Source organism: Peromyscus eremicus, chromosome 23 (genome assembly GCF_949786415.1).
Source record: "Peromyscus eremicus chromosome 23, PerEre_H2_v1, whole genome shotgun sequence".
NCBI classification, from domain to species: domain Eukaryota; kingdom Metazoa; phylum Chordata; class Mammalia; order Rodentia; family Cricetidae; genus Peromyscus; species Peromyscus eremicus.
In genome coordinates, this window is record NC_081438.1 from 27,534,889 (window position 1) to 27,600,435 (window position 65,547).

Consider the following 65,547-nt stretch of genomic DNA (forward strand, 5'->3'; position numbering starts at 1 on the left):
CTGGGCAGTAGTGGCGCACGCCTTTAATCCTAGCACTTGGGAGGCAGAGGCAGGTGGATCTTGGTGAGTTCCAGGACAGCCTGGTCTACAAAGCGAGTTCTGGGACAGCTAGAACTACACAGAGAAACCCCGTCTCAAAAAACCAAACAAAAAAATTTAAAAAAAAAAACCAATAAATAATAAAAACAAATCTTAAAAAAAAAAAAAAAAACACCTCTCCCTGCTATGATGGCTATTCTTGGTTGTCGACTTGATTATAACTGGAATGAACTGTTATAATCCAGAAATGGAGGGCACATTTGTGATCGGATCTTGAGGCAAGAAGACACACCTTTAATCTGGGCCACATCTTCTGCTGGAAGGACAATGGAAGAAGGAAGAGCTTGTTCTTCACCTGCCTGCTCTCATCTTGCCAGCACATCCATTTCTTCACTGGCATTGGAGCCTACTTCTTCTGGGTTCCAGCACATACAGAAGGCCAGCTGAGACATCCAGCCTTGTGGGACTGAGCAACTACTAGATTCTTGGACTTCCCATTCACAGCTAGCCATTAGACTGCATCCTGTAAGTCATTCCAATAAATACACACACACACACACACACACACACACACACACACACACACACTCACGAAAACAGGACTGGCAGGGAGCAGAGTTAAGAAAGACTGCCCTCTGGTGGCTGCCTTGGTTTGTGCAGGTGATTGGCAAATGCCACATGACCCATTTAAAGTTTGAGGCTGGGCAGGTTTATTTGTTCTTCGTGTTTTTGAAGCACTGAGGATTGGACCTAGGATGGAGCACATACTAAGCAAGCGTTCTACCACTGAGCTCCATCCCCAGCGCTCTTTCTACTTTCTATTTTGATATGTGTCTTGCTAAGTGACCCATGCTGGCCTTGAACTCACTTTGTATTCCAGGTAGGTCCTGTGATATCCCTGACTCTGCCTCCTTAGTGCTGAGATTAAAGGCATGCAGACCCTCTCAGAGTCTTAGACTTGTTTTGCTGGGTGGTGGTAGCACACGCCTTTAATTCCAGCACTCAAGAGGCAGAGGCAGGCCAATCTCTGAGTTCAAGGGCATTCTGGTCTACACAGCGGGTTCCAGGACAGCCGTAGCTACTCAGAGAAATTGTCTCAATAAATAAATAAATAAATAAATAAATAAATAAATAAATAAATAAATAAATAAATAAATAAATAAATAAATAAACAAACAAGACTCGTTTCCCAAGTGAAGAAAACTGGCAGGTTTTTAGGTTTTGTTGTTGTTTTTGGCTTGTCTAGCATGTATAAATCCCTGGGTTTCACCTCCAGCACATTACAAGCCAGACAAGGTGGTGTACACCTGGAATCCCAGCACTCAAGATGGAAGACAGCGGAGCGTTAGAGGCATGTGCCTTTAATCCCAGCACTTGGGAGGCAGGAGGATCTCTGTGAGTTCAAGTCCAGCCTGGTCTACAGAGTGATTTCCAGGACAGCCAAGGCTACACACACACACACACACAGATACACACACACATTTTAATGTGTGTGTGTGCGCACATGAGTGCAGAGTTGCCGGGGAGACCAAAGGTGTCAGATCCCCACTGCCATTCCAGGCAGTTGTGAGCCTCTGGCATGACTACTGGGGATGGAATTCCAGTCCTCCGCAAATAGCACTACATGCTTTTAACTGCTAAGTCGTCTCTCCAGACCCTCCCTTGATTTGTCAAAGGAGGAAGTATAACACCAACTTAACCCCTCATCCATACTTATCCTCCCAACAGCACTGAAGCCAGCAGATCACTTACCAGGCTGGGTTCCCTGCTGGTTGTGAGGTGTGGGACATAGTGCCGCACTGGAAGACCACTGGGCTCCAGTACTTTCTCTGACTACCAATGACTTCCCTTCCCTCTGTAGCCAGGTAGCTGGGGAGCCTGGCTAGAGGACCAATTTATCACTTTCCCTCTGTCCATCTTTGTGTGGTGGCTGAGAGGGATCCACACAGCTGTGATGGCTCTGCTGTCCTGGGATCTCAATACTTCTGTGGACATCAAACTGGCCATTACCAGTCATAAATCTGGCTCACACTCCGGCTGCCTCTGTTGGTCTCCCTGTGGCCTTTGTGGACACTTAGGAAATGACCTCCACCCAGGGAAGCTCATTGTTCAAAACAAGATGGGCTTCCTCCTCTCCATCTATCCCATCTGAGTGTTCCTAAAAGAGTTGACAAAGGGTCTGGGGGGTGGTTGGGGACACAACAATGAAGAGAATCACAGCCACAATAAAACTTCTAGAATCAGGGCAGGTGTCACTAATTCCTGTCACTCTAGAGCAGTGGTTCTCGACCTTCCTGATGCTGCAACCCTTTAATACAGTTCCTCGTGTTATGCTGACCCCAACCATAAAATTATTTTCATTGCTACTTCATAACTGTGATTTTGCCAGTGTTATGATCGTAATGTTATTATGTGTTTACTGATGGTCTTGGGCAACCCCTGTGAAAGGAACATTCGACACTCCCCCAAAGAGGTTGAGATCCAGAGGTTGAGAAACGCTGTTCTTTTTTTTTTTTTTTTTTTTTTTTTTTTTTTTTAAAGATTTATTTATTTATTATGTATACGGTGTTCTGTTTGCACATATCCCTGCAAGCCAGAAGAGGGCACCAGATCTCATTACAGATGGTTGTGAGCCACCATGTGGTTGCTGGGAATTGAACTCAGGACCTTTGGAAGAACAAGCAGTGCTCTTAACCTCTGAGCCATCTCTCCAGCCCCGAGAAACGCTGTTCTAACACTTCCTACCAATCTACCTGATCCTGCTCTTGCTCCACACTAAGGCCTTCTCCACTCAGATCAAGTGATCACTTGTGTTTTACTTATTTGTTTGAGACCTAGCCCAGCCGGCCTCAAACTCACCATGCAGCTTGAGGATGACCTTGAACTCTTGGTCCTCCTGCCTCTGCTTCCTAAGTGTTGGGATTAGAGAAGTGAGCCACAGCGCCCTGACAGAGTGATTACTTGAAAACAACGGTTACAGCCTTCTAAGCCGGTGGCTTCCGTGTTGCAATGATTCCCAGGCTTGCCCCACGTGAACCCTCATTCCTTACCACTTTCCCGTCCCACTGCAGTCCAGCCCCTTACTTATGAGACTAGGCCTCATGTAGCCCAGGCTGGCTTTGAACTTGCTCTGTAGCTGAGGATGACCTTAAACTTCTCATCCTCCTGCCTCTACTTCCCAAATACTGGGGTTATAGGTATGTCAGTACACTCAGTTTTATACTATGCTGGGAATTGAACCAGGTACTTTGTGCATGCTAGGCTAGCACTGTATTGAGTTACTTCCCAGGGCCCCAGGGGTCTTTTTTTCTGCTCAAATGGGTCGAGCTGTTGTGGCTTGGAGAATTACATCTACTGTTCTGCTGCCACGGACACCCTTCTCTCAGATTCTCACGGAGGCAGCTTTCCCTCATTCAGTACTTCTGTCAAACACCTTCTCACAAGCTGGATGTGATGGCTTTACCCCTGTAATCAGAGCAACCAGGAGGGTGAGACAAGAGGACTGAGAATTTTGAGGCCAGCTGGGGTTACACGGCGAATTCTAGGTGAGCCTGGGCTGCAGAGCAAGGTGGTCTCAAGAACAAAAGGAACACGCTATGCTTGTTAGTACTCATTTGCACCTCCTGCAAGTACTCATCTGCACTTCGGAGGTAAAGACAAGAGGTTCAGGTCATCCTCAGTTAAATGGCAAGTTCCAGGGCAGCCTGGGTTACAAAAGACCCTAATCTAAAACAAAAACAAAAACCAGGGGCCATGCCAAAATACGTGTTACTGTGTTTCAAGCTTGATCCCTCACCCTAATTGTCTTATTAAAAGAGAAAGTTAAAATTTAAAGGGGGGGGGGGCAGAGAGACGACTCAGTTCATAAACGTGCTTGCTGCCAAGCCTGATGGCCTGAGTTTGACCCTCAGAACCTACATGGTTGAAGGAGAAATACAACTCCTGACATCCATGTTTAAGCCATAGCTCAAATTCATGCATATACACCCTGCAAAACAAATGAATGTAAAAAAACAGACAAAGAAGCAACATCACTCAGAAGCTTTTCCTAACCTCTCAACATCAAGCGGCCTCCCCCAGCCCTGCTCTCTCTTGTCCTCATCCTGCATGTGTATACTGCAAGCCACAACCTACAATTACTTGGTTGCTACTACTATTATGGTTACTCATCTGTCTCCTGAACAGAATGTGACTTCTGTGTGAGGCAGGGAATCAGTCATTTGCTCAGTGTCATAGTATCACGTGACCTACATCAGTGCTTGAGACATTACAGGTATTAATTATCCACTGAGTGAATTCACTGAGTAAGTGAATGAACTAGTCAGGTGAGAGCCAGGTGGGGTTGCACATGCCTGCAATTCTGTAATCCTGGGAGAATCAGGAGTTCGAGGCCAACCTCAGCTTTGAAGACAGACTGGAGTACATGAGACTGTCTTTAAAAAAAAAAAAAAAAAAAAAAAAAGGAGTCAGCTGACTATGGGGTCATCTCATCTCCGTATCTGGCACCTTCTCACCAGAGTGCATCCTGGGAGAAACAAGTCATTGGCCACCATGTCCTCTCCTGCACCTTCTGGTTACAATCCCAACGATTATTGCTATCAGTATTTTGCATTTATATTAGGACAGTATGTCTTCCAGTCTCTTTTTTTATTTTGGAAGATCTTAACAAGAATATTCGTCAAGATGGTAAAGGTGCCTGCCACCAAACCTGACGACCTGAACTTAATCCTGGGGACCCACAGGGTGGAGAGACCGACTCCTCCAAGTTGCCTTCAGTCCTTCACAGACACACACACATCCCATAAATATTTTAATTAAAAAAATTTTTTTTTCTGCATTTTACTGAGGCTCACAGAAGGTGCAGAGTTGAGCCAGTCCTTCGTCCTGCTTAGGTTGCAGATAGTGATAAAGGTGGCTGATGTCAGTCACTCCATCCTGCTTGGAAGCTGCCTCCTGGCAAAGCTGAATGTGACAAGTGACAAGTCTTGCTTGCTCTGTGTCCTCTGGGTCTCCCTGACTCCAGTTCCTCGCTGGAGGGGCTTTCCTGATAGGAGTCCAGTTAAGCGGCCTCCTTGTCTTCACACACCAAATCCTCCGAACTCTTCACTGCTCCCCTGACCACCCGAAAGGGGGCTCCGTGACCAGGTACCACCACATCGGCCACACATAGGATCCTCTCCCGGCTCCGCTGCTGAACTACCGGGTCTTCGCTCAGGGCCTGCCAGGAGTCCTCGTCCCCAAGGCGCTCGAACACATCACCAGCCACCACCACGGTGCCCAGGCTGGTGCCCTCCACTACGACACTCACGTCCCGCTGTCCTCCGTGGCCCGGCGTGGCCCACACCTGCAGTCCGGAGCCCAATATCAAGGGCTGCCTTTCACACAGCCCATGAGGCAGATAGAGGCCCCCGGGAAGGCAGAAGTCATGGGACACTAACAGAGCCGCCCGGGGAAACAGCCCTAGGTTCCCAATGTGATCCGAGTGCCCGTGGGTCCCCACCACCAGAGTCACGTCTCCGGGGGCCACGCCCTGCCTAGCCAAGGCTTCCAGCAGCGCCTCCCGAGCCCAGGGGCCCCCGGTGTCCACGAGGATGGGGCCACGCACCGCCTCCTCCAGGGCAGTCTTCGCGCCGCCGTCTGCGGACGGGGACCTTCGGCGGCTGGAATCCGAGGCCCAGGCCCGGGGCAGGACGAGGGTCACAGTGCCATCAGCACGCACCGCGTCGCCGGTCCCCTGCGGCTCCGCGTAGCCGCGCAGCAGAACCACCACCGAGTAGGAGTCGCTGGAGGCCAGCAGAGGGGTCTCACCGTGCAGCGGCTCGGTCCGCACCGGACCGTTCATGGCAGGGGAAGGAACTATACCCAGCCACGGACGGCTGCCCAGCACCTCCGAATTCCTACCGACCGCAAGCCCTGCCACTCTTTCGGTCTCAACTCGTTGCCACCACCCCCCCAGCTCTTAAAGTGGTATCGCCCTCCCTCCCCACCCCCGCCTAAGATGGTATCGCCCTACCGGCCTTTCCACGCGACCTCGCCTGGGTCCCTTTAGGCTTGTAGACGGTAGGTCTTCACCCGTCAACGTTTTAAAGGATATCTTTTCCCCCTCCATTCTAGCTCTAGCCGTTGACGACTTTGAAACCAAACTATCGCGGTCCTTAAGTCTTTTTTTTACTCGGGGAAGGGGGTGGGAAGAGGGAGGAGGGAAAACGGGAGGAATTTTGCTCTTTCCAGGCTCCCGTACAAAAACTATGGTGGATGAAGCGGTAGCCACGTTGCTTAATTCTAAGCTCTGTGCAGTTTACACCACGTGTTGCACAAACGAGGTGGGTTTTTTGTTTTCTATTTTCTGATACAGGGTCTCATGTAGCCCAGGATGGTCCCGAACTTATTACGTAGCTGAGGAAGTCCTAAACTCTTGATCCTTTCGCCTTTACCTCCCAAGTGCTAGGATGATGAACGTGTAGCGCCGCTCTGGTACAGTTGTTTCCCCAACCCCTGCCAGTATCCTTGGGCGCAAAATTATAACCACCACTAGCTGTTATAGAAGGCAGGCCAAAGGCTCCACTGTTTGGGTGCTCCCTCGTTGATAATGTGAGCATGTTTGAAATGGGGCTCAGCCGATTCGTATAGAAAAGGTTTAATAGCGATATAGAAAATATGGCACCTGTGAAATATGAAATAGGCCACATGTCTACACCACCTAACCTATAAGCATTGCGTCACCCTTTGCCAGTGTCGTGTTCTTGTTTACAGATAGACGGCATACAGTCTCATGTTTGCAGGTTGTGGATGTAGGTTGGGAGTGTCCCTTTTTGGCTTAGTCTGAGACAGGGTCTCGTGTCGCCCTGGTTGGTCTTGAACTGCCACGTAGCTAGGTGATGGTTTTGAACTTCTGATATTCTTGCCTCCATTTCTCAAGTGCTGAGATTATAGGAGTTTGCCACCGAGGAGTTGCATCAGGTTTTATGTGGTCCAACTCACATCATTGTCCATACTAGGCAGACTTTCTACCAACTGAGCTACATCTGTAGCCCTCCTCTGGCCCCTTGAAAGGGTCTAAAATAGACCCTTTAAAAAGCAGAGACGTTCCCACAGCTCATACCAAGACTGACCAATCGGTGCAGGCAAGGACCAGTAAAGGATAGAGAAAAGCTTCAACACTGTCACCACACACACTTGGTCAATTAAGTGGCTGCATGTGACTCATCACTGGAGGCAAAACCTGCCCCAGCTTCTCTCCACCTTTTTCTCCTCTCATGTTGCCATTCTGGGTCCCCAGGACCATGCCTGAGATTATACGAAAAGGACAGTTACAAGCCTTGGGATGGGGAAGGGAGAGAGTTTAGAAAACTCCCCATGACCCACCCACCCATCAAAGATCCTCTGGGTCATGCTTGGGATTGCCTGAAGTCTTGGTTATCTTCTCTTCCTCCTCTTCCCCCTCTTCCTCCTCCTCCTCTGCCTTCTCATGCCCATCACTGATCTTCTCCTTTCCAGTCCAGGTTTCCTGTAGACAAGCTAGGTAGAACGGGAGAAAACAATTGCAATATTAATGCTGGGGATGGGGGAGCCAAGAGAGGAGAGGCCCAACCTCCACACTTACCAGTTTCAGAGGCTGGAAGCACATGACCTTCACAGAGAAAATGCTGTAGGGGCTGCTCCTGGTGGTGGAAGTACCAGTCTCCCACGACATCTTCAAATTCCTCCAGCATTGTCTCACACTAGTGAAGAAGAGCAGGAAGAGGATCTGCTCAGATGGGCCTTGGAAGACGTCTGCTTTTCACTCCCTGTCTTCCTTCTCCATTCACTGCCTTTTGAGAGGCAGCCAGCAGCCAGAAGGTTACACCTGGAGTACTAGATGTGTGATGCTCTTCCTTCAACATTTACCAGTATCTATTACTATCTAATAGTATCTACTCTGCTAGGTGGCAAATGCCTGTAATCCCAGTTGGGAGGTAGAGGCAGAAGGGTCATATATTCAAACTTGTTCTCAACTACATGGTGAGTTACAGAGCAGCCTGGACTGTGTGTAATCCTGTCTCAAAAACTCAGTACGTCTCAAATTCTAGCCTGTAAAGTGGGAACTGGTAATCACACCTGTGACATGAGAGTATAACAAGGCAGTAGTATATGGCCCAGAACCCAGGACATAGTAGGTGCCCAGCAGGTGCCCAGTGGTAGTAATACTGCTATGCTTTTGAGCCTGCCTTAATAAATGGCACAGTCCTCACTCTCGGTCTTCTCCCTGCTCAGAGGTAGACCTTCCTGACATCGAACCTCCCTAGACAGAGTGACATCCCATCCTACCTGCTTCTTGAGGAATGTGACCTCCACGCTGGGCTCGTCCCATAGCTCCAAAGGGATCCCCAGGTCCACTTTCACTCCCTTCTGTACTAAGCCTTTCAGTGTCGCCATGGTCTGACTCTGACCCTGAGGGATGGAAAATTCGGTATTAGTCCAGTCCACCACCTCACCTCTTCTTTTCCCTTTTCACCACACCAGCTTTATCAACTGCTGGAGACTCGTGGTGTGTTCTGTGAGAGAGACTGGCAAATATTCCTTGAGGATCTTAGATGATAAAGGTCTCTGCTTCTGAGGAACAGGGACCTGGGCTGGGGAGAGAGTTCAGTCAGTAAAATGTTTGAGAACCTTAGTTCAGTCCCCAGAATCCATATTAAAAAAAAAAGGGGGGGGGAGAAAGAGAGAGAGAGAGAGAGAGAGATGTGTGGTGGTATAAGCTTACAATCACAGCCCTGAGCAAGAACAGACAGGTAGATTCTTGGCGTTCTCTGGCTAACCAGCCTAGTTTGCTTGGAAAGTCAGTAAGCCAGTGAGACCCTGTCTCAAAATCAAGGTAGGAGCTGGGTGTGTGTGGTGGCACATGCTTTTAATCCCAGGACTTGGGAGGCAGAGGCAGGTGGATCTCTGTGAGTTCGAGGCCAACCTGGGCTACAGAGTGAGTTCCAGGACAGCCAGGACCGTTTCACAGAGAAACCCTGTCTCAAGAAACAAGAAACAAAAAAACAAGGTGGGTATGGCAAGATGTCTCAGTGGGTAAAGGTGTTTCCCACCAAGCCTCATGACCTGAGTTCAATCCGGAGAGAACAAGTTGTCCTCTGACCTCAGTAGTATGTTGTGACATGCTCACACATGAAATAATTATGGAAAAATGAAATAAGGTGGATGGGCTCCTGAGGAAAAACACCCAAAGTTGTTCTCTGGCCTCTCTACATGCACACACACACACACACACACACACACATACATGAACATACAGGGGAACATGCAAAGCTTTAGAGGAAAAAAGAAAGAAAAATCAGCAGGGCCCTTCCTAAGAAATGCCTGACCTTGGCATATCTCAATGAGCCCTTGCGTTCAGCATGAACACTGTAATCCAGGATCCGCTCACATAAATTCTCCAAAGCCTCTTCCAATCTTGTCTCACTGTGGGAACACGGGAAATAAGACTGATGTTTCAGGGACCTGGCAGCTCCTCTGGGTTTGGTTAGAAGGTGGATGAGACTCACGAAAGGCTGTAAGGCACGTGTCTCTTCCTCTTGCCTGTGTCCAGCACCTGCCCCAGCTCCAGCACTTCTCGAGATCGGCCTGTGCGACTCAGCTCTTCCTGTAGCTCCATGCTCAGCAGCTTACACACTGGTAATAAGGAGATACCCAAGGGGATGAAGGCAAGTGATGACTCCTGAGTCGTTCTGCCCATGATCCAAGGCAGCAGAGCATATAAGCACATGCTCTGGAGCCAGACTGGCCGGAGGAGGAGACCGACTCAATCACAGTAGCTGTGTGACACTTGTGTATCTCAACTTCTTCACCTCTAAAACGTGGATAAGACTGTGTCTCTTACAGAGGAGTGATGATTTAAGTCCATCAGTGTATGGGAAACCCCTAGAGCCGTGTCTGGCATGTAGTGAGCACTGTGTAAGTACTTGCTCTCACTCTGACATTGAGCTACTTTCCTATGTGTACGAGTACAGACAGCATAAAACCCATCATGATGCGTCCATGAAACACTGCTGGAATAGTCTGGGACTGATACATAAACAATGATGATACAGTGACAGTGATCCAGGGTTACAATCAAGAAACCTGTTTCCAGGGCTGATAAGATGGTTCGGCAGGTAAAGGAACCCACTGCCAAACCTGGAGGACCCACATGGTGGAAGGAGAGAACCAACTCCTCCATGTTATCCTCTGACCTCCACACACATACACAAAATAAATTTTTTTTTTAATTAAAGAGATTTAATCTCACCAGAAAATGTAAAATTCATCCAAAAGTCACCTACTGTATTGTAATTTCAATAAGGATGAACATATCTTTTCCACCATTGTCTTTCCCAGCACCTGATCTGGCACACGGTGGGCTGGGCTCTCAAAAGAAAACTCTCCTATAGAAGTAACAAACTACGGCTGGGCACACGCCTTTAATCCCAGCACTTGGGAGGCAGAGGCAGGCGGATCTCTGTGAGTTCAAGGCCAGCCTGATCTACAGAGTTCCAAGGTAGCCAGGGCTACACAGAGAAGCCCCGTCATGAGAAAAAAAAAACAAAAAACAAGTCCCAGGAGAAGAGTGGGACACAGATGCAAAAAGAAGTGAAAGATTAGACTCAAGTAATGAGTAACAATGATAATAAAATGCAGTTGAGTGTAAGGTGAAGAGAGAAAGAATCCAAAGAAAAAGTAAATGTCGCCGGGCAGTGGTGGCGCACGCCTTTAATCCCAGCACTCGGGAGGCAGAGCCAAGGCGGATCTCTGTGAGTTCGAGGCCAGCCTGGGCTACCAAGTGAGTCCCAGGAAAGGCGCAAAGCTACACAGAGAAACCCTGTCTCGAAAAAACCAAAAAAAGAAAAAAAAAAAGAAAAAGTAAATGTCAGGGAGGCAACAAACCAGGGACCCACAGGATATTCAGTGACCTGGCTCCCTCCCGGTTGAGGGGCATTCACTCATGCAGCCAGAGACCACGCTGCTTGCTGTGAAATCCCTACAGTACACCCCAACTGCAAAGCCTCACACCGATGAGCAACTAACTTCTAAGTGGTGTGATGTCTCCCATCTTTTGTTTACCAGCTTCAGCTGCTGACTTACTCACCTTTAAACCCCTGGAGGGTGTCATCAGGGTTGTAATTTTCGAGCGTCTATGCCAGGGCGGGGCACAGGATGTCTAGAAGGTATGAACCTTACACCTCACCCATGCAAGGCTGTCAGATTTAGGTCTGGTGATTAACAGGGCGGGAAACGCAGTGAGGAAGATGCTCGGTAGACTGCGTTACAGGTCCTCGAACTACAATTCCCACAATCCATTGGGGCCCGAGCCTACAAGAAAAACCTGGCTCCTTCTGGATGCTGCCTGGGAAATGTAGTGTCACCCTAACTGATTTCTCTCCCTTGTTCCCATTCAAGAGTTATCAAGCGCCGGGCGGTGTTGGCACACGCCTTTAATCCCAGCACTCGGAGACAGAGCCAGGCGGATTTCTGAGTTCGAGGCCAGCCTGGGCTACAGTGTGAGTTCCAGGAAAAGGCACAGAGCTACACAGAGAAACCCTGTCTCGAAAAACCAAAAAAAAAAAAAAAAAAAAAAAAAGTTACCAAGCTCCAAAGAACTTTCAAGATGGTCGAGTGACCCATCTATCTTAGTCCATTTGAGCGAGCCTAGAGCTAGAGCTAGAGAGGCAGGAGGTGGGATAGACAGATGCAAATAAGAACAGCTCCTTTTCTATACCTTCGCATTTGCTGGGCAAACGTTCTGTGTCATCTTCCTCTTCTTTCGTCGTCCCTGCCCAAGCACTGTACGCTGCCAGGATGAAAAGCAGTATTTCCAACCGCACCGGTCCCATAACAAAACGCAGTCCACACATACACACAACCACCGTTTCCCTTCAGACTAACTTCTGGAAGGCAGCGGGCCCTTTAAATTTAGACGCAGCGGGCCACAAGCTTTTTTCAAAAAAAAAAAAAAAATTCCATCGTAGGACGGTCAGCGCATGCTCAGAGCTAGCCCGAAAGTGGGTGGAGCGTCAGGGCTCTGAGCTTCCCCGCCTCAGTTTTGTGGCGCCTCCTGAAGGTCCTGGCAGCTGGGTAGTGAAGATACAGATTGAAGTAATTAGAATATAGTAATATTATCCTTACACATCTACGTAGAATACAATTTTTATATAATTTAAGACTGTGAGACGAGACGATCTGTTTTGATGTAGGGAAGAGCAGTGATAAGCTCTTGGCTTCTGCCAGGACCTACTCCTGCCAGGGGGCGGGGCCAAGATGGCGCCGAGCGCCGGGTGAGCGGCGCTTTGGCAGCGGTGAGAGGCTTTTACTGCTCCCAGTGCTTGGCTGGCGGGGGAAGGTCTGAGGTGTATCCGGGAGGAGACCCTTTGAAAGGGCCCATGTGAGAACTGGGAAGAGGACGGTTGGTTGTGTGTCCGTGCTCGTGGGGACTCTGTGCGTGTTTGCACTGGAAGGATGTTGGGGAGATGTAGTGGATTGTGAACCTCCTGTAGCGCTGCCCGGGGAAATCTTCGAATCAGTTCTCTTCTGAGGAAAATGGTGCACAGATCTAGCTCAAGTTATCCGTCCTCTGAGAAGTCTTCCTGTCGCTTCCACTGATCTGAGACGCTCCTGAGGCTGTTAGAGTGTTTTATGAACCCTTAGTGGCAGAGGGGACCGCAGGGGACCGGGACCCGACTACTTCTTGTATACCTGGCCAAAGGTACAGAGTATGTGCTGAATAATTGTATTCCCTGTAGACAAGATTTAACAAAAGTCTGAGAAGACCTGGCATGGCTTGAAAAGAACCAGTGCCCTTTGGCCTCTTTTCCCCGGCTCCCTAGCACTCAGTTCTGAACACTATTGGGGTTGATCTTCCTGTGTCCAGTGTCAGGCAAGCTCCTTTCCTTTTGACCACAGAGTAAACTCTAAGCTTGAGTCTGTGTCTTTTTCATTTCGGTAACTGTTATACCGAGTATTTATAGAACACTTACACCTTTAAGACTTAAAATTCTTTTAACAATGTCCCAGGTACCGACCTAGGTACCAAATAGATCAGTGAACATAATAGACATATTCCTGTGAGGTCAGGATGATCAACAAGAAGAAATGATAGCTAGACCTGGTGCTGCACAGCTGTAAAAGGCAGGAGGAGCTCAGTTTCAAGGCTAGAGTGAGTTCCAGACAAGCCTCAGCAACTTACTGAGACTCGCTTGTAGAGGGGTTGTTTAACATGTAGAAGGCCCTAGATTTAATCTAGAGTGAGATTATGTATATGTGTATATATGTATATATATATATATATATATATATATATATATATATATGAAGAAAATATGGCAAAGAAGTAAAGCCAGGCATGGTGGTACTTGCCTGGGATCCCAGCACTTGGGAGGAGAAGGCCGAAGGACTAGGAGTTAAGATCAGTGTGGTCTACATAGTGAATTCGAGGCCAGTCTGGGCTACATGAGACCCTGTCCCTAAGGAGGGGGGGTGAGGTCGTGTAGCCAAGCTCATTTCAGGAAGACAACAGCAAAAGCTGTAAAACCAAGTGCATGTCTGTCTGTCAGACTGAAAGGACAACAAGGAGAATGGTGTGAGAATAAAGCGGCAGAAGGAAGGATAGGTGATCAGAGATAGGGTGAGAGAAAGGGAACTGAAAAGGAAAAACCACTTTAGACAGGAACTCACTGCCTAGTCCAGGCTGGCCTCAGACTTACTGTCCCTACAGAGTGCTGGGATGACAAGTGTACACTGTGCAAGGGTCTCATTGTGAAGCACACCCTGGTATGATACTCAGGGCGGTCCGTTGAGAAGTGTTAACCCCGACACCTGGACAGGGAAGGCTTTGGAAGGGTTTGCTGTCAAAGGGGAACCATTACAGCAAAGAAGTGGTAACCTAGTTTATATTTTGACAGCAGCACAATATTTTAAGGAGTAAATGCAGGGAGGCTGAGATAGAAACAGGAACACTTTGTCAGGGGCTTTTAGAGTGTAGCAGGTGACAGGTAATGGTCACCTGGGCCAAAAAGGGTCTGGTTGGGCTGCCTGGTTCATTTTGAAACAGTGCTGGGATCAAACCCAGGCCCTTGTGCGTGACCAGTACTCCTCGACCACTGAGCCACATCCTCCAGCCCTTACCTGGTGGATGTGATTCAAGGGTCCAGACAGGAATGAGTTGTGCTGGCTGTGGTGACACATGCCTATAAGCACCTGGGAGGTATAGATAGCAGTATCAGGAGTTCAAGTTCATCGTCGGCTGTTTATGGAGTAGGAGGCCAGCCTGGGCTACAAGAGGCCCTACTTAAAAAAAAAAAAAAAAAAGTCAGGTGGTGATGGCCCACACCTTTAATCCTAGCACCCAGGAGGCAAAGGCAGGCAGATCTCTGAATCTGAGGCCAGCCTGGTCTACAGAGCAAATTCCAGTTGAGCCAGGGCTACACAGAGAAACCCTGCCTGGGAGGAAAAAGAAAAAAGGAAAAAAAAAATGAAAACAAAAAACTGGTGTGGAGATGTAGCTCAGTTTTTAAGAGTATTTTCCTAGCAGACACAAAGCCCTAAGTTCCATCCCCAGCACAACAAAAACTGGGTATGGAGGTATATGTCTATAATCCCAGCATCAGGAGGGTAAAGACAGAAGGATCCAGAGTCAAGTCTATCTTTTGTTATCAGAGTTTGAGACTAGGCTAGGCTATAGAAATCCTGTCCCCAAAAGTAAGACAAAACAAAACAAATTGTCACTAGTCACAGCAATGCATGCGTATAATCCCAGTGCTTAAGAAGCAGAAGCAGAGGGCGGGTGTGTTGAATGCCTTTAATCCTGGCACTTGGGAGGCCGAGGCAGGTGGATCTCTGTGAGTTCAAGGCCAGCCTGGTGGTCTACAAAGTGAGTTCCAGGACAGCCAGGACTATACACAAAAACCCTGTCTTGAAAGACCAAAAATAAAATTAAATTTTAAAAAAAGAGAAAAGAAAAGAAAGGCAGAAGCAGGAAGCTGGAATTAGAAGTGTTTGGGCTACATAGTGAGCCCGTGTCCAAAATAAGTAAATAAATAAAAGGACAAACCAAGTTACTGGGTGATAGCATTGCTTTCAAGATGAGCTGAAGTTGAAGCAAGTAGAGAGGGCGCTCAGGTTTAGGTTTTGAATTGTTTTTCTTCTTGCCCCATCCCACTACCAGTGGCTCCATCTCTCCACCCTGGGGTGGCATCCTACCAGGAACAGGAGTTGGAATTCCAGTATGGCCGAGGAGAAGAAGCTGAAACTCAGCAATACTGTGTTGCCCTCTGAGTCCATGAAGGTGGTGGCAGAATCCATGGGCATTGCTCAGATTCAAGAGGAGACTTGCCAACTACTGACAGATGAGGTCAGCTACCGCATCAAGGAGATTGCCCAGGTAACCCTTCTGCCCAGCCTTGCTTTGTGTTAAAGATTCAGCTTACTGCTGGGCGGTGGTGGCTTTCGCCTTTAATTCCAGGACTCAGGAGGCAGAGGCAGGTGGATCTCTGTGAGTTAGAGGCCAGCCTGGGCTACAGAGCGAGATCCAGGAAAGGCGCAAAGCTACACAGAGAAACCTTGTCTCGAAAAACAAAAAAAAAAAAAAAAATTCAGCTTACTATGTAACTGAGGATAACCCTGAACTTCTGATCCTCCTGCTTCCACTTCCCACTGCTGGGATTGCAGGATGTCCTACCATGCTGTTTTTGTGATGCTGGGCATTGAACTCGGGTCCCTGTGCATGCTGGGCAGTGCTTTACCCCCTGAGCTATATTCCTCAGGGTCTTAAATTAACACCTCTTCTCCTCTCAACCCCTAGGATGCTTTGAAGTTCATGCACATGGGGAAGCGGCAGAAGCTCACTACCAGTGACATTGACTATGCATTGAAGTTAAAGAATGTGGAGGTGATTTGGAGGGACTCGGAGGGGACAGGAGGCTTCGGAGTGGGGAGACAATGCACATGTAGCCATGCCTCCCTTGGCCACTTCTCATGTCTTTTTCTGTCTCTCCTGATACAGCCACTGTATGGCTTCCATGCTCAGGAATTCATCCCTTTCCGTTTTGCCTCTGGTGGGGGCCGGGAGCTTTACTTCTATGAGGAGAAGGAAGTGGACCTGAGCGATATCATCAACACCCCTCTGCCTCGGGTGCCTCTGGATGTCTGCCTCAAAGGTGGAGGGAGGGTAGAGCTGGGTGTGCGGGGAGGAGGGAAAGGAGGCGTGATTGGGGGAACCTCACAAGTGAAGAAACAAACATAATGTGAGATCCCTGGTGAATGGTAAGAAGGGGACCAGGAAGGAACACACACCTTCCTTTGTATGGGGTGACACCCCAATGTCCATGCCCAGTAACTCAGCTTGACATCTTCCTTACAGCACATTGGCTGAGCATTGAAGGCTGCCAGCCAGCTATACCAGAGAATCCACCCCCAGGTAACATTTTCCATGGCCAGAGCCAAGCCTCCTTATTCTCCTCCCTCACCCCTGGTCCTGTGGGGCTCCTCCACCTTCTTACCACTCCTCCTGTGACCACTTTCCCACCAGCACCCAAAGAGCAGCAGAAGGCTGAGGCCACAGAACCCCTGAAGTCAGCAAAGCCAGGCCAAGAAGAAGATGGACCCCTGAAAGGCAAAGGTCAAGGGGCAGCTGCAGCTGATGGCAAAGGTCAGGACACAGGCCAGGCCTCTCCCTGCTCTTATCCTAAAGCCAGATCGTCCTCAGTGAAGTAGATAAAGTCAGAGACAGAGGAACCCCAGAAAGGCCTAGAAGGCTAGAGAAGGGCTACATGTTGCGGTGAGGATTTGCCCTGTACAGAAGCCTCTTCTGGAGCTTGCTTTTTTAGTACATGTGTACACATGTGTATGTGTGTTTCTGTGTCAGGCGCAGGTGTGTGTGTGTGTGACCAGAGGATCATCTTAGCTACCAGTCCTCATGTGTGATCTACCTTTTTTTTTTTTTTTTGAGACAGGGTCTCAATGGCCTGGAAATCTTCAGTTAGGCTAGGCTGACCAACCAGCAAGCCCCAGGGATCCTCCTGTCTCCGTTTTCCCCAGCACTAAGATTACAAGTGTGCACCCAGCTCTTATATGACAAGCACTTTACTGACTGAGCCATCTCCCCAGCCTGAGCTTTCTTTCTCAAGCCTGTCTCCCCAATTCACACAGGAAAAGAGAAGAAAGCACCTCCTTTGCTGGAGGGAGCCCCTTTCCGCCTGAAGCCCCGCAGCATCCATGAGCTGTCTGTGGAACAGCAGCTGTATTACAAAGAGATCACAGAAGCCTGTGTAGGATCCTGTGAGGCCAAGAGAGCGGTAAGCCTGCTCTCTGGCCTGCCTTCGCACCAGGGGAGAATCCCGGAACAGAGGTAGTTTTCCTACAGTAAATGGTCTGCCTGACTCATTGCCCCCTCCAACAGGAAGCTCTGCAGAGCATTGCCACCGACCCGGGGCTCTATCAGATGCTACCACGGTTCAGTACCTTCATCTCTGAGGGGGTGAGAGAACTGGGAAAGGCCAGACCCAGGATGAGGCTCCAAGGAAGGGGGTTGGCAAGGGGAGTCCATCTGAGGCGTCTCTCTGCCCCTCCCCCAATTTTCCCTTTCCTAGGTCCGTGTAAATGTGGTCCAGAATAACCTGGCCTTGCTCATCTACCTGATGCGCATGGTGAAGGCCCTGATGGACAACCCCACACTGTATCTAGAGAAATATGTGAGTGGTCTCGCCTACCTCCTGTCTTTTCCAAGGTCAGGTCCCCTTCTGCTGACCGCGCCACAGATCATCAGGTATCAGAACTGGCTTATGGTGCCTGGTCTCCCTCAGGTGCACGAGCTGATTCCAGCAGTCATGACCTGCATTGTGAGCAGACAGCTGTGCCTGCGGCCGGATGTGGACAATCACTGGGCACTCCGCGATTTTGCCGCCCGTCTAGTGGCCCAGATCTGTAAGCATTTCAGCACAACCACCAACAACATCCAGTCCCGGATCACCAAGACCTTTACCAAGGTGAGTGCCAAAAATGTATCAGATGAATCAGATGATGCAAATCACCTTTCCAGGGTTATCCCCAAGAAAGAAAGAACTTCACCCACCTGGCAGTGGAAAGATACCCAGAACATGGGGCAAAGACGAGCCAGGGAGACTGGGTCCAAGGGTCTTGACTGAACCTGTGTCTTAATGCTTTATAAGTGTTTATAGGTGATGTCAGTCCTTAGCAATTAGTCTTTCCTTTTTTGAAACAGGGTGTCATGTATCCCAGGCAAGCCCTAACCCTGACCCTCTAACTCTAACCCTAAATTAAACTCTGTGTAATTGAGGATGGCTTTGAACCTTTTTTTGGGGGGGGGGTTGAGACAGGGTTTCTGTGTTGTAGCCCTGGCTGTCCTGGAACTAGCTCTGTACACCAGGCTGGCCTCGAACTCATAGAAATCCACCTGCCTCCCAAGTGCTAGGATTAATGGCGTGTGCCACCACTGCCTGGCAGCTTTGAACTTCTAATCTTCCTGTCTCTACCTCCTATGTACCAGGATTACAGGCATGTACGTACCACCAGGCCTAGTTTAGCAGTTAGCCTTTCCAAACCTTTTCATCTGGGTTTTTCTTTTCTTTCTCTGCAGAGCTGGGTAGATGAGAAGACTCCATGGACAACTCGATATGGCTCCATTGCAGGCCTGGCAGAGCTGGGACATGATGTCAGTGTCCAGAGGGAAGAGCTGGGAGAGGGGCGTTCACATGTGGGGTGGGAGAGACCTCTGGTGACCTTCCAGTCTGGCTTCTCCCCTTCCTTCCCACCAGGTGATTAAGACGCTGATTCTGCCAAGGCTGCAGCAGGAAGGGGAACGGATCCGCAGTGTCCTGGATGGGCCTGTGCTGAGCAACATTGACCGTATCGGAGCAGACCATGTGCAGAGCCTTCTCCTGGTGATGAACCCCCACCATACCCCCCACTTCTTCCCAGGAGCTCCACTCCTAGCTCCCACAAACACAGCTACAATGTTTAGCAAGCACGAGGCACATCTTAACCCTTACTCTTCAGAGGCCAGCACTGTGGTGTACATGGAAAGCTCGGCACAAACAGGAACAGAGGCCTTAACAGTCACTAACTTCTGGACTGCACTGCCCTCACCCTACACAAGGCACATGAACACCCCATCTATGTCATCACTAGATACAGCAAATCCTGTTCATACCAGCCGATCCGTATGGAAGGAAACTTTATTTGTTGACTCTTACAGATGGGGGTCTTGCCTTGGTTAGTCTGGAACTTGTGAGGTAGACCATGCTGGCCCTGTGGCAATCCTGCTGCCTCTGCTTTCTTGAGTGCTGAGATTACAGCAATGCACCACCACACCCACTGAGATCATCCTTTTTATTTTTACAAGTTTCCTTGTATGTTTGTATGAATGGACACTGTGTGTACAGACGCCCACAAAAGCCAAAGGCAGGCAGCGAATCTGGAACTGGAGTTCCAGGTGGTTGTGAGCAAGCAACCTCTGGAAGACAAGTGCCCTAACCCTCTGAGCCACCTCTCCAGTCCCCCTTCCCTTTCTGCCTGTGTGCTGCTGGGAACTGAACCTAGGGCCACGTGCGTGTTTTCAAAGCACTCTATCACTGAGCTATAGTCTCCTTGGCCTTTTTTTCATTTTGAGACAGTCCAACTGTCCAGGCTAGCCTTGACGTTCTCTTTGTAGCTCTGGCTAGCCTGGAACTCAGTGGTCCTCCTGCATGAGTGCTAGGACTACCAGCATGAACCACCACACCCAGCTCAGATGCGTTCCTAATGGAAGAACAGTAGCTTTTCATCATGGCCTCCAACAACAGCAGTGGGTGGGCTCCTCTCACATTTGCTGCAGAGTACCAGCCCTCACTTTGCCTTCTCTGCAGAAACACTGTGCCCCGGTACTGGCGAAGCTGCGCCCTCCACCTGACAATCAGGATGCCTACCGGGGAGAATTTGGGTCCCTTGGGCCCCTTCTCTGCTCCCATGTGGTGAAGGCCAGGGCCCAGGCTGCTCTACAAGCTCAGCAGGTCAACAGGACCACACTCACCATCACACAGGTCAGCCGCTGAGGGAGGAGGCCGACAGGAAATGGGCAGGTTTGGGACAGGACTTGCCAACGCCAGCAGTCTCAGGGAGCCTCACCCTTACTGCCACCCCCAATGAAGAGCTAAGAGCAAGTGCAACCGAGGTCTGCCTTCAATGTTGACATTTTCTTCCTGTCTCTCCTCATAGCCTCGGCCCACACTGACCCTCTCGCAGGCCCCTCAGCCAGGCCCTCGGACCCCTGGCTTATTGAAGGTTCCTGGTTCCATTGCCTTGCCTGTCCAGACACTGGTGTCTGCTAGAGCTGCTGCCCCTCCTCAGCCTTCTCCTCCTCCAACCAAGTTTATCGTAATGTCCTCATCTTCCAGTGCCTCATCAACCCAGCAGGTATGTGGGGCCAGGGTGAGGGATGTGAGGGGCACCTGGGGAAAGTCTCCAGGGGAGGCCTAACCCCTCCAGACTCAAACTCAGAAGGTAGGAGGGCCCCTTGTCAGGATCTTGGAGGCCTCAAGCAAGCAGCAGTCTTCTGGATCTTGACCCCCTCACTGGGGACTGCAAGGGAACATGGGAGCTGAGGGAAGCAAGGACAACATGACGCAGGCCCTCCAGGTGTGAGGCAGGCAGCACATAGTCCCCACAGTCACGCTGCCCTCCTTCCTCCCCCAGGTCCTGTCCCTCAGCACCTCAGCTCCTGGCTCAGGCTCTACCACTACCTCTCCCGTCACCACCACGGTTCCCAGCGTGCAGCCCATCGTGAAGTTGGTCTCCACGGCCACCACCGCACCCCCAAGCACAGCCCCTGCTGGCCCTGGCAGTGTTCAGAAATACATCGTGGTCTCCCTTCCCCCGACAGGCGAAGGCAAAGGAGGCCCTCCTTCTCATCCTTCTCCAGTCCCTCCTCCATCGTCTTCACCATCCCCACTGGGGGGCAGTGCCCTCTGTGGGGGAAAGCAGGAAGCTGGGGACAGCCCCCCTCCAGCTCCAGGGACTCCAAAGGCTAACGGCTCCCAGCCGACTGGACCTGGATCCCCTCAGCCTGCTCTGTGATAGCATCACATCTGCTGACCTCCTCTTGTGCAGATTCCTCCACGCACCAAGAACGCGGGAGGGAGGAGGTTGTTTCCCCTAGTGACTTTCTTTTTAGATACTGTACAGTAAGTTCCTCAGAATAAAAGTTGGATTTGTAAGTTTGTGAGCCTCCCTGCGTCACATGCAACAGAAAGGATGAGTCCGTGGAACCTTCCTGGTCTTGGGACTCTTCCTGTCCAGATCCAAAGACACAAGAAAGAAAATGTCCTCTTCCCGTTCAACTGCCTGCTGACTTGGCTGTCCATATCCTTGTTTGGGGAGTTTCAAATCCGAATTACGTAGGCGTTGCTGTGGCTCAGATGTCGCACCCACTTGTGAGGGTTGGCACTACCACAGGCGCTAAAGGACAGCCTGAGGAATCGAACCTGGAGGCCAGAGCATGTATGCCGAGGGAGTTCAAAGGAGAGGCTGGCGGGACCCAGCCCCAAGGGGGGTGCTGATGGGGAGGGCCCATGGCTGGGAGGCCCCTGTGAGCCAGGGACATCCATCTGTAAGTAAAACAGAAGATGGGAGGCTAGACAGCTACCTGGCACCAGGACTGGGCTGCTGCCGCAGGTGCGTGAGGAGGGAACATGCATACCTGGAAAAGGCCTGAGAGCTGAGAGCCTCCTTGAACTCGGGGCAGGTCCCAATGGAGGGCTCCTTCTACCAGCTCTGCCTTCTGATCTGGGCTGCTCAATTCCTGAGACAGGCTGGAAGGGGGACAGGGAAGATGTTAAGTGGCTACTTCCTCGGTAGACCGGAGGCTCTCCCCAGGGAGTCTTCCCAGCAAGCATGCTGACCTGACTACCCCTCGAGGCAGGGGAAGGTGCAGATGAATGTTCAGAGCTTGGCTGCAAAGAGGAGAAGAGTCAGCTCCAGGATGGCAGTGTCTTACCTGTCTGCATTGTTCTTGAGACAGTCTTATGCAGTTTAGGATGACTTTGAACTCCTGAGTCTCTTTCCTCCAGTGCTAGGATTACAGGAATGCACCACTACACTTGATGTGGTGCTGAGGATCAAACCCAGGGCTTTGTGCATGCTAAGCAAGCATTCTACATGCATCCCCAGCCCCTGCTCTGTTTCTCCTTCATGTTCCAACAGGAGTTCAGCACAAACACATTCCCTCCTCCAACCCTTTCCCAAATGCCGTAACCTCTGACCCAAGTGGAATTTAAAGGTGGTAGATGCAAATACCAGTTTGCTTTGAGACAGGGTCTCACTGTGAAGCCCAGACCGGCTTCAAATTGGTGATTCTCCTGCCTCAGCCTCCCAACTGCTGGGATTACAGGCACACACCACACTACAGGGCTTTATACATCTGCAGGAAGAATTAGCAGGCCCTTGGCCCTGTTTCCTGTCCTAGACAGTGGAAGTGGGCTTGAGTAACCAACCCCCACTCTTTTTTGTGTTTTGTTTTTTGAGACAGAGCTTTATGGGACCCAACTTGGCTTCAAACTCCCTATGTAGTTGAGATTGGCCTTAAACTCCCAATCTTTCTGTCTCTGTCTCCCGAGGGCTGGGATTATTGAGTGTGTACCACCAAGCCCAATTTAGCTAGCCCCAACTCTTACCTCTTTGGGGGCAGGTCACACCGTAACTTCAGGTAAATCTGGAGCCTGGAAAAGGTGGCATACGATTATTTACAACGTATCCTGTTGGCATTCCATGGCTGCTTATCCGGGGCCTCCATGGGAGGCTGTATAAGTTGTACCCTAAGTAGGAAGAGGGCTGAGAGCCATCCCAACAACACTAGCCAATACTTTTTCCAACCTGCCTGCTATCATCTCTGCCTCCCTTCCATATTAACCCTAACCCTTCCACGTTAAGCTGTGGCTCAGAGGAGTTGTAAAACACAAAACTAGTCTCACCGGCCTGAACCTCGGTCCCACTGTACAGAGGGAAAGAGCCGGAAGGGGAGCGGTGAGGGGAGGTCATCAGACAGTTGGTATCTCATCACGGTCAGCTGAGGCCAGAGAGGAACAGGTCAGCGTGGTCTTGCCCTGGTACTGCCTCCCTCCCCTCCGGTGGATGGAATACACCGGGCCACCCTGAACCTGACCTCGCCCTGCGGTGGCTGCAGGCGGAGGATCCGATGAGACTCAAACTCATCCAGATTGACAGAGCTATGGAACGACACCTCATCAACTCGGATGCCTGGCCCATATCCTGCAAAGAGAAGAAGATGGCTCTCCCGACCTGTGATTGGAAGGGAAGAGACATTTCCAACATCTCTCCGTGATATTTATGGAGAGGAAGAAAACTCATGCTCCCCTTACCTCTCAGTTCTGACTTTCCCACACAAAATTCTTCTGTCAAGCCTATGTACATCTCTGTGGGAGGAAAGGACATGAGAAAAGGGCATCAAATACCACCGCACACATCACCAGGAAGCCGTACCACACTTAACCATGGGTCCTCACCAGAACCGCTAGGAAGGAAGCTCTTGAGCCGTATCTCTCCTTGGACATCCACCTTCAACAATGAGCCCTGGGGATAGGAAGGAAGTTAAGACTCCGCTGTCCCCAAGTACCATTTACCTTCAACTCCAGGGGGTGCGGGGACACGGACCCAGACTTACATTAGATGCAATCAGTACAGACAGCCTCTCGACCACATCTAAAAACACTTCGTTCTTTTGGCTCTAAGAAAGAGAGGATGTGAGTTGTGGAGGCTGAAAACCTGTTCTAAAATGGACAAGCAATGCCAGGCACGGTGACACATGGAAGCTGAGATAGAAGGACTGCCATGAGTTCAAGGCCAGCCTGGGTTACAATGTGAGAGCCTGGGTTACCTAATGAGACCCTGTCTCAAAAGACGAAAGAATAGGAACTACAGGGATGGCTTAGTCAGTAAAGTGCTCGCCACGTGAATGTGACAACCTGAGTCTGATCCCCCAAATCCATGTGAAAGTCAAGTGTGGGGATGCGAGCCTGTAATACCTACACTAGGGAGGTGAAGATACACACATCCCTGAGGCTCACTGGTAGGCCAGCCAGCCCAGCCTAGTCAGTGAGCTCCAGGCTAATGAAAGGGCCTGTCTCAGAGGAGAATGGAATTCCTGAGGACGACATCCAAAGCCTAGTCCTTTGGCCTCCACACAAATGCATGCACCGCACGTATACACATACAGGAAAACATAACAGAGGCAGTAGAAGGGACAGGGTAGTCGAAGTAGAGCCCTGGGATAGGAGCCCAGGAATAATGGAAGGAATACCATGTCAAAAGGAGTGAAGAGATAAGCCAAGTTCTTGGACTCTTGGGTGTTAGGAATAAAAAGAAAAAAAAAAATCATCAAGTCTGGCCTCACTGATCTCTTACCTGGTCAGAGCGACTGGACAAGACCGGTCGACTGGCCGCACTGCTTGGGGCCACTCTGTTCTGCTGTGTCTCTGCTCCGAACTGTAAAGCACCCAAGGCAACCAATCCTCAGCTTTGATGCTCACAGCCAACCCTCCTGGGCCCTCCTCTTTCCCTGCTACTGACCAATCCAACGCTGCTGAGGTCAAAGAGGCTGAAGGGCTTGCTGACCACAGCTTCGGTTTGGATGAAGTTCCGGAGCATTTCCGTGGATGTAGTCTGCACATAGCCATAATCCTAATGGATAGAAAGCGTGGAACGGAGTGGATTTGGCCTCCTAACCACAAAACTCTACGCTAGAAGAGAGGACACTTCTTCAGGGTAGCAGGGAACAAGGGAAGGAAGTCCTTGGGGCTGGGGAGATGGTGCAGTGGGTAAAGGGCATGCTCAGTAAGTGTGAGGACCTGAACTCAATGCCCAAAACTCAAGTGAAAAAAAGCTGGACATGATAACAAGCATCTGTAATTCCAGTGATCTCATTTGGAGATGGGAGATGGAGACAGGAGAACCCCAGAAGCTTGCGGGCTAGTTAGTTTAGTGTATGTGCACTGGAAAACAAAGAGATCTTGCCTTTTGTCTGTCTTTTCTTCCCACCCCCCACCAAGTTCTTCAAGACAGGATTTTTCTGTGTGGCCCCAGATGTTCTAGAATTCACTCTGTAGAACAGACTGGCCTTGAACTCGGAGATTCACCTGCCTCTGCCTTTCCAGTGCACCACCACACCTGGCTTCTTTTTCCAATTTTTCAGGACAAGGTCTCGCTATGCAATCCTGGCTGGCCTCAAACTCATTCTGTAGACCAGGCTTGCCTCAAAATCAAAAGTGGTCCATCTGCTTCTGGGTGCTGGTATATTAAAGGCATGCACCACCATGACCAGCAAAAGACTTGTCTGGAACAAGGTAGAAGGTAAGGACCAATACCCGAGACTGTCCAACAGAAAAGAAAGAGAGATCCTGTGCAATGACTCAGCTGGTAAAGGTGCTTGCTACCAAGCCAGTCAACCTGAGTTCAATCCCAGGGACCCAGACAGTAGGAGAAAATTGTCTCCTGCAAGTTATCCTCTGAACTCTACTCATGTGCAGTGGTGTGGCCAACCACATACATACACACACAAAATGAATAAATCAAATTTTTAAAGTGGAAAGTCTTTGGGCTTTACCAGCACTTCATCCAGGAGTTCGTAAACAAGAGCCACATTCCGTGAGATGGTTCCCTCACTGAGTGAGCCGCAGTAGTCACCCAAGAGAGTGGCTAACCTAAGGAGACATAGTTGAGTATGTGTGAATAAACCTCTCAGGTCCTCCTTCTTAGGTGGCTGTCCCAGCCCTACTCACCGGGAAAGCAGCTCCAGGAGGCTGAAAGGAGAGACGTTTTCTGAGGTTGTGACCACTAAATAGAGACCACTGTGTCTGATGTGAATGAAATGACGATCATCATGATACTGAGGCGGAGTTGGGGAGAGAGGTATTAAGAGACCAGAATTGCAGTAACGTCGCCTGTGAGATGGCACCCTCCAGTCGCTACCAGTGATAGTAGAAAATGTGACTTTGGGTGATCCCTGAGACCTCTCAAAGACCTGGCCTCCTAATGTGTGACCTACCTCTCAGAGTTGTTGACAGTCAAGAGATGGGGGTGCAAGGCTCTGTCTCTGGCGTCTTGCTCACTCAATACACTTTTCTTACGTGGAAAAATGTATCCCCTCCCCTCCCGGGAAGCTTCCTATCAAGCAGCCCTTGAAAGGGAGATCTAGATGAGACACCCATCAAGCTCCACAGTCCTAAGCCCCTGCTTGCCCGCCACAAGTGGTTACCATGACAACCGGAGACTCGCCTCCAGGCAGCCCCGTCAGCTTCCGGTAAAAGAGCTCGGCCACATCACGACCACCACTGTCCCCGCGAACTGGAAGGATAGTTAAGGACACAGGCGACACAGAATGACTCTGAGCTCGATTTCTACCAGCTACTCCACTCCGTCTCGCCGGTCAAGGATACAGTCTTTGTAGATGAGCGGGTCCCCCTTGGAGGACAGAATGAAGAACTGGGAAATCATGGCCGTTCTGGAGGACAGACGAGAAGACCGTGAAAGTTGAACCCACCCCGCCCTGCGGTCGCGGAACAAAAGGACGCAGGGAGGCTGGCGCTTTAAGAAACACTCCTCCCACACCCACACGGGCGAGCAGTAATTTTGAACCGCGGGAAACCGGGTGCCCAACCCGCCTGGGCTTGGCAATCTCCCTCCGGCCCGCCCCTCTCGCCCCCTGTCATTCAACCCAGACTCGTCCAGTGATTGGTTAAAGTTGGTTGCCGGCAGCGGTTAGGAGCCCCCTGTCTGATTGGCCCGTCCTCAGCGGCACGGGTCACGTGGGTGTGGACGTTTCGCGCCAATTTCGGTTGGTCGGCCGCATCGCGCCGCGCGCTCGTTCTGCGCTTCCCCAGAGTGAGACTTCTCAGCCCGCCCGCTCCTGTCGCACGGTCCCCGGCAGCGATGGCGCTTAAGGACTACGCGATCGAGAAAGGTGATAGGCTCTAGGGCTGGGATCGGCGTGCTCCGAGGGAAGCTTCTCCACCGACACCTGTTGAGGGAAGCTGGAGTCTTGAGGGGAGCTGGGGTCTGTGGCTCTGGGGACAGGCGGACTGCGCCCGAGACAAGTGTAGCGGGCATCGGGACGGAAGCAGTCCTGGTTGGAGAAGGTGCTGTGGTTGTGTGGGGGGCAGGGCCCAGCGGAGGCCACGAAGAGGAGGGGCGCTCCAGAGACAGCTGGGTGACGTGGAACCTTCAGTACATGGCCCGAGGCCCCGGGAAACCGGGCCTGCCTCTGCGCTTTGGGGCGCTAGAGAATTCCCGCGTCCACTCGAGACGCGCCGGAGTTCGGAGGCGGGGCTTGCCCGGCCGCTACGCGCCGGGATTGGTTGTTTTAGGCCGCCCTCCAAGCGGAAGTAGAGGCGGGCGGAAGTGGCGCTACTCCATCGGAGCGAGTGTCGTGTGTAAACAGTGTCCTTCCGCGCGGTGGCCTCGGAGATCGCTGCCGTGGGTAGGGGCGTGCCTGGAGTCGGGAGACTGAGCGCCCGGCGGCGAGAGGTGGCAGTGAAGTGGACCCGAGTGGCCCTTCGGCGTGCTGGCCAATCGCCGCACGGCCACCCGCCTCGGGCGGAGGAATCCTGGGCTGTGAGGCGGCTGGAATCCGGGCCCATGTGCTTCTTTGTTTACTAAGAGCGGAAGCAGTGGCGGGAGCGGGGTGTGGGGTGCCGAGGAGGCCTAGTGGCGGACGTCCCGGCGGGAGCAGAAGAAAAAAAAGAGTTGTACTGGTGGGAGGAGAGCTGAGAGTCGATTGTGTGCGAGCTGAGAGAATTGAAGAACCTGAGATCTTAACTAAGGCAGTGAGTGAAATTCTCTTGGGAACGTTGGAGTAAGACTCACTCTTGTAACTGCCCGGGGACCTATGTTCTTCCCCAGGTAAAAGCAGACTTGTGCAAAGGAGTACTGCCTACTTTGGGGAGAACTAGGTAGGCTTGTTTTGAATGTTCATTTAATTAGCTCACAGGTCCCGTCTTAATTGGAAGTGGGTTTCTTAGGTTTCCGTTAAGAACTTGAAGTAAAGAATCCGAAAGGAAGCTTGTGTCTGGAATATTTGGTACACTGTTGTGTGTGGGACCGCGCGCGTGTGCTGCACGAGTATATCACGGCTTGCACGTGGGTGTTAGGCAGCCTCGGGAGTCGGTTCTCTTTCAACCTGTGGGTGGGCACCAGGGATTGAACTCTGACCATCAGGCTTGGCAGCAGTGGCCTTTACACCTCGCTGTACTCAAAGATTTGTTTTTGATTTTGCATTTGTTTGTAGAAAAAGTTAAGAAGTTCCTGCAAGAGTTTTATTATGATGATGAACTTGGAAAGAAGCAGTTCAAGTATGGAACCCAGTTGGTAAGTCCCAGGATTGGTTATGGGGAGTTGGGGTGGCATGTAAGAACTTATACAAGGTGGCCTACCTTGTTTGTACAAAGTCTTCGTTTTAGCTTTGGGTTTTGTCTTTTTCTTAACTGTTTAAGTTATATTTATTTGTGTATGTGTGGAGGTCCATTCTCCCACCATGTGGGTTTTGGGGTTCAAACTCCGTTCTTCAGGCTGGATGGCAAGTGCCTAACCCATTGAGTCATCTCTCCCATTCCTAGCTCTTGGTTTTTAGAAATAGTGTTTGTGTGGCCTGAACTGGCTTTGGGAACACCCTGTGTAGTTACATATCTGGGGTTGGCTGTGAGCTCCTGACTTCTTGTCTTGGGTATCCTAAGCACTGGAATTACCAGCACTTGCCTGGTATGTCGGTTAACACCAGGTTCATAAAAACAAAAGGTTTCTGGAGTTCCGAAGTTTTCTTCAGAGCTGAAAAGTAGCTCTCTACTGTGTTCTTTGCTCTGGGGGATGGCCAGTGACTTAGATGAGTTTTTGTAGGTGAGGTAAACTTGACCCTAAAGTAGTATTACTGTCTTTTCCTTGCCTCAGGTTCATCTGGCTCATCGGGAGCAAGTGGCATTGTACGTGGACCTAGATGATGTCGCTGAAGATGACCCTGAGTTGGTCGACTCAATTTGCGAGAATGCCAAGCGCTACTCAAAGCTGTTTGCTGATGTTGTACAAGAGCTTCTGCCTGAGTACAAGGAGAAGGAGGTAGGTTGCTGGTTTCTGAGCTCTCCTGCCTGGTGCCCGCTATACTTTTTGGTTTTTCAAGACAGCGTTTCTCTGTAGTTTTGGTGCCTGTGTTGCAACTCGCTCTGTAGACCAGGCTGACCTTGAACTCACTGGGATCTGCCTCCTGAGTGCTGGGATTAAAGGCGTGAGCCACCACCACCTGGCCTACTCTTTCTATCTTGCCCCTCACGTTTCCTGTTTTTAGGTGGTGAATAAAGATGTCCTGGATGTTTACATTGAGCACCGACTGATGATGGAACAGCGGAGCAGAGACCCAGGGGCAGTCCGGAACCCTCAAAACCAGTATCCTTCCGAGCTCATGCGGAGATTGTGAGTGTCTTGGTGGGCAAGATTGGGGACTTGTTCTCCAGGACCTTGCTGACAAACGTTTCCTTCTCTTAGCGAGTTGTATTTCCAAGGCCCAAGTAGCAGCAAGCCTCGGGTGATCCGGGAAGTGCGGGCTGATTCTGTGGGGAAATTGGTAACTGTGCGTGGGATTGTCACTCGTGTCTCTGAAGTCAAGCCCCGGATGGTGGTGGCCACATACACTTGTGATCAGTGTGGGGCAGAGACTTACCAGCCGGTATGTATACAGTAGGGAACAAGAAAATACTTGTCTGGGTTCATTGTTCTTGAAATAAATAATTGTTTCACTGATTATAATCTGTCATTTTCTCTCTCTGACTATTGCAACAATTGCTGCAGGATTCATTTTTAATTCTTTGGTAGTGGTCTGATCTCTAGTCATTTTGTTTTATCAATGTCTCTGCTTGACTCAGAATATTTCAATGGGTTCTTACACTTTCAGAATGTCTTGTCACAGCAGGAATGATTCCTGTGGTGATTGTAAGGGGCTTTTGATTTCCTATTTCCGTTCCTTTCTAGATTCAGTCTCCCACCTTCATGCCTCTGATCATGTGCCCCAGCCAGGAGTGCCAAACCAATCGCTCAGGAGGGCGGTTATACCTGCAGACTCGTGGTTCCAAATTTGTTAAGTTCCAGGAAATGAAGATTCAAGAACATGTGAGTTTGGGGGAGGTGAATCCTGCCATGGTTGTGAAATGGAAGAAAGAAAGAGGAGTGAAGGGCTGGGGGAGAGAAGTCATCTATAGTGGGAACAAGGTTAAACTAGAAGTTTCATGCTTGCTTTTAGGTAGAAAGTCGAGCAGTGATTGAAATTTTCTGGTTGAGTTGGAAGATAAGAGCTCAGCTTCCCTCCTGGAGTCTTCTAGGCTGGGGTGCTGTGTCTTACCATAGAATTGGCTTCTGAGGCAATGGTCTATGGGTCAGGTCCCTGTCTGCCTCACTTTTCTCCTTGTCTCATGTCCTGTGCTCTGACCCAACCTCCTAGAGTGATCAAGTTCCTGTGGGGAATATCCCTCGTAGCATCACAGTGGTTTTACAAGGAGAGAACACAAGGACTGCCCAGCCTGGTGACCATGTCAGTGTCACTGGAATCTTCTTGCCAGTCCTGAGGACAGGATTCCAACAGATGGCACAGGTGAGGGAGTTTGAAATGAGGGAATAGTTCCGTTCCGCTCATCCACCCACTTACTGTCTTCACACCCTTAGAAAAGTAAAACCAGTCATATGGAACTTGTGGTTGTTAAGAAACTCTTAGGGGTTCTGGTGATGGATGGTTAAAGGGAAGCCATTCTTCTGCCCAGGGTTTACTCTCAGAAACATTCCTGGAAGCCCACCGGATTGTGAAGATGACTAAAAGTGAGGATGACGCAGCTGGGGCCGGAGAGCTGAGCCGGGAGGAGCTGAAGCAGATTGCAGGTGAGGGGCCACAAGGTTGAGCTGATAGCGGAGTTTTATCCTAGCTTTTGTCTCGGGAAATGCAATGGCTTAACTTTCTACAGAGGAGGATTTCTATGAAAAGCTGGCTGCTTCTATTGCTCCGGAGATCTACGGGCACGAAGATGTGAAGAAGGCACTGTTGCTGCTGCTGGTGGGTGGTGTAGACCAGTCTCCTCAAGGCATGAAGATCAGGGGTAAGGGACAAAGGAGAGACTGGAGAGACTGGAAGTTGTTTGGGAGGGTGAGAAGGGATCGGATGAGTAAGTGTTCTGTGAAGGACAACTTAGGAGTTGATGACTTGGCTTCACGGTTGTTGATGTCTTAGAAGAAATAGTAGGGGTTTGGGAGGGGAACCAGGTCTCAAGTGCTCTTCTCTGTTGGTCGACAACTTGGGATGAGCGTGTCATTTAGGCTTCCTTCCCATTTTCTAGGAAACATTCACATCTGCCTTATGGGAGATCCTGGTGTGGCCAAATCTCAGCTCCTATCTTATATTGATCGTCTGGCCCCACGAAGTGAGTGTGGGCAGGGATAGGGCTTTGTGTTTGTTTGAAACACTAAGGCCTCTGGAAGGCCTGGGCAAGTGATTCCTTCCTTCAACAGTCTGCTGTTTCTCTTTGCAGGTCAGTACACAACAGGCCGGGGCTCCTCTGGAGTGGGGCTGACAGCAGCTGTGCTGAGAGACTCTGTGAGTGGGGAACTCACCTTAGAGGGTGGTGCCCTGGTGCTGGCTGACCAGGGCGTGTGCTGCATTGATGAGTTTGACAAAATGGCCGAAGCTGACCGCACAGCCATCCATGAGGTCATGGAGCAGCAGACCATCTCCATTGCCAAGGCAGGAATTCTCACCACACTGAATGCCCGATGCTCTATCCTGGCTGCTGCCAACCCTGCCTATGGGCGATACAACCCCCGCCGAAGCTTAGAGCAGAACATACAGCTTCCCGCTGCTCTACTTTCCCGATTCGACCTTCTCTGGCTGATTCAGGACCGGCCTGACCGAGACAATGACCTCCGGTGAATAAAGTACAATACCCATAGAGACAGCCCATTTTAGTGGTTTGCAGGGAGGAAGGTAAAATCAGAAAGCCACTCAACTTGTCTGCGTGGACACATCAAATACTATTCTTGTCTATAGTTACTAGGGAGATGGAAGATGTTGAGGGTTTCTTGGGAGGCCTGTCTCTGCCATGTTATGTAGAAGAGGTGGGGCTAAGAAGGGGTCCTGAGTCAGAACCTTAAGGTGTATTGCTCTTAATGTTGCCTGTGTTCTCTCCAGGTTGGCCCAGCACATCACCTATGTCCACCAGCACAGCCGGCAGCCCCCTGCCCAGTTTGAACCTTTGGACATGAAGCTTATGAGGTGGGTAGGGAGTGAACCCAGGGCTCACTTTTGTAGCCTAGCCGTACAAGGCAAGGCATCATCAGAAGTTGTTTTTCTGGCTTGGGGTGATGAAGCAGCAGGCTGTAATCCTAGCTACCGTGGAGACAGGAGGATCTTTAGAGATATTTTGGCAATGTCTCCAAAAATTACCCCCTACCCCATACATTCTTCATCATCTTGTCCTTGGGGTGAGGCAGGTACAGCTTCTTGGCCATGTCTGCTCCTGTGGCATAGCTATGGCTCAGAGCATCTCCGTGATCTTCAGGTTTCTGAATTCTTTTCACCAGGTCTCTGAAGTCTTTCTCCTTTGTGACACGTTCAGGGGGGCTAGGTCATCCCAGTGCAGATGGATTTGTGTTGCTTTTGCAAATGTCATTTTCCTAAAAACCTGGAAGTTACTTGAGCACTGGCAGCCCTGTTTGGAGAAGTCCCTCAGTGATGCCTAAGCAAATAGCTATCCACCTCCTGCATGAAGTATTAAGTAGGGAATGCATAAAGCAAGCTATGTTCTGCTTTCCCACAAGCCTTGTTTCCCACAGACGGTACATAGCCATGTGCCAAGAGAGGCAGCCCACAGTGCCTGAATCTCTGGCTGACTACATCACAGCAGCATATGTGGAGATGAGGCGAGAGGCCCGGGCCAGTAAGGATGCCACCTATACTTCTGCCCGGACCCTGCTGGCCATTCTCCGACTTTCTACTGCTCTGGTGAGTGATGTGTCCCTGTCAGCTGGAAGGCTGACCCTTGACAGCCACCTCACCTTAATGGTGGCCCTCAGGCTGCCTGCTCCCTCCCTCCCACCGCCCTGCTGGGGCTAAAGTGCTGACAGTGCAGATAGTGGTCCTCTCTGTGCTACCGCACTGTGGGTACTTGCTGCTCCAGCAGGGCACGTACAACAGCCACGGAGGGAAAGGCTGCTTGCTACTTCAATCCAAGAGGGGCAGAAGTGTCCTAGGTACATGGTCTTAGAAATCTCCATTCTGTCCTTCCCTCTTGGACCTTAGTCATGGGGGCTCCAAAGTGCTGTTCGTGCAGGTAGTGTAATTACCTGACCTACTGCTGAGCTAGCACTTCCCGAGCCCCCAGGACACAACCTCTCTGACAGTGGCCCTAGCTGAGCTCCCCAGGCTCCATTTGTCATGATGGGGAACCTAGTGGAGTTCAGAAGGGTCTGGTCTCCCTCACAGGACAGATGAACACCCACCGGGACTGGCCAGTGTTGAGAGGCGGAGACTTGGGCAATTGCTGGAAGCTGCCCTGGGCATTGCACTTGTCTCGGTCTGACAGTGCCGGCCCAACACTGCAGATGTGGGGGGCAGGGAAGAGTCCCCACTTTTGTTCTATGAGTAGGCAAACATGGCTTGCCCAGCCTTAAAGCTGGAGCAAAGAAGCTTTTTGACTTCATCCCCCTCCTCCCCTCCTCTCCCCATCTTGTCCCTGCCTTCCCCCCTAGGCTCGCCTCCGGATGGTAGACATTGTGGAAAAGGAAGATGTAAATGAAGCCATAAGGCTGATGGAGATGTCAAAAGACTCCCTTCTAGGTGAAAAGGGACAAACATCTAGGTGAGTATCTTAAGAATGAATTTGGGCCACTTGACTTTATTCACTAGCTTTGAGCTGGTCACTAGTTTCTACAACTCATAAACATACAAGTTGGACCTGAGGATTTTAATGTTGACTGCTGTTCTGTTTGCTTAGCCCTGCCTCCTGACATTTTCCATCCATGTGTTTCAGGACCCAGAGGCCAGCAGATGTGATATTTGCCACAGTCCGTGAATTGGTCTCAGGGGGACGAAGTGTCCGTTTTTCTGAGGCTGAGCAGCGCTGCATATCACGTGGTTTCACACCAGCCCAATTCCAGGCAGCTCTGGATGAGTATGAGGAGCTAAATGTCTGGCAGGTCAATACTTCTCGGACACGGATCACTTTTGTCTGATGGCCAGCTTTGAGGCTCACCTTTGTCTGATGGCCAGCTTTTAAGGCCCTGCTGCCCACCCCAGAGAATGCCCTGGATGCCCCACAGATGAAGATCCCATTTTCCTATGCTGCACTTTTTTATTCTGCTGTTAATAAAGTGTTTTGAATACCTCCTGTTTGGGCCTGGCTTCTGTTAAGATGGCATTGGGGAATGGGCTAACACCATGATTCCAATGCAAGTTTATTCTACCTTGCCCATGTAACTAGGGTGTGACAAGGACTGAATGGAGCCTGTAGGGTTCTTGCTACTTTTTTTTCCTAGTCTAAAGTCCTGAGCCTTACTATGTGCTATTCAAGCTGAGAGGTGCAGTGCCTCCGGCCCACTCACTTCTTGAAATGTTCCCACTGTGGCCATCCTTTTTAAATCCCCACCTCCCTCAGAGGGTGGTGAAATGGGAGATGAAGGATGACATGAAAAGTAGCACCTGGCACAGGAAATGACTTAGGTGGGAGTCTCACAGGTAGGTTGAAGTGTTAAGGCTGAGATGTGAAGAAATCATTCCCCTTGGTACTTTACAGTGTTCATAGGACCAAGGATTTGAGTTATCCATAATTACAAAGATAGGCTTGGTACCCCTCCCCTTTCTAGCTCAGAAAGCAGTCGTGTCATTTCTGTGGACTGGCCTATGTAAATTGACATCCCAGAACTGGAAGCAAGCAGGCACTCCTACCACATTCTGTCTATCCAGACAAGGGTCACCTCAAGTCATTAAAAGGTGGTTGAGAAGTGCTCATGAATGGATTCTGCCTCTGAGCAAGGCTGCCTGGATTCCAAGTTGAGAAACCAATGTGGTGACTGGTAGGACAAAGCCACTGGAAGGGCTGCTAAGGGGCTGCTCTTTTATTAATGACAGTTTCTCTAAAGGGAATGTAGTGCCCAGTCCCAATGAACAGTTGTCTGAGCCCTGTACATCATCCCTTCCAGAACCTTCATCAGAAAAACAGTCCCCTCATTCGCCTGCCGATGCCTTGTCGGTCGTAGAGGACGTTGAACTTGTTCACAAACTGGTTCATTGTGTTGCACGTTTTGGTGATGGTGCCGAGGTAGGCCATGAGCCCCACGTCATTGCATTGCTGGGAGGGAACAGAGAGAACCAGTTCCCCAGGGATCCCTCACATTAGGGCCAAGGACAACTGAATTTCACCTCCTGCCTGCAAGAGTAATGGTGTGAGCCCCACCTCCCCATCGAGGGTATTAACACTCACATCATAAAAGTCTGTCTTGAACTTGTCTGTGCTGAGAACCGGAAGGCAGTGACAGAGGGCGTAGGCCTCCCGCAGGATCTCATGGTTGAAGGGAACCTCTCCTAAGGGTAAAATGAGGCTGCACTGATGTGGATGCTGTCACTTCTCCAGGAGGGAGGGAAACAGTTAAAAGTGACAGAGAGGCACCTGTCCTACCTGCTTCAGAGGCCTTGACATATTCTAAAATGAGCTTCACACGGCTGTGCAGCATCTTGATGGCACTATGCTGAGCTATCAGGTGTTCAGCCACTGCAGGGGAACAGGGTGAATGAAAGAAGGTACGTGACCACAACCACCCACACTTCCAAAGAATTCACCCCCCTTACCAGTGGAATTCTCCCCACTGCCTGTTGCTGTCATCCGGGCCACATGGTCTACACCGATACGTTCAGCTTCCTCAGTAGCCAGCGTATAAGTGAGCTCAGCAAACAGCATTGTGGCCTGCAGGGTAAAGGGTTCCCACACAGGGAGAGTCAGAATCGGGAAACAGGGCTGGGCAGATGGCTGAGCGGGTAGAGGGCACTTGTGGCACAAATCTGAGGATCTGTGTTTAGATCCTCAGAACCCACACTAAGCTAGATATGGTAGATATCCCACTCCTACAGCAAGATGGGAAGGAGAGACAGAATTCCCAGAAGTTCACAGGCCAACCAGCCTGGCAAACAAGAGATCCTGTCTCAAACACAGTAGAAAGCTGGGACGGACACCCAGGGTTGTCCTGTGACTGCACACATGTGCATGGCATGCAGGAAACAGACTAAAAGCAGGATTTGAAGGCTGCAGGGTAGGTATTACCTCTCCATTGATTATATCGATGACAGACTCAAAAACGCTGACAGGAAGCTGTAAAGCAAATAGAGACAGCAACTTACTAAGGGCAAATGTACTTCAACTTACACACGTGCCAGGCTGGCCTTGAACTCACAATCCTCCTGCCTCAACCTCTTGAGTGCTAAGATTAAGTGGGTCACCACACTTGGCTCACATTTTCTCTCTATTTTCCCCAAAAACCTACTGGATAGGTTTTACCCACATTACATATGAAAATGCCACTTCAGAGATGATGTCATACACCTGATGGGGAAACTGCAGCATTCTCTAATACAGATGATGTCACAGAGTAAATTATAGCAGAGCATGAGGATAAAACGCAGACATAGCGGTAGATGATCAAGACAAAGGGGACCCAGCAATACTCACATCTGTGTGCTTGGTCATGGGGTTCAACTTCAGAAAGAGGGGACTCTCAATGATCTCGCATACCTGGAAGAAAAGACAGGTCCCAGAAAAAAGTCAATTTTTCTTCCCCTCATCTTCTGCTCTCTTCCCCAACATGTGCACATTTAAGCCTGTACCTGCTTATGGACGTGGATGTCGGAGGGGTCAGGCGGCCCCCCTGTGGTATACCAACCCAGAAACTCCAGCTCCTTGAACACCTGTTTAACTGGAGAAGGGGCCAGAGTAAACAATATTTCTTTAAACCTCTCTTCCTTAGTTTGATGGACCTGGTGTATTTTTTTCCCCCCTCATCAGCTCTTCCCTCCCTCCCCAAATTTTGGCTCCGTTTAGAATAAAGACCTTTCTATTCTGCCATCTCTCATCCTTTACTTGCTGAAGATAACCTTTTACTTCTGATCCTCCTGCCTCCACCTCCTGGTTTATATGGTTCTTGAGGACTGAACTCTGGGCTTCCTGCATGTTAGGGCAAGCACTCTACCTACTGTCCTACATCCCCAACCCTTTTATCTTAAAACCAAACCAAACAAAAAAATCTCCCCACTTCTCTTTCCCACCCACTTCCATTCCCCTCTCACACTGCTCCTCCTTGGTGTAATAATATTCCTTGTCAATGATAATCTTCTCTTCCACGGTGTGGGACAGCAGCTCAAAGGAGTTCATCACTTCGATATTCCGCCCCTCCTGCTTCCCGATCAAAGCCCCAATCACTGAGAGGAGAGAAGCACACGGAAAACAGGTGAGGTACAGGGCAGCCAAAACCTTTCCTAATAACCAGGCTCTGAGGTCAGTGTGGATCAATGATTGGGGAAACTAATTTGGAAGAAAGGGGAGGCAGAGGAAAAGTGATTGGAGGAGGTCTCCAAGAGGAGGGTTTGAGATTTACACACAACACTCACCCTGCATAGGCCGCCCCTCCTGGGAGCGCATGCGGATCCAGTGGTCTGAGATGTTGAGGATGACAAGGGGATGGAGAGCGACAGAAACACTCCCAGTCACTCCGGAGGCCATCACGCTGGGCACTGTTAAAGGTGAAAGGAAAACATAGCGGGTGAAAGCTCGGGCCCACACATTCTCTCCTAGACATGGGAATAAGGGACCGGCAGAGCCGGGCCGTCCATCCCTGCCCGCAAGTTATCCTGGGAGAGATGTTGCTTCTCCCAGGCTTAAGAAGTACTCAAGATACTCCGCAAGGGAGACTCCAGAAGTCGCTCCGCACAGCCCGTTACCTGCTGCATCCACCTCCATGCCGCTGCTGCCTCCGCTCCCGTTCGCCGCCGCTGCCGCCGCCGCCGCCGCCGCCATTTTCCCCGCGCCCGCCAGCCACGGCCCGCCCCCTTCCTTCCCGGCTTCCGTCGGCGAGCGGCGCATGCTCAGTATGTGCTTGGTGCTGCTGAAGGGCGGGGCATCTGCCAGTACTTGTTAGCCCTGGATGCCCGAGAGTGTGTTGTGCTGTGTTGCTGTTGCTGTTACCGGCTCTCATGTAACCCAGCCTGGCCTTGAGCTCTGTATTGTGTATCTGAGGATGACTTCGAACTTTGATCCTCCTGCCATCACTTGCTTGTTGAGGTAGGATCTCACTGTGTAGCCCAGCTGCCTGGGAACTTGCTATTAGAGCGGGCTGACTTCAGACTCACAGAAAGCCACCTGCCTCTGCCTCCTGAGTGATACGATTGTGTGTGCGCCACCATGCCCAGCAAACCTAGCTTTTATGTGTGTCCTGGGGACTTAAACTCAGGCCCTAACACTTTACTCACTGACCCGTCTCCCCAGCTATGACCGCTCTTCAACTGTTCAGCTGCGTCTTCAGTTGCATAGCAACCTGACTCCATATGCAAGCTAGTGACTGCTACTGGGAAGACTTGGCGCACACAGTGGGATGGGTGCCAGGTGAATCTGGGGTCACTTCGGTGTGGGCATCTGCTGCTCACTGGCAGAACTTCTTCAGTGATCCAGCAACCCCATAGAAGTCTCCACCACTTTCCAGCAGTCAAGCAGGCATGCAGAGGACTCTTTAGCCATGAGGCGAACGGGAGCGGAGGGTGGGGGGGGAGCAGCTGCATGGAGGTGGATGCAAGCTGCCACCAGCAAACCACACAAGAGAAGCCTTTATCATGCCTGATTGTACCAACAGGGAAGGTGCAGAGTTGTGGTGGTTTGAATAAGAATGGCCCCCAGTGGGCTGGAAAGAGGGCTCAGTGGTTAAGAGTACTGACTGTTCTTCCAGAGGACTGAAGTTCAATTCCCAGTACCCACATGGTAGCCCACAACTGTCCATAACTCCAGTTGCAGGGAACCTGACACCCTCACACAGGCACACATGCAGGCAAAATACCAATGCACATAGAAGTAAATCTTTAAAAAAAAAAAAAAAAAGTCCCCTCCCCCCATTGACTCATATTAGTCACCAGGGAGTGGCACCATTGAACAAGATTAGGAGGATTAGGAGGTGTGGCTTTAATGGCAGAATTGTGTCACTGGGGGTGGGCTTTGAGGTTTCAAACGCCCATGCCAAGCCGTCTCTCAGCCCATGGATCAGGATGTAGCTCTCAGCTACTGTTCCAGTGGCTGCCTGCTGCCACTCTCCCAGCCATGATGATAATGGACTGAACCCTAAAACTGTAAGCAAGACCTCAGCTGAATGTTTTCTTTTTGGTAAGAGTTGCCTTGGTCATGGTGTCTCTTCACAGCAATAGAATGGTGACTAAGACAAGCTGGATCAACAAGTGAGGCTAAGCATCCTGCTTATATAGCCAAGAAAGAGTATTTGGCCCAGTCATTCATCTTGGGCTGATCATAGTCATTTGTTTACCAGTCAGTCACTGAAGTGTGTGTTTTGACCAATCATGGCCAAGCACCAGTTCACAGTAGTCCTTCCGCTAGGGAAAGGGCTCCCTTCCTGTCAAGGTGGAAATGACTATAGTTTCATATACAGTTCTTTGGGGCCTATGACAGCAAAATATCTGGTAGCAACTGTGTCAAACACACAGGTGGGGCTAAGTCTTCAGAAGCTTGGGAAATCATCTGCAATCTTTACACAACTGCCTCAAGGCCTCTGTTGAGTGTTGTAGGCAACTGATGCTGATATAAGGGCAGTCTGGCTAACTGTGAGGCCATAGTTCTTTTGTTTTGTTTTTGAGACAGGGTTTCTCTTGAAAGACCCTAGCCCTTCAGGCTTATACCCCCAAGCCTCAGGAAGAGAGAAACTTCAAGCACCAGGAAATGAGAAACTAAAAATCTAGTTCCCAGGGCAACCTGACTCAGCCACTACTCAATCACCCCTGTAACAGTATAACAATATAAAAAGATTTCTGTTAAGAGATGTGCTCAACTGTGACTGGGATAGTTGCAGGTGTTCCAGGAAGGACCACCATGACCTGTGTGTAAGCTCCACTCCCGCCCTGATACCCCCCTTGAGGTTTACGTAACTGTACCCCCTCTGTGATCACCCTGTGATCAGGCCATGAAATTGTATGGGAATTGTAATCTTATGGGTTTTGTAGGTTCTTCCTTTAAAAGCCCTTATTGGGCTGCAGTAAGATGCAGCTCTTGCTCTTACGAGCAGAGTTTGCCCTTCTGTACAGAAGCCAATAAAATCCTCATGCTGTTGCATCAACTGGACTGGAGTCTGGGTTCTTGGGGCGCCCACTTGAGACCCTAAACTTTGGGGTCCAACACTCTGTGTAGCTTTGGAGCCTGTCATGGAACTCACTCTGTAGCCCAGGCTGGCCTCGAACTCACAGAGATCCGCCTGCCTGTGCCTCCCAAGTGCTGGGATTAAAGGCATACGCCACCACCGCCTGGCCGGAGGCAATAGTTCTGCAGCGGTGGCGGCGGCGGCGGCACACACTTTTAATCCCAGCACTCTCTCTTTCTATCTGATATTTTCTTATTCCTGTGTCCTCCACCTAAGAACCCTTCGAAAGATGGGAACAGGTCAGAGCTGGACTTCCAGCAGACTCCCACAGGTTATACAGTCCAAACAAACTTATAAAGTTGACAGATGTCTTTTACCTGCTCAAACATAAAACAAAAAATCATCTTTGGCTGGCTTGCATACAATGCATAGTCCATGCTTGTATTAATGCAGATATGTATGTTATCTTTGAAAGTTGATGTATTTTCAGAATAAGGGGACCAGACACCAATGAAAATGGGTGGCCCAGGTGATCCAGCCTTTTAGAGTGCATCTGTTGCATTTTCCTCAGAGTTCCGCATTCAGAACAACATCAAGGCTGCTGCTAGCTGAGATGGTCCAGCTTCATAGGACTTCAGATAAGCTTTGTACTTTCCCATTACACAGAGACTGGACAACAAATGTTATAGTTAGTTTTCTTAGGACTTGACTATCATCTCAGTTTTCTCAGGGGCCTCTGGGGATGCCATCACACCCAGACAACAGGAAGCAGTCTAGCGAACACAACGCCCACATTCCCAAGAGGTGGGGTGGGTGGTTTTTGGTCATTTGGTGGGTTATGGATGTTTGTCATTATTTAATGGAGATACAGGAATATAGGATAAAAAGACAACTATTCATCTCAAATATTTTACATTGGTATGGATATTTGTATGTTGATACCAATTTAATGTTATTTTTGCTAGAACATACTGTATATACATTTCTACTCTTGTTTAAGGTATTGTACCTATGCAGCTCATTTAACAACGTAATGTAAATTTCTAACCCTTGAAAGTTACTATTACATACTATTTAGGATAATAAAGAAATACAGGTTAGTAGTTAGTCACCTGTAAAAATCAAACTTGTCATTATGTTAGGTATGTTTTCAAGGTTAAACAGCCATTTTAGATACGTAGGTAATCTTCAAATGCTTCAGAGACCTACAGAGTATGGCATTTAAGATGTTTACTAACCTAAGGCTTTTCATGACAGACAAATCTGTTCCTGGCAGCACCAATCTACTTCATAAAAGGATGATGGGTGTTGAAGAACCTCCATATGGCATTTGCTTTCATTGTGGCAAAACTAGCCATTTGGGCAAGAAACTGCCCTTGCCTTGACTGCTGACAGTATGCTGTACAAATTGGACATGCAGGACACAAAGGAAAAGGACTGCTGAACTTTGCCAAGACAAGATGGGACAGTCCTTCAAAATTCCTGTTTCACAAAAAGGTCTGTCAGATATTCTAGGCCTATAGGCTGACGGTGAATGCCCCAATGGTGCAGAGCAACCATGGGTGACTGTCCAGGCAACCAAATGCTTCTGCATTTCTACAGTTTTGGAAGTTGCTTGCTCTGTACATCCTGTTTACTTAGGTAATATTATATCCTTCGTGGGTCCCTGATGGAGTTGAAGACTAGATAGTTACAGTTTTCCTTGTTACCAAATTCAGAAAATAAACATAAGAGATGTAAAGTTTATAAGGTTGAGAAACAAAAAAGTTTAAAGTGTTTATCTAAGAAAATGTTTTGAGGTCTAAAAAGATAATTTTGGGTTGGTAACAGAAGTTATGATAAAAAAGTAAATTAGGTACATGACTTTGGATTCACCAAGATAGAATAGAGAATGGAGTATTTTTGCTAAATTTGCTGAATGCAAATAAACTGAATATTGTAAATGTAATTCTTACTTGATAATTGCTCTTATTGTATATAGTCTTATTATGTTAAAGATAAAACCTTTCTTTTTTATTTAGACAAAAAGGGGGAAATGTTGCTGCATATTTGTTTAACTATGTAAAGAAATGTTGCATTTGTATAACTATGTAAAGATGTGTTGCTATTTTACCTTGCCTGCCTAAGGCATCTGATTGGTCTAATAAAAAGCTGAATAGCCAATAAAAGAAGACATATAGGTGGAACTTCCAGGCAGGGAGAGTAAGGAGGAGGAGGAATTTAGACTCAAGGAAGAAAGAAAAAGAGGTAACAGGGGGACACCAAGGGTCAGCCAGCCAGACACAGAGAAAGCAGGAAAATAGGACATACAGAATAAAAGAAAGGTTAAAAAGCCACTGAGGCAAAGTGTAGATTAATAGAAACTTGTTAAATTAAGTTAAAAGAACTAGTGGGACAAGCCTAAGCTAAACCCAAGCATTCAGAATTAATAATAAATCTCCGTGTCTTTATTTGGTTGGAGGCCCAAAGAAAATTCCAACTACATTATTCTCATTATTATTCTTATACTCATTACTACTCTTATTCTCATTATTAAGCTGAGAGTCTGGTTATGCATCATCCAAAGGCTTCCATTCCCTAAGCCATCTCACTAGCCCAAGGGGAGCATTTTATGTCAAACAAAGATTTTATTTGAAAAATCAGGCATGGTAGTGTACACCTTTAATCCCAACACTTGGAATACAGAAGCAAAAGGATCTCTGTGAGTTCCAGGCCAGCCTGGTCCACATAGCAAGTTCCAGACCAGCCAGAGTTGCATTGTGGTTAATTAATTAACTAAAAAATTTTATTTGAAAATGTTAGGCTTGGGACAAATCAGGCCATGCTAACAGCTGCTGTAAAAGAAATGACATTCAACTGCCAGGCGGTGATGGCGCACGCCTTTAATCCCAGCACTCGGGAGGCAGAGCCAGGAGGATCTCTGTGAGTTCGAGGCCAGCCTGGGCTACCAAGTGAGTTCCAGGAAAGGCGCAAAGCTACACAGAAAAACCCTGTCTCAGAAAAAAAAGAAAGAAAAAAGAAAAGAAATGAAATGACATGCACCATCCTGTGATCCTCACTTCCCCTAAGGAAGTGTACCAAGTGTCTAGCAATCAGTGGTTGCAGGTGGCACACCTCATATGATGGACACACATTAGCTAAAGAGCCAACTCTTTTCCTTTTTCCCTCACAACTGAGTTATAGGTGGTTGTGAGCCTACAGACATGGCTACTGGAAAATGACCTCCTGTCCTCTGGAATCGCAGCAGCATGTGCTCTTTACCACCATGCCATCCCTCCAGCCTCAAGCATATACTATTGACTATTCATTAATTACATGGAATGGGATTACCTGCCCCAACTGAAACTGGTAAAATGGGACACCACCCCTCACTCCTGTTAGTCTCCGTGGCCTGGAATATGTGAACTCCCATCACAATTACTGTGGCATTGACAATGCTTCTAATAAACCGTTTACCCCAAACCACAATCTGCCTCAGTGTTCCTCTTGAACCCCAAATGTGAGATGTTATAGGAAGCTCATTATAAATATGTATGTTAGTAAAGTAATTAATCATTATTTTTTTGAGACAAAGTTTTATTCTGCAATCTAGGCTGGCCTCAAACTCTTGGCTGTTCTCAGATTTCAGCCTCTAAAGCACTGGGATTAGAGATGTGTACCCCCAGGCCAGGTTCATAAGTGCAAAATCATTATTTATGTGAGACCTCTCACATAGCCCAGGCTGGCTTTGAACTCCATCTGTACCAAAGAATGATCTTGAATTCCTAATCTTTGTGTAGCCGCCTCCCAAATGCTGGGAATGAGTCCTGTGTCATCTTGTCTGATTTGTGCAGTGATGAGGATGGAACCCAGGGCTTCAGCCAGGTTAGGCAAGCATTCTAAAAACAAAGGTAAGGGTTGGCGAGGTGGATTAGCAGTTAAAAGCACTGACTGCTATACCAGAGGATCGGGTTCCATTCCCAGTAATCATGTCGTCCATCACAACCGTCTGTAACTGCAGTTCTAGAAGATGTGTTGACCTCATCTGACCTACACCTGCATCAGGTGGAGGTATGCACAAATACAAGCAGGGAAAACTTTCAAAAAGAAAAATCTTTTAAAAAACTGAGCTAGGGGCTGGAGAGAATGCTCAGCGGTTAAGAGCACTGGCTACACTGGGCAGTGGTGGCGCACGCCTTTAATCCCAGCACTTGGAACTCGGAGACAGGCGGATCTCTGTGAGTTCAAGGCCAGCCTGGTCTACACAGCGAGATCCAGGACAGGCACCAAAACTACACAGAGAAACCCTGTCTCGAAAGGAGAAGAAGGAGGAGGACAAAAAGGAGGAGAAGGTCTTTCTCTGGCATGCATGCAGGCAGAGCACTCATACCTTTAAAAAAATCTGAGCTAAACCTTCAGCCCCATGGTGCACATTTTTAAAATTTATTTATTTTTATTTTATGTGCATTGTTATTTTGCCTATATGTATGTCTGTTTGAGAGTGTCAGATCTTGGGGTTACAGACAGTTGCTAACTGCCATGTGGGTGCTGAGAATTGAACCCGGGTCATCTGGAAGAGTAGCCAGTGCTCTTAACCACTGAGCCATCTCTCCAGCCACCCCCCCACCCCCCGCTTTTTTTTTTTTTTTTTTTTTTTTTTTTTTTTTTTTGGTTTTGGTTTTGGTTTTTTCGAGACAAGGTTTCTCTGTGTAGCTTTGGCGCCTTTCCTGGAACTCACTCTGTAGCCCAGGCTCGTCTCGAACTCACAGAGATCCGCCTGCCTCTGCCTCCCGAGTGCTGGGATTAAAGGTCTGCGCCACCACCGCTCAGCATGGTGCACATTTATATTAACGGATCTTCAAGTTTCTTATATTTGCTGTGGAGGTTTAGGTGATGGTGTTGACTGGTCCACCGGAATTTATGCCCTGAATTCCCAGGGCCTCCAGCTCATCGTCCCTTCCCGACCTGGCCAGCAGGTGGCGCGGTCTGCACTTGTTTTTCCTGCACACCAGTCTTCTTTGAGTCAGCGAACCATCGAGAGATGAGGACCTCCCATTTTCCTAGAGAAAGCAAGCGGGCGTTTGGCTCACGGGGATTGTAGTGGGTGGCGAAGAAGGACGACCCGGAAACGACATGGGGAGGGGGAACTTCCGTTCTTTGTTCTGTTCTCGGTTGTGTGGGTCTGTGACAGGGTCCAAGAGGGCCTGGTTCGTGTCCGGCCCCCTAATTACGTCCCTGTCCCCAGGGTGAGTGGGGCCGTCTTCGGGACTCGCGGTGAGGCGGAAGTGTGGTCGCCGGGGAAGGGGGTTGGTGTTCACGCCTCTGCGGCCCGCGGGGTCCCCGGGCCCGGCTCCGCGGGGTCCTGGGTTCTCCTTGTCCCTGCGGCCGCTGCCCAGCTCCGCAACCCCGGCTCGGCGGGTTCCTGCGTGTCGCGGATTGGGACTCCGGACCTGCTCTTGTGTCCTCCACCGCCAGCCCCAGTGTTTGAAATTTCCAGCGTCGCTGCAGAGGTCCCTTTCTTTAAAACCGCTGATGACAGACAGACAGACAGCCTAACTTGGTACTCTCAGTGCACCGTTTTCTGTGCTGGGGGCAGGAGAAGGAAGTTTGTTTTTCCTTAATTGGATCGGAGAGTGAGAGTAGTTCTGTGTCATAGTGAGAACTAGGGCTTGGGAGGAGATGCGAACTCGGGTCCTCAGAAAGATCCTGCGGGGACCTCACCAAAGACCTAATGTCCTATAGATAAGTTTTAGTTTACTGCCGGATACCCTTTCCTGGCGAAGCTGTACAATGCTGGCGCAGACTCCTGCAGAAAGTGGCTGAGTGTCCAGCTGACTAAGACACTAAGAACCTAGATTGACACAGAGAACCTTCAGTTCATATCAGCTCTCTAGGGTGCAATGAAAAGACAATGGTCTTCGTTGGTAGTTATTAGAGTATAGCCCTTTCCCCTCCATACTTCTTAAGCATCTATATTAGAAATAAGTTTCACGTGAGTTTTTCCATTTTGCTTCCTTAATCATACAGCACTGGTATCACCTAAAGAGTGGTTCTCAACCTTCCTAGTGCTGCAACCCTTTATACAGTTCCTCATGTTAGAGTGACCCCCAACCATAGTTATTTTTGTTGCTACTTCATAACTAATTTTTCTACTGTTATGAACTGTAATGTATATATCTGTTGTCTGATGGTCTTAGGCGACCCCTGTGAAAGGGTCTTTGGACCCCACCCCCACCCCTAGTTGAGAAACACTAACTTAAAATGAATTTCCAGGAATTAGTCAAGCTTGCTGGCGCACATCTGTAATCCCAGCACAGATGCAAATGAAGCAGGAGTATGAATATAATTTCAAGGCCAACCTGTACTATACAGTGAATTCCAGCCTAGTCTGGGGTATACTGTGAGGTCTTACTCAATAAAGAAAGACAAAAAAATAAATAAAATCCCAGGAACTGAACATACGATGCCAAATTTCTTACATCACTACTTTAATCTTAACAGGGGTTAACTCTGTAGAAGGAAGAAAGGATCCAGGAGGGAGGCTTCTCCTGACCTGTCCTCACTGTCATGTGGTCCTTCTTGGTCCCTTGGGCAGCTTGAGGGAGTGGAGTTGGCAACAGGGCCGGGGAAAGGCTCTGCCCATACCCAGATGGCAGAAGTACCATGCAGAGTTCCTATGAGAAACATTGTTTACTGACTCAAGACACTGGGGACTTGTCCTCAACATTATGCCTTTGAGTTCCAGCTTCAGTTAACCCAGCCTTGAACGGGGACTATTGCCTTTCATTCTGTTATTTGTTTGTTGTTTTTTGAGACAGCATCTCTCTACAAAGCCCTGGCTGTCCTTGAACTCATTATGTAAACCAGGCTGGCCTTGAAGTCTTCTTTCCAAGTACTGGTATCAAAGGCATGGGTCACCATGCTCGGCTTGCCTTTTACTTTGGAGTCAGTGTGTGTGTGTGTGTGTGTGTGTTTCTTTGAGAGAGGGACTGGGTTGGAACTCCTAATCCTGTCTCAGCCTCTCAGATGCTTCAGGTCTGTGTCATGATGGACGACAACGCTACAGCCAGTTTGATACTAGAGTGCTAGCCCCTAGCTTTGATCTGCCTTTTGTGATTGCTACCCCCTGTCTCCTTACCTTTTGTCTGAAGTCTTATCTGAGAGCTTCCCTAGGGGGATGGAAGCCTATGCAAACTTAGGAACAACAACCCAGTGGTGTTATTACTGAGAATTTGCATTTGGCATTATCCCTTTGGGGGGCTTAGATCAAAGACTGGTATACGGAATTGACTTGCTAAAGGTGTGATTTGTCTAACAAAAGGGCTCTTTGCTCAGCAAGGGCAGTTCAGTTCACCGTGAGAAATCCACCCTGCAGCTGGAAAAGGCTGAAATTCAGCCTTGAGGTGCCTCTACTTTCCATGGACCTGCATGAACCTGCACCCACTCCCGATATACAACTGTGCCACCCATGCCAAGTTGTTGATTACCCCCACCCCCATCCCCCTCCAACAGGGTTTCTCTGTAGCCCTGGCTGTCCTGGAACTTGCTCTGGAGACCAGGCTGTCCTTGAATTTAGAGATCTGCCTCCCTTATGCCAGGATTAAAGGTGTGCGCTGGCGCCGCTGCCGCCACCTGGGTGATTTTTAAAGAGAATAATTTTGTTGTTTTTGTCTTTTTTGCGATAGGGTCTCATACTGTTGCTAGCTTGGTCTATTTTTTTTTTTTTAAAGATTTTATTTATCATGTATACAGTGAGTGTTCAGCCTGCAGGCCAGAAGAGGGCACCATATCTCATTGTAGATGGTTGTGAGCCACCATGTGGTTGCTGGGAATTGAACTCAGGTCCTCTGGAAGAACAGCCAGTGCTCTTAACCTCTGAGCCATCTCTCCAGCCCTTATTTTTTTTTTTTTAATGTGTATAGGTGTTTTGCCTGTGTGTATGTCTGTGTACTGTGTGCATGCAGTGTCCCCAGAAGCCAGAAGAGGGCATCAAATCCCCTAGGACTGGAGTTACAGATGGTTGTGAGCCACCATGTGGTTGCTGGGAATCAGGCCCTGGGTCCTCTGGAAGGGCAGCCGGTGCTGTTAACCACTGACCATCATTCTAGTCCCTTGTTTGTTTTGTTCCGCACAAAGAGTTATGAGATCCTGTTTTTAGAAAAAAAAAAAAAAAGGTGTGGAGTAGTGTAAAGAATGTTGCCACCTTCTTAGTGAGAGGAAGCACAATTGGGGTTAGTCCTTTTAATTGTTTTTGGTTTTTCGAGACAGGGTTTCTCTGTGTAGTTTTGTGCCTTTCCTGGAACTCACTTGGTAGCCCAGGCTGGCCTCGAACTCACAGAGATCCGCCTGGCTCTGCCTCCCGAGTGCTGGGATTAAAGGCGTGCGCCACCACCGCCCGGCCTTTTAATTGTTTTTTGAGATAAGGTTTCTTTTTTAAATTTATTTACTTTTATATTATGTGTGTGGGTGTTTTGCCTGCATATATGTCTCTGCACTGTGTATGTGCCTGGTGCCTTTCAGGTCCAGAAGGTGGCATTGGATTCCTTGGAACTGGAGTTCCAGATGTTCTGAGTTGCAGTGTGGGAGCTGGGAATTGAACTTAGGTCTTCAGGAAGGGCAACAAGTGCTCTAAACCACTGAGCCACCTCTCTAGTCCCAAGATAGGTTTCTTTTCTTTTTCTTTCTTTCTTTCTTTCTTTCTCTCTCTCTCTCTCTCTCTCTCTCTCTCTCTCTCTCTCTCTCTCTTTCTTTCTTTCTTCTTTTTTGAGATAGAGTTTCTCTGTGTAACCTTGGCCTTTGGCTGTCCTGGAGCCCACTCTGTAGACAAGGCTGATCTCGAACTCACAGAGATCCACTTGCCTCTGCCTCCCTAGTGCGGAGTTCTGGGATAAAGGTGTGCATCACCACTGCCCAGCAAGATAAGGTTCCTTTTTTTTTTTTAATTTTAAAAACTATTTATTTTTATTTTATGTGCATTGGTGTTTTGTCTGCACATCTGTGTGAGGGTGTTGGATCCGCTGGAACTAAAGTTACAGATGGTTGTGAACTGTCATGTGGGTGCTGGACTTGAACCTGGGTCCTCTGGAAGAGCAGCCAGTGGTGGTAACTGCTGAGCCATCTCTCCAGCCCCAAACTAAGATTTCTTATAACATAGTTTGGCCTTGAACTGATCCCCCTTCCCCATCTCCCTGGTGCAGGCATTACAGGTGTATGCCACCATACCTGGCTCAGGGTCAGTCATCTCAGTTAGTGAATGATACCCACCTCTTTACTGCACTTGTCACTAAAAATGTTGGGTGGGTGGGGCAAAATTGGAAATCTTTGTGTGGGCTCATTACAGAAGTGCCCACGTTCACAGGGATCTAAAGGGTAGTCCTGCGTGTTTTTCTCACTCTTCCTGTGTACTGAGATGCAATTCCCTTTATGAAATCAGGAGGCATTTTAAAAAATCAACTTTGATCTCTTTGCCTCTGCAGTGCTTCTTCAAAACCTGCTTCCTGCTGAGTCTACAGCTAGGAGATCAGCGACCAGAACATTTCACTCACCCATGGAAACTCAGGCTGACCTTGCATCTCAGGATCCTCCGCCCCTGCTAGAGAGTGGTAAGATAATGGGATTGGGAGAGGAGGTTGTTCTCATCTTTTTCTGTTGTTTAACTTGCTTGTGTTTTTGTTTTCCTTTGAGGCAGGGCCTCACTTTGTTGCCATGGCTGACCAGAAACTCATGGTGTAACTAGGTTGGTCTGAACCTTGGAGAGATCCCCCTGCCTTGCATCTTAGTGCTGGGATAAAGGTGTGGGCCAGCACACTTGGTAGGCTTGTTTGTCTCTTGAGACAGGGTCTCATTGTGTAGCCCAGGCTGGCTTTAAATTTTCCATATTCTTGACTCGTGTCTGTAGTGTTGGGTTTAAACAGATATCTTTCACCAAGCCCTGCCTCATTCTTTCCTCTGTGTGTGTGTGTGTGTGTGTGTGTGTGTGTGTGTGTGTGTGTGTGTGTTGAGACAGGGTCTCACTGCAGCCCTAGATGGCCAAGGACTTCCTATGTAGACCAGGCTACCCTGGAACTCCCAGAGATCAACCTGCTTCTGCCCCTCAGGTGCTGGGACTAAAGGCATGTGGCACCGCACCCAAGCCAAAATAACTTTTATTGATTTTTTTTAATTAAGTGTATTTATTTTGTGTGTTATGTATATAGACATGTATGGCACAATACACCAAAGTTTCTCTGCAGAGGTCAGAGGGCAAGCTCTGGAGTTGGTTCCTTCCTTCCACCATGTGAGTTGGGGGTGGGCATCAGCTCAAGCAGAGAGGCTTTGTCAAGGTGCCTTCACCCACTGAGCCGTAGAACCTGCCCTGAACTCTCTTTTTGAAACGTTTTGTATTGCCATATAGTAATTATATATGATATTGGGTTTCATTACATTTTCATACTTTAAAAATATTAAAGAGCTGTGGGGTTGGAGAGATGGTTCAGTGGGTAAAAGCTCTTGTCTTGGAAGCATGAGGACATGAGTTTGAATCCCCAGAACCTACATTAAACCATATGCATAGTAAGAATGTCTGTAGTCCCAGTATTCCTATGGGGAGATGGGAGCTAGAGATGGGAGAACCCCCAGAAGCTCATAGGCCAGCTAGCATGGCATACATAGCAGAAAACAACAAAGATGCCCAGTCTCACACAAGGAGGGAAGCAGGAACTGAAACTTGAGGTTGTCCTCTGACCTCCAGATGTGCACTGTGGCATGTATGCACCCACACTCACATGGGCATTCCTACACACAAATTCCCCAAACGTTAGAAAGTTGTGTGGGAGAAAGGACTTCTAGGGCACTTACTGGGTATGGAACCCAGGGCCATGTATGGCTCAGATTGTCGCGGCGGGGTGTGTGATGGATCCTTGGAAAGAAGACTCAGAGGCACCTTAAGAATGAATCTAGTCTTTCTTGGCTGCAAGGGGGTCCTGCCTGGAAGGACTTTCCCTTCGCCCAGGGCATTTTTATTTTCTCTCTATTTACAGTTTAGCCAGTTAATTTTCATATGCTCAAAGCAACCTGAAAGGAGCTAAAATGCCAAATGCAAATTCCTTGATTTCTCAGGTACCATGGTTTTCCCCGGTTTCCTGAACCAAGTTTTGCGTAGGCCTTTGATCCTTGGGAGACTCTTAGACAAGATTCACATAGGGTGATAAGAGAAACAAAAGGATGGATTAGGGCTAGGTGCTACTCTCTGGAGCGCAGGCCAGAGTAGCTCAGCAGGAATGCAGCCACACACACATTTGCTAGGAAAGCACTTAGCACTGAGCTAAGAGCTGCAGGTTTCAGCCATAATGGCTATTGTTCCCACGCTTACTAGGAAAAAGCATTTAAAATCTGTTTTGTCAAATCTAGTTATGCATAGTGGGTTAGACCCTGAGAGACAAACACAAAACTTAGGGCTGATGGGGAAAGGTATGTGGTCCACAGCAGAGCTAGGAAACATTTCTGTCATATTGATATAGATTTGGTCTTTGGATGGAAAAAGAGAAGAGGTGTGGGTGGTGTGTTTTCGGTCGGGGCTTGAGGGAAGCTGCTCATTTCCCTCTGCCTACGAATCTCCTACAAGAGTTTGCAGTATTGGAAGGAAAATGAGAATGTAACTGGTCCCCGGCCCCACTTGAAGAACAGGCATGAATGGCCAGGAGTATGGCATTCATGGAAGCAGAGACAGGGTGGGTTTTTGAGGCATGTGACCTTAGGTCAGAAAGCAGGCAGATTGATTCCTGGCCCTGGTATTGTCCTTCAGCTCTTTCCTCTTCAAAAGTCCCTTCCTTTCCTGACAAGGACAGCCTGGGGCATGAGATGTTGGCTGCTGCACTTCTGAAGGCCAAGTCCCAGGTAAGCTATGGTTCCCTTCATTCTTTTCCTTCTCGTTTTGTAGAGTGATGTATCATTTAGCGCCCTAAACTCTTAATTCTGTCCATCAAAACCATGGTTCTGTGGCCAGTGGGTACAGTGGGTAAAGGTGTTTGCTCCCAATGCCTTTAATCTCAGCACTCAGGAGGCAGAGGCAGGTCAGTCTCTGTGAGTTCAAGGCCAGCCTGGTCTACAGAGCGAGTTCCAGGACAGCCAGAGCTACACAGAGAAACCCTGTCTTGAAAAACAAAAACAAACGAAAATAGTGTTTGCTGCCAACCCTGCCAACTGGATATAATCCCTGGGATCTGTATGTTACAAGGAGAGAACTGACTGTCACAAATTGTCCTCTGACCTCCATATGTGCAGTGGTACCCCTCCCCCAAATAAATAAATGTTAATTAAAAAATCATTTCCATTTTGGACTCTTGGAAGGCAGTTATGCTCATCCCTATGCCATCAGTGCTGCTTTGGATGCTCATGCTGCTATTGCTCTGACCTCTGCCCTCATCCCAAAGAGCTCAGCCCCATCCTGGTTGCTGTGTGATGCTGCCAGTCCTGACCTTTGCCCTGAAATTGCATATATGGCCATATGACTGTTTCAGGAGTTGGTAACATTTGAGGATGTAGCTGTGTACTTCATCTGGAAAGAGTGGAAGCGTCTGGAACCTGCACAGAGGGACCTCTACAGGGATGTGATGCTGGAGAACTATGGGAATGTGTTCTCACTGGGTAAGGGCTTGTACCTTCTCAACAGAGCATGCTATTTTTTCTAGGCTTCAGGGTTTGCTAGTGGCAATGTAGTCTTAGAAAACTCTAATACTGGTGCTGGAGAGATGGCACTTTCTGCTCTTGCAGAAGACCTAAGTTCAGTTTCCCATTTCTCACATGGAGGCTCTTGATTGTAACTCCATTTTAAGGGATCTGCACCAGACACACACGGTACATCCATGCATGCAGACAGATAATCATACACATTAACAATAAATAAATTAAAAAAGAAAACTAATAACAGTAAGAATGACAACTCACATTTATAGGGTAATTTGCTGCTTATAAGGAGATTTCACATGTATCCTTGCATTTAATTCTCACAGTAACTCCACAGTTGAGGTGGTTAATATTATCTTCATTTTATAGGTTTGGAACGTGAGGTTAAGAAACACAAAATCGGGCTGGAGAGATGGCTCAGAGGTTAAGAGCACTGACTGCTCTTCCAGAGGTCCTGAGTTCAATTCCCAGCAACCACATGGTGGCTCACAACCATCTGTAATGAGATCTGGTGCCCTCTTCTGGCCTGCAGACACACATGCAGGCAGAACATTGTATACATAATAAATAAAATAAATCTTTAAAAAAAAAAAAAAAAAAAAAAAAAAGAAACACAAAATCAGGGCTGGAGAGCAGCTCAGTGCTTAAGAGCCCTGGCTGCTCTTCCAGAGGACCTGGGTTCTATTTCTGTACCCACACGGCAGCTCGCAACCTTCTGTAGTCCCAGTTCCTGGGAATCTGACACCCTCTTCTAGATACCAGGCATGCATGTGATACACATACATGTTGACAACCACTCATATACGGAAAACAAACAAAAAGACCCTTAGAAGCCAGTTGGGCATGGTGGCATATACCTGTAATCTCATCACTTGAGAAGTAGAGGCAGGTGAACCAGCTGTGACATGTTCACTATGGGTTTGAGACCACCCTGGGCTGCGTGAGACCCTGCCTCAAACAAGCAAGCAAACAAACAATGAACTTAGACACTTTTTGCATGGTAGTAGAACTAGTGAATGACAAAGTTTGAGCTCCAGTGTTTTTTCCTGTTATTTATATCTTTGGATTTATTTGTCTGTCTGTCTGGACTTATTTATCTATCCGTCCCTCCATCCATCCATCCATCCATCCATCCATCCATCCATCCACCTATCTACCTGTCTGTCTATTTGAGACAGGGTTTCACACTGCAGCCTAGGCCGACCTGGAACTCATTAAGTAGCCCAGGATGGCATTAAACTGTGTAATCCTTACACTTCATGTACTGTAGTGCTGGGATATAGGTGTGAGCCACCACATCTGGCTGACCCCCTCCCTATTAACACCAAACCTGGTACTTTAGCCATCTATTTCCAGGACTTAATGTGTCACTCAGAGACTTTTCTAAAGGATTCGGATGTATGTTGGGATTCCTGAACATGGAAGGTGGTGCTCTGTGTCTGAGTGAACATTCTAGAGCTCTCTGTTCTTCCCTTTTCTGTTGGATTACTCCAAGGACCTACTGTTTTGTTCAGGAGCTTCTGTACCTCTTATAGAGATGTATGTTCTGAGGCTGGAGAGATGGCTCAGGAGTTAACAGCACTGCTGCTCTTTCAGAGGACTACAACTCAGGTCCTAAGGGCCACAGCAGGGGGCTCCAAAGCTACCTGTAACCCCAATTTTAGGGGGTGGTGTGGGGCTGATGCCCTCTTCTGGTCTCCAGAAACACCTACACACATGTGGACACACACACACACACACACACACACAGTTTTTTAAAAGAAATGTATTGCTAGGCATGGTATTATACACCTTTAATTCCAGTATCTGGGAAGCAGAAGCTGGGAGACCTCTGTGAGTTCAAGGCCAGCCAGGTCTACATAGTGAGTTCCAGGACAGCTAGCCAGGGCTACATATTGAGACCCTGTCTCTGAATAAATAAATAAATAAACAAACAAACAAATAAAATCAATTCCTGTTTTAAGTAGAAATTACCTCCTGAACACTTAGTTACTCATCTCTTACCTCACTTTCAGTTAGAACATTTTTCCGAGCAGTACCAGGGCATCTTCCTAACTGCCGGTTGAGATGTCCCTATGCATTTCCTTTTGTCCCCTGAAGACCTGGGGTCTAGGTTTGTGCTCTGGGAACACTTAGTATGGCCATGTCTCTCCCTATGAGCGGGTTCTTCTTTTGAGTCCTGTGACAGTCTCTTGGCTGGAATGAGAATTGAGGCATCTGGGAAGAGAGAAGGCTTGAGAGAGGTCTGTCCAAGTGAGTCCTTGCCCTGTCTACTTTAAAAAATACTGACAAACTAGGCCGGGCGGTGGCGGCGCACGCCTTTAATCCCAGCACTCGGGAGGCAGAGCCAGGCGGATCTCTGTGAGTTCGAGGCCAGCCTGGGCTACCAAGTGAGTTCCAGGAAAAGGCACAAAGCTACACAGAGAAACCCTGTCTCGAAAAAAAAAAAACAAAAACAAAAAAAAAAAAAACCAAAAAAAAAACAAACAAACAAATACTGACAAACTAAAAATACTACCTGGACCCAGTGGAACCATCCTCTGTGCCTAGAGTTCCCTGTAGGAACTCTGTATATAGTGAAAATGAGAAGCCAGACATGGAGGTTATTTATATAGTCTGCAACATAACGTCGCCTTCCTGGTCTACAGCCCAGAGCTGGCCTAAAACTTTTGTCTTTGCTGGTGGCATACGTGGTTGGACTACAGACAGGTTAGTTCTCCCCTGGGGGTTCTTAGTGTCTGTCCTCTGCTCCTTCTTGCTCTACTGCTGTTTTTCATCTCTTTTCCTGCCTCTCTCTTCAGCAGTCTGTTAAGTTCCTTACATATTTGCTCCACCTATCAGGCTTCCCCTTTTTTGGACTGTGTCTCCCTATGTCGCCCAGGCTGGCCTCAAACTCATGGTCTTCCAGCCTACTGTGTGCTACAGTTAATAGACACATATCACCCCTTTCAGCTTTCTGTCATTCTTTTTTTTTGTTGTTTTGTTTTGTTTTTTTTTTGTGACAGGGTTTCTCTGTGTAGCTTTGGAGCCTGGTTGGCTTTGAACTCACGGAGATCCGCCTGCCTCTGCCTCCAGAGTGCTGGTATTAAAGGCGTGCACCGCCACCGCCCGGCTTTCCTGTCATTCTTAAACTTGCTACTTCACCCACTGTCCTTTTCTTCTCACCATCTTCCCAGCCACAGCCACAGCCTCTGACCTGCCTGAAAACTTTGCCGCTTCATTAAGTAACAAGTCTTTCTTACCTAGACTTGTTTTGTTTTAAAGATTTGTTTACCTTATTCTTTTATGTGTGTGAGTGTTTTGCCTGCATGTATGTGTGCACCACGTGTTCCTGGTACCTCTGAAGGTCAGAGGAGAGCACTGGATCTCCTGGGACTACAGTTACAGACAGTTGGGAGCTGTCATGTGGGCCCTGCGAATCAAACCCGTGTCCTCTGCAAGCGCAACAAGTACTCTTAACCTCTGAGCCAGCTCTTCAACCTCCCTTACCTAGTTTTTGTTCCCAACAGAGCAGGCTATATCCTCCCATCCCCAGCACATCGCTGACTTCCTCTAGGTTCGCACCTTTTCTCCCCAGCTTTCTCCCTGTTCCTTCTCTGTTTCTTTAGCCCATTTGTCTTACTTTGCTTTAGTTATACATAAAGGTTGGAAGGCCTCTCTTCAGTCCAGCAAAGGGACATGTGCTTTTGGTACTATAAATGTCAGACACATGATTATTTTGTTCTCTGAGTTTTATTCTTTTCCTCACAAATAACATATGACACTTGCATTTTTTTATTGTGCTAGATGGTGAGTCCAAAACTAGAAATGACCAAGTACTCTCTGAAGGCATGGGGTCACGTGAGATGATACTGGGACGACTGCAAACGGATGTTTCTCAGGGTCTTAAGTGTGAAGAAGCCTATGAGCAAGAAGTCAGTCTGAAGAGACAGCTAGGGAACTCCTCTGTTGGAAGACTGAATAGGAAAATACAGGAGTTTCACCAAATGACAGTTGAGGAAAAGCTCACCCATATGGGACAAAGAAATGAGAAGTATAATGAATTTGGGAACAGTTTCACCATGAATTCCAAACTTATTTCACATCAGAGATTTCCCATGGGAGACAGACCCCATAAGTGTGATGAATGTAGCAAGAGTTTTAATCGAACTTCAGACCTTATTCAACATCAGAGAATTCACACTGGGGAAAAACCATACGAATGTAGTGAATGTGGAAAGGCCTTCAGCCAGAGCGCACATCTTATTCAGCACCAGAGAATCCACACTGGAGAGAAGCCCTATGAATGTAAGGATTGTGGGAAGACCTTCAGTTGTAGCTCTGCTCTCATCCTACACCAGAGAATCCACACTGGGGAGAAACCTTATGAATGTAACGAATGTGGAAAAACATTTAGCTGGAGCTCCACTCTGACTCACCATCAGAGAATCCACACTGGCGAGAAGCCCTATGCTTGCAACGAATGTGGGAAGGCTTTCAGTAGGAGCTCCACCCTTATTCATCATCAGAGAATCCACACTGGAGAGAAACCCTATGAATGTAATGAGTGTGGGAAAGCCTTCAGCCAGAGCTCACACCTCTACCAGCACCAGAGAATCCACACTGGAGAGAAGCCCTATGAATGTATGGAATGTGGAGGGAAGTTTACCTACAGTTCAGGCCTTATTCAGCATCAAAGAATCCACACAGGGGAAAATCCCTATGAATGTAGTGAGTGTGGGAAAGCCTTCAGGTATAGCTCAGCTCTTGTTCGCCATCAGAGGATTCACACTGGAGAGAAGCCTTTGAATGTAATGGGTGTAAGCAGAAATTCTGGAGTTTCTGCTGAATTAAACATCAGAGAATCCACATGAGAGAGCCATATGCCATTTTCCCCACTCCCTGAGTCTAAAGAGCTCTTGCCTTACTTTATAAATAGGGCCAATTTAGAATGTGTCCCACCTCCAACCTTTCACTCAGAGAGTGGGGCAGATTGGGAAAAACATCCTGGCACAGTGATCAGCAGGATTTCCCAGGAATGGATACCAGTCTTGAAAAATTGTGAGGCAAGTAGGAAATTAAGCACTGGGAAAAGAAGGAAGCTTGGGGACCAGTCACCCCTTTTTGGGAAGGGGTTTGCACTAAACCAATTTTCTCACACCAGAAGAGCCTTTCTTTCCAAGGTGGGGATGGAAGCTTCTTAGCAACAAAATTCCAAGGGTTCCACTAGTTAGAGTCAGTCTGGTAAGCACAACAGGCAGAGGGAAGAATATTCTGGGTCATCATAAGTTCTGGGAAGGGAAACAAGCTGTATTTCTTTCTTTCTTTTTTGAGACAGGTCTCACTATGTAGCCCTGGCTGTTGTTGAACTCACTGTGTAGACCAGGCAGGCCTTGAACTCAGAGAGACCTACATGCTTTTGCCTCCTAAGTGCTGGGATTAAAGGCATATTCAACCATGCCAGGCCCCCAGAGGCTGCATTTCAAAGCCATTCTTAATCCAGCTTTAAGATTGGACAAGGAATATGCTGTTTTGGCATATGAATCATGAATTCAGGAAACTTGGTGCTGATGGGTTCATTTTATTGGGCGGGGTACCCCCATCAAGGGTTTCTGTAGTGACTATCCTCGGAGCTCTTGGAGCAGTGATAACATGTTTTCAAGAGTAGTCTGGCAATACTGTAGGCAGACCCCACATCCTCCCTTGTAACAGGACTGACTGGAAATCTCATTGGAGCAGTAAATAACCTGAGGTAGATAAGAAGCATTTACTACTGGCCTGACTCCTGTCCTCTCTTCTTCCTGTTCCTGTGGTAAAAGGTAATGTGATATCAACCTCTAGTTATTAAGGATGCTGTCAGGGAACTCACCTACCCAGCTTGTCCTACCCTCACCTCTAACATCTGGCCCCAGCAGCTGGACCTCTCTGGAGTACATCTGACTTCAGCTACTTCGGAGTACATAAACAGTAAAGCCAGACAGGCACTGAGGCCCAAGCTTGGCAGCTGGGCTCCTTGCTGGGTACGAGTGGTGCTCCAACCAACAGATGACTTTCCATATTTCTCCAACCCTGCTCATCCTGTAGCTTAAATGAAATGCACTGTTAAACAGCATAGTTTTTTCAGAAGGGGAGATGTAGTGTGCATTTGTGTAGGAATCAAAGTTTTGTCAGTTAAAACAGCACAGTAACTATAAATGGAATCCAAAAGTATACTCTGAAATTTGTCTTTGATAACCATTTTTGGGTCACAAATGTGAGGTTTTCCTGTCCCACACAGCCCTCAAACTCTTGCAGACATTACTGCAGACTATAAACATGTGCAGCTACTCCCACCTTCACACCAAATTAGAATTTTATAAGATCATTTTGTGTGGTAGGCTGATGACGAAAACTAAAAAGGTGTGTTTGGCTCTTTTGTAGCAATGGGCATCTCTCTGTTTTGGTTTGGTGTTGGTAGGGTATTATGGCCATGGAGAAGGTAGGCTTGGAATGGGATGAAGAGGTTAACAATAAGAAGGCTGTGAATGCCCAGCACTTACGAGGGAGAGGCAGGAGGATCTCTGTGAGTTCAAGGACAACCTGGTCTACAGAGCTAGTTCTAGGACAGCCAGGGCTACACAAAGAAACCCTGTCTTGAAAAACCAAAAAACAAACAAAAATGGCCATGAACTCACTTTTTTTTTTTTGGTAGAGTATGGTAATGGATCATCTATTATGTGTCTTTAATTTCACAAATTTTTGGAACTGATCATTTTTGGCTCCTTTAACACTTATTGCCAGGCCTGATGGTTCAAGCCTCTAATCTCAGCTACTTGAGAGGCTGATAGAGGAGGATCACAAGTTCCAGGCCTGCCTGCACTATGAAGTGAGTTTAAGGCCAGCTTGGACAAGTTAGCAAGGAGTCTATTCCATTGTTTGTCTTTCTAATTACTGGAAATTAAGCTGAGCCTCATCAGTTATACTGTCTAAGCAACATATATATAAATATATGTTCTAATTCTGCCTTTTCAAGCAGCACATAATTCTTTATCAAATAAAACTTTGAAGAACATTTTTTCTTTCTTTCTTTTTTTGAGACAGGGTTTGTCTGTATAACCCTGTCTGTCTGGGAACTCGCTCTGTAGACCAGGCTGGCTTCGAACTCACAGAGATCTGTCTGCTTCTGCCTGCTGAGTGATTGGGTTAAAGGTGTGCTTGAAGAACATTTTCATTCTGCAAAAGCAGTTGTTTTATTCACCTCTGCTGGGGATCATATCCAGCATTCCTTTTGTGCTGGGTAAGAACTAAGTACCTCAGCCTAGAATTTTTTTTGCATTCATTTTTGGTATGTGTTCATGCATGCATACATGTGCCATGGAATGCACATGGAGGTCAGAAGCCAACTTGCAGGAGTTGGTTCTCTTGCAGTGTGGGTCCCAGGGATGAAGTCAAGGTCACCAGGCCTGACAAGGGCAAGCACCATTACCTGTGGAGCCTACTTTATTTACTTTTGTGGTTTATTTTTGACTCGGGACTGACCTTGAACTGATCCTCCTGTGTCTACCTCCCAAATGCTGGAATTACAAGCATATGCTGCCTTTCATCTCCTGTGACATCTTTGAGATCCAATTCAAATGATTCTGGGAAAGTATGTTATGTAATAAAGTTTCTAACTGAGCACAGAGTCCAGTTTCATGTGCACTTTTCAGGTAACAGGATGAACAATGCAGTGATGATAAACATCTTGTTAGATTGTTTCTTTTTTTAGTGAATAATACAAAACAAAAACAAGAGAAAAGGTTGTTTTGCTTTGGTTTGTGTTTTAGGTGGGATCTTGCCATGTAGCCCAGGCTAGCCTTGAACTAAGTCCTGCTGCAACCTTTTTAAATTCTGGAATTACAGATTAATCCGTCATACCCAGTTAAAAGATAGTTTTTAAAAAGCCCTCCATAGTTCTTTTTAAAAAATATATATATATATATATATATATATATATATATATTTATATTTATATATATATGTTGCTTAGACAGTTGGGTTTTTTATTTTTATTTTTTTCACTTAAAGAAAGTCCAAGGGCCAGAGCTGTAGCTCAATTGGTAGAGAACTCACTTCACTTGATAAAGTCCTGGGTTTGAGCTCCAGCAATGCATAAACTGGGCATGCTTAATCCCAACACTTAGAAAGGTCAGGAGTTAAAGGCTATTCTTAGTTATAAATGGTTGCTGCTAGCCAGAGCTACATGAAACCCTACTCCCCCTCCCTAAAAAAAAAAAAATAATGCACCCAGCTAGATGCATTTCTTAAAATGTCAGTAATAATCAAAAATTGTATAGACTTATTTTCACACAAAGATGATTGTGCTTACCAGAATAGTTTGTGCTAGAATAGCAATTCTTCTGCTTTTTTGTTTTGTTTTGAGACAGGGTTTTTCTGTGTAGCCCTGGCTGTCCTGGGCTCTGTAGACCAGGCTGGCCTTGAACTCACAGAGATCTGCCTGCCTCTGCCTCCCGAGTGCTGAGATTAAAGGCATGCACCATCACCACCCAGCTCTTTTACTTTTTCTTAGGATTTTATTTTTATTTATGTCTGAATATAGGACTAAGGAAGCTGTACAAAGGCCCTGTATCCTATGGAGCTGGAGTTACATACAGGCAGTTGTGAACTGTCAGACATAGGTTCACAACTGCCAGACTTGGGTCCTGTAAAAGAACAGTGTCATATTACTTACTGTTCTATTGCTGTGAAGAGACACCATGACCAAGGCAACTGTTATAAAAGAAAGCATTTAATTGGGGGCTTGCTTACAGTTTTAGAGGTTAGTCCATGATCATCATGACTGGAAGTAGATGGGCACAGAACTGAGCAGAAGGTAAGTAAGAACTTTACATCCTGATCCACAGGCAGCAAGCAGAGAGACAGACAGACAGACACTGGTCCTGGCATGAACTTTTGAAATCTCCAAGCCCACCCTCAGTGACACATCTACTCCAACAAGGCTGCACCTCCTGATCCTTCCCAAACAATTCAGTGGGGACTAAACATGCAAATAGATGAGTCCATGGGTGTTGTTCTCATTCAAATCACCACAAGCAGTATCCTCTCCTAACTGATGAGCCATCTCTCCAACCCAAGAATGATCATTCTTAGGACCGACTGCCTGTTGAGGTGGGGTACAAACATGGGGATTACCCCAAAGACATTGTTTGATTCCTTTTCACCTCTACAGCTTCTAGTCAACGTCGGATCCATCCATTCTTCCATAGTCTCACCTTAGCCCTTGTTAGCTCATTCCAGGACTTTGGTACCAGCCTCACAGTGGGTCTCTGCATTCTTTCTCCTACACTCTTTTTCTTCCTACCCACATATGTTAGTTACTGTACTGTTGCTCTGGCCAAATAATTGACATAGGTAAAAACAGAGAAAACGTTAATCTTGGCTCACACAAATTCTGGGGCCTTTTTCCCCTCTTCCAGGTTATTCATTTATTGTATAAATTGAGTATTATATGATAAACTGACATTTACCTCTCCAGCTATGGTAACTTAACAGATGAGGTCAGACATTTTAGAATCTGTTTGTGTTGCTTTCACAGCTATGGATTTTTAGATTTAAACTTGAAGTATAAGACTATCATAGCTATTCCTGTCTGTGGCCAGTACACAGTTCATTCTACCCGTGACACTCTTAAGAATTGAATATGGGTTTGAGAGATGGCTCAGTGATGAAGAGCACTTGCTTCCACAGGACTTGAGTTTGGTTCCCAGCACTCACGTTTCACTTGTAACTCTAGTTCTAGGGGATGCCCTCTTCTGGCCTCTGCTGGTACCTGTACACACATGGTGTACACATACACTAATAAATTTTTGTTTTTTTTTTTGGTTTTTCGAGACAGGGTTTCACTGTGTAGCTTTGCGCCTCTCCTGGAACTCACTTGGTAGCCCAGGCTGGCCTCGAACTCACAGAGATCCGCCTGGCTCTGCCTCCCGAGTGCTGGGATTAAAGGCGTGCGCCACCACCGCCCGGCTTATTTATCAATTTCTTATGTGTGTGTCATGAGAGGTCACCTGTAGAGACCAGAGGACAACTTTCAGAAGTTGATTCTCGCCTTCCACTCCCTGGGTCCAAGGAACCAAACTGAGGTTGCTGTTTTAAGGCAAGTGCCTTTCCCTGCTGAGCCATCTCACTGCCCAGAAATCTCAATTCTTTATCATGCCACAGGGTTGGTTGGTTGGTTTTCTTCTTCACTTCTCAGCCCTGCCTCCTTCCCTGCTCTTGCCTCTTGGCCCTCTTTTCACTTGCTCGCAGCCTTCCTCCCCTCCCACAGACCTTGCCTTGACGACACAAAAGCACCATAGTTACAAGAACACCATGTAACACCTCGTGGCCACCTGCTCTTCCTGAGTGTTCTCCCATTCTCCCTACTGAAGGAATTCCTGGGAGAACCTTACTGTATGTCTCATTATTTTGTCGATGAGGATTGAGCCCAGCCTCATGCATGCTAGGCAAGGAGGCTACCACCAAGTTGTATCTCCAGTCCCTTATTACTATTGAGGCAGGGTCTTTGCCACAGATGGAGGATGTGCCTTTGAAATGATCCCTCCTGCCTCTGCCTGGGCAAGCATCACTAGGCCCTGTGATTGTTAGGCAAGCATTCTTAACACCTTGCTGAAGAACCAGCTCCAGCAGATCAGAGAAACTGGAGAGGAGACGTGGAGTCAGCAAATGCTAAACACACACACTGGAGGCTTATCTGAGGGGCAAGACTTCATTCTTCATTTTATTTCTCTCTGTTTCTTCTGCTCTTTTTCTCTTATCCCTTTTATACCACCTAAGGCAAAAATTTCTATGCAAGAAAAGATTACCTCACAACCACAACTTACATAATTTCCAGAAAGTAAAATCTTTACACAAGAAATCATCACATGATCACAAATTTCATGTTTTTTTTAGAAAACCACAAGTAGTTAAACATTTTTCTTTGTATTAATTTTCCCACCATAACATCTTCACCCCAAAGCAATGATTCTTTTATAACTGATTAAGAAAGTTTTAAGCAAGCCAAGTATATTCCAGCCAGTTCCTTTTGTACTGGCAGGTAGGTGTTTGTGGTTTCAGTGTGGGAGATTTCTATCCTATTTTACTCTACAAAACTTGACTCAAGTGGTCTAGCAAACCATCTATTTTTCTTCATTACCTACAATAGGGTCATTTAATTTCCTTTCACAACTTTTGTTTTTTCAAGGTTTCTACTGGACCCTGTGATTAATTCTATAAGCTATATGACCAAGGAACTCAGGCCTAACCTTGGGTGTGGGGACATGATTGTTTTCTTTGATCATCAGCCTGTTTTCCACAGGTAGAATTCATGGGTCTATAATGCATAAAACTTCCTTGTTCTTATTTTTAATCCTCTGCAAATCTCACATCTAACAAAGGGGAAGGTAACTTCTAGCCTAGTTTTGCCTTTTCTTAATTGGTATCTCTTAATTGGAGCAATTGGCAGAATAACCTAAACCATTTCCCTAATCATCTTTACTGTCTTAACCACCTGTATCTTTTAGGCTGACTCAGAAAGTCCAATTAAATCATTGATCCAACTAAGCATCATTGCTCTTATAAGAATCATCTTCGCCGGGCGGTGGTGGCGCACGCCTTTAATCCCAGCACTCGGGAGGCAGAGCCAGGCGGATCTCTGTGAGTTCAAGGCCAGCCTGGGCTACCAAGTGAGTTCCAGGAGAGGAACAAAGCTACACAGAGAAACCCTGTCTCGAAAAACCAAAAAAAAAAAAAAAAAAAGAATCATCTTCATTATGATCTGCAAGTAAATTACCCAGTAAGGAGTGGGATTTTCCCATGAAGCAATCACACTATACTAGATGCAGTGGGATCATTTCACATAATAATCATACCATGCCGAATACAGCAGGAACATGACAGCAAGTAGGAGAAAGCACAGCAGAAGCAAGAGGCATTCTGGAAACAACCCCCCTGCCCCCGGGGCTTTGCCTTTCGAGGGAGGGTGCGCCCATCATACCTTTGCTATCTGGTGGGTTGTATTCCATAAACTCCATTGCTGACTGTGGGTCCTCCAACACGGCCACTGACTCCACTTGAGCCCCACCATCCCTACTTGACATTTTCAGTGGAACCTTTTCTAGTTCACTGCTTCCATCCCTACAAAGTTAATAATTTCCCTCAAAGTGCCTCTGTAGTTACTGCAAGCATTCATCATGGTGCATGTCCTCCATCCATTGGTTTTGTTTGTTTTTGTTTTTCAAGACAGGGTTTCTTTGTGTAGTCCTGGCTGTCCTAGAACTAGCTCTGTAGACCACTGGCTGGCTTTGAACTCACAGAGATCCATCTGCCTCTGTCTCTTGAGTGCTGGAATTAAAGGTGTCCACCACCACTGCCCAGCCCATCCATTGGTCTTTATACATCTGATTCCCTCATTGTGGTGGGGTAATTTCCCCCTATAACTTC

The 65,547-nt window shown here is 48.0% G+C and overlaps 7 protein-coding genes across 11 annotated transcripts; 3 read left to right on the forward strand and 4 right to left on the reverse strand.

Annotated features, from left to right (window-relative positions):
- Window positions 1–4,836: 4,836 nt before the first annotated feature.
- Window positions 4,837–5,968, reverse strand: Mblac1 (metallo-beta-lactamase domain containing 1). Its single transcript, XM_059249465.1, has one exon. The coding sequence runs from the start codon at window positions 5,879–5,881 to the stop codon at window positions 5,099–5,101; it is 783 nt and encodes a 260-aa protein (XP_059105448.1). The 5' UTR covers window positions 5,882–5,968; the 3' UTR covers window positions 4,837–5,098.
- A 74-nt stretch (window positions 5,969–6,042) lies between these two features.
- On the forward strand, window positions 6,043–21,260 carry Taf6 (TATA-box binding protein associated factor 6). 3 transcript variants are annotated; one of them, XM_059249490.1, is made up of 16 exons: window positions 6,043–6,099; window positions 6,271–6,362; window positions 15,218–15,433; window positions 15,854–15,940; window positions 16,055–16,208; window positions 16,412–16,468; window positions 16,580–16,699; window positions 17,200–17,345; window positions 17,450–17,527; window positions 17,640–17,741; window positions 17,853–18,035; window positions 18,647–18,721; window positions 18,825–18,950; window positions 19,914–20,087; window positions 20,263–20,460; window positions 20,740–21,260. In XM_059249490.1, exons 2-16 carry the CDS (start codon window positions 6,288–6,290, stop codon window positions 21,118–21,120), a joined length of 2,172 nt encoding a protein of 723 aa, XP_059105473.1. In that variant the 5' UTR covers window positions 6,043–6,099; window positions 6,271–6,287; the 3' UTR covers window positions 21,121–21,260. The 3 variants fall into 3 exon arrangements, with proteins under 3 accessions (XP_059105473.1, XP_059105474.1, XP_059105475.1); XM_059249491.1 differs by lacking the exons at window positions 6,043–6,099; window positions 6,271–6,362 and adding an exon at window positions 12,274–12,353; XM_059249492.1 differs by lacking the exons at window positions 6,043–6,099; window positions 6,271–6,362 and adding an exon at window positions 12,364–12,760.
- Cnpy4 (canopy FGF signaling regulator 4) lies at window positions 6,661–12,033 on the reverse strand. Its single transcript, XM_059249495.1, has 6 exons — window positions 11,777–12,033; window positions 9,567–9,693; window positions 9,387–9,483; window positions 8,347–8,469; window positions 7,643–7,760; window positions 6,661–7,557 (listed from the first exon to the last, which is right to left on the reverse strand). Exons 1-6 carry the CDS (start codon window positions 11,910–11,912, stop codon window positions 7,412–7,414), a joined length of 747 nt encoding a protein of 248 aa, XP_059105478.1. The 5' UTR covers window positions 11,913–12,033; the 3' UTR covers window positions 6,661–7,411.
- Ap4m1 (adaptor related protein complex 4 subunit mu 1) lies at window positions 19,227–27,367 on the reverse strand. Its single transcript, XM_059249496.1, has 15 exons — window positions 26,493–27,367; window positions 26,312–26,400; window positions 25,836–25,942; window positions 25,661–25,757; window positions 24,628–24,738; window positions 24,463–24,543; window positions 23,723–23,785; window positions 23,565–23,631; window positions 23,421–23,474; window positions 23,204–23,310; window positions 23,013–23,107; window positions 22,716–22,760; window positions 21,945–21,995; window positions 21,743–21,854; window positions 19,227–21,650 (listed from the first exon to the last, which is right to left on the reverse strand). Exons 1-15 carry the CDS (start codon window positions 26,548–26,550, stop codon window positions 21,426–21,428), a joined length of 1,362 nt encoding a protein of 453 aa, XP_059105479.1. The 5' UTR covers window positions 26,551–27,367; the 3' UTR covers window positions 19,227–21,425.
- On the forward strand, window positions 26,331–34,348 carry Mcm7 (minichromosome maintenance complex component 7). Of its 2 annotated transcripts, none has more exons than XM_059249493.1 (15): window positions 26,331–27,016; window positions 28,340–28,419; window positions 28,996–29,160; window positions 29,387–29,511; window positions 29,584–29,764; window positions 30,067–30,204; window positions 30,533–30,682; window positions 30,849–30,963; window positions 31,047–31,178; window positions 31,416–31,499; window positions 31,608–32,001; window positions 32,264–32,347; window positions 32,908–33,076; window positions 33,823–33,932; window positions 34,104–34,348. In XM_059249493.1, exons 1-15 carry the CDS (start codon window positions 26,986–26,988, stop codon window positions 34,303–34,305), a joined length of 2,160 nt encoding a protein of 719 aa, XP_059105476.1. In that variant the 5' UTR covers window positions 26,331–26,985; the 3' UTR covers window positions 34,306–34,348. The 2 variants fall into 2 exon arrangements, with proteins under 2 accessions (XP_059105476.1, XP_059105477.1); XM_059249494.1 differs by lacking the exon at window positions 26,331–27,016 and adding an exon at window positions 27,982–28,004.
- Window positions 34,349–35,169: 821 nt separating this feature from the next.
- Window positions 35,170–38,189, reverse strand: Cops6 (COP9 signalosome subunit 6). Its single transcript, XM_059249497.1, has 10 exons — window positions 38,057–38,189; window positions 37,727–37,849; window positions 37,406–37,537; window positions 36,947–37,035; window positions 36,792–36,854; window positions 36,387–36,434; window positions 35,918–36,032; window positions 35,748–35,840; window positions 35,553–35,653; window positions 35,170–35,420 (listed from the first exon to the last, which is right to left on the reverse strand). Exons 1-10 carry the CDS (start codon window positions 38,130–38,132, stop codon window positions 35,280–35,282), a joined length of 981 nt encoding a protein of 326 aa, XP_059105480.1. The 5' UTR covers window positions 38,133–38,189; the 3' UTR covers window positions 35,170–35,279.
- Window positions 38,190–45,538: 7,349 nt separating this feature from the next.
- Znf3 (zinc finger protein 3) lies at window positions 45,539–59,441 on the forward strand. Of its 2 annotated transcripts, XM_059249754.1 has the most exons (5): window positions 45,539–45,689; window positions 49,920–50,045; window positions 52,226–52,317; window positions 52,941–53,067; window positions 56,893–59,441. In XM_059249754.1, the coding sequence occupies exons 2-5, from the start codon at window positions 49,991–49,993 to the stop codon at window positions 57,957–57,959; spliced, it is 1,341 nt and encodes a 446-aa protein (XP_059105737.1). In that variant the 5' UTR covers window positions 45,539–45,689; window positions 49,920–49,990; the 3' UTR covers window positions 57,960–59,441. The 2 variants fall into 2 exon arrangements, with proteins under 2 accessions (XP_059105737.1, XP_059105736.1); XM_059249753.1 differs by lacking the exons at window positions 45,539–45,689; window positions 49,920–50,045 and having other exon boundaries at window positions 50,541–52,317.
- Window positions 59,442–65,547: the final 6,106 nt, after the last annotated feature.

Bases quoted from the DNA above. Each gene is read 5' to 3' on its own strand.
- Znf3 (XM_059249753.1), top strand. From the start codon at position 52,114: ATGGCCAGGAGTATGGCATTCATGGAAGCAGAGACAGGGTGGGTTTTT. The intron at 52,318-52,940 runs GTAAGCTATGGT...TGACTGTTTCAG, and splicing joins TTCTGAAGGCCAAGTCCCAG to GAGTTGGTAACATTTGAGGA. The intron at 53,068-56,892 runs GTAAGGGCTTGT...TTATTGTGCTAG, and splicing joins TGGGAATGTGTTCTCACTGG to ATGGTGAGTCCAAAACTAGA.
- Ap4m1 (XM_059249496.1), bottom strand. From the start codon at position 26,550: ATGATTTCCCAGTTCTTCATTCTGTCCTCCAAGGGGGACCCGCTCATC. The intron at 23,632-23,722 runs GTAAGTCTGGGT...TCCTATCCCCAG, and splicing joins CTGTACTGATTGCATCTAAT to GGCTCATTGTTGAAGGTGGA. The intron at 23,475-23,564 runs GTGAGGACCCAT...TTCCTCCCACAG, and splicing joins CTTCCTTCCTAGCGGTTCTG to AGATGTACATAGGCTTGACA.
- Mcm7 (XM_059249493.1), top strand. From the start codon at position 26,986: ATGGCGCTTAAGGACTACGCGATCGAGAAAG. The intron at 30,205-30,532 runs GTGAGTTTGGGG...CCAACCTCCTAG, and splicing joins AAATGAAGATTCAAGAACAT to AGTGATCAAGTTCCTGTGGG. The intron at 32,348-32,907 runs GTGGGTAGGGAG...TGTTTCCCACAG, and splicing joins TTGGACATGAAGCTTATGAG to ACGGTACATAGCCATGTGCC.
- Cnpy4 (XM_059249495.1), bottom strand. From the start codon at position 11,912: ATGTGTGGACTGCGTTTTGTTATGGGACCGGTGCGGTTGGAAATACTG. The intron at 9,484-9,566 runs GTGAGTCTCATC...GTGTTCCCACAG, and splicing joins CACGTGCCTTACAGCCTTTC to TGAGACAAGATTGGAAGAGG. The intron at 7,761-8,346 runs GTAGGATGGGAT...CTTCTTCACTAG, and splicing joins TCACATTCCTCAAGAAGCAG to TGTGAGACAATGCTGGAGGA.
- Taf6 (XM_059249490.1), top strand. From the start codon at position 6,288: ATGGTGGATGAAGCGGTAGCCACGTTGCTTAATTCTAAGCTCTGTGCA. The intron at 6,363-15,217 runs GTGGGTTTTTTG...TCCCACTACCAG, and splicing joins CCACGTGTTGCACAAACGAG to TGGCTCCATCTCTCCACCCT. The intron at 18,951-19,913 runs GTGATGAACCCC...CCTTCTCTGCAG, and splicing joins ATGTGCAGAGCCTTCTCCTG to AAACACTGTGCCCCGGTACT.
- Cops6 (XM_059249497.1), bottom strand. From the start codon at position 38,132: ATGGCGGCGGCGGCGGCGGCGGCAGCGGCGGCGAACGGGAGCGGAGGC. The intron at 37,538-37,726 runs GTGAGTGTTGTG...CTCTCCTCTCAG, and splicing joins GGAGGGGCGGCCTATGCAGG to TGATTGGGGCTTTGATCGGG. The intron at 35,421-35,552 runs GTGAGTGTTAAT...GTTCCCTCCCAG, and splicing joins TCAAGACAGACTTTTATGAT to CAATGCAATGACGTGGGGCT.
- Mblac1 (XM_059249465.1), bottom strand. From the start codon at position 5,881: ATGAACGGTCCGGTGCGGACCGAGCCGCTGCACGGTGAGACCCCTCTG.